This window comes from Sorghum bicolor, chromosome 1 (assembly GCF_000003195.3).
Source record: "Sorghum bicolor cultivar BTx623 chromosome 1, Sorghum_bicolor_NCBIv3, whole genome shotgun sequence".
Classification (NCBI taxonomy): domain Eukaryota; kingdom Viridiplantae; phylum Streptophyta; class Magnoliopsida; order Poales; family Poaceae; genus Sorghum; species Sorghum bicolor.
Window position 1 is genome coordinate 6057750 of NC_012870.2, and position 70583 is coordinate 6128332.

The 70583-nt window shown below is 44.3% G+C and overlaps 6 protein-coding genes across 6 annotated transcripts; 2 read left to right on the forward strand and 4 right to left on the reverse strand.

The window, feature by feature from the left end:
* LOC110432018 (transcription factor HHO5-like) lies at positions 2983-5137 on the reverse strand. The gene is made up of 5 exons (XM_021451947.1): positions 4725-5137; positions 4448-4581; positions 3930-4296; positions 3762-3838; positions 2983-3650 (listed from the first exon to the last, which is right to left on the reverse strand). Exons 1-5 carry the CDS (start codon positions 4936-4938, stop codon positions 3414-3416), a joined length of 1029 nt encoding a protein of 342 aa, XP_021307622.1. The 5' UTR covers positions 4939-5137; the 3' UTR covers positions 2983-3413.
* LOC8086192 (upstream activation factor subunit spp27) lies at positions 15820-22164 on the reverse strand. Its single transcript, XM_002466356.2, has 6 exons — positions 21727-22164; positions 19682-19784; positions 19392-19563; positions 18856-18918; positions 18615-18778; positions 15820-16195 (listed from the first exon to the last, which is right to left on the reverse strand). The coding sequence occupies exons 1-6, from the start codon at positions 22080-22082 to the stop codon at positions 16073-16075; spliced, it is 981 nt and encodes a 326-aa protein (XP_002466401.1). The 5' UTR covers positions 22083-22164; the 3' UTR covers positions 15820-16072.
* Positions 29714-37967, forward strand: LOC8086193 (mitogen-activated protein kinase kinase kinase 5). Its single transcript, XM_021446840.1, has 11 exons — positions 29714-30445; positions 31374-32015; positions 32097-32184; positions 32482-32544; positions 32634-32797; positions 33096-33171; positions 34511-34570; positions 36310-36429; positions 36825-37034; positions 37105-37181; positions 37309-37967. The coding sequence occupies exons 1-11, from the start codon at positions 29949-29951 to the stop codon at positions 37538-37540; spliced, it is 2229 nt and encodes a 742-aa protein (XP_021302515.1). The 5' UTR covers positions 29714-29948; the 3' UTR covers positions 37541-37967.
* Positions 40329-43178, reverse strand: LOC8083975 (transcription factor bHLH84). The gene is made up of 5 exons (XM_002466357.2): positions 41730-43178; positions 41440-41643; positions 41284-41349; positions 41059-41124; positions 40329-40970 (listed from the first exon to the last, which is right to left on the reverse strand). The coding sequence occupies exons 1-5, from the start codon at positions 42180-42182 to the stop codon at positions 40881-40883; spliced, it is 879 nt and encodes a 292-aa protein (XP_002466402.1). The 5' UTR covers positions 42183-43178; the 3' UTR covers positions 40329-40880.
* Positions 46294-47684, forward strand: LOC8086194 (zinc finger protein 1). The gene has a single exon (XM_002463791.2). The coding sequence runs from the start codon at positions 46454-46456 to the stop codon at positions 47327-47329; it is 876 nt and encodes a 291-aa protein (XP_002463836.1). The 5' UTR covers positions 46294-46453; the 3' UTR covers positions 47330-47684.
* Positions 58511-61525, reverse strand: LOC8083976 (probable N-acetyltransferase HLS1). The gene is made up of 3 exons (XM_002466358.2): positions 60549-61525; positions 59917-60098; positions 58511-59751 (listed from the first exon to the last, which is right to left on the reverse strand). Exons 1-3 carry the CDS (start codon positions 60744-60746, stop codon positions 58899-58901), a joined length of 1233 nt encoding a protein of 410 aa, XP_002466403.1. The 5' UTR covers positions 60747-61525; the 3' UTR covers positions 58511-58898.

Here is a 70583-nt window from a genome sequence, read left to right on the forward strand (position 1 = left end):
GGTAGGCAAAGTCGAAACGAGTGATAAGACTATCTCCAACAATCATCACCCAAAATACAAGACACATTTGTTCTTTGGGTAGCGCTATGTAACACCCGGTCCAATGCTTAATAGGATTAATAGGAGACTCATACCAACAAGTTGCAACTTCTTTTCCGGAAGCCCATCTCCAAAGAACTCTAAAGTTAAGCATGCTTGGCCTAGAGAAATTTAGTGATGGGTGACCGACCGGGAAGTACTTTCCGGGTGCGCACGAGTGAGGACAAAGTGTGCAGAAAAGACTAGTGTTGGTTTGTGGGGGCTGACTATGTCCTAGAAAAGCTGCCAGATGTAAGCGGGCCTGGCCTCGTGGAGGCGAGACGTTACAGAATGGTATCAGAGCTGACTCTCGCGGTTTCACGGGCGCGTGTGTCGCAGTTGCGCAGGCATAGTGTGCATGCCTGGTGTGGATCCGGAGTGGTCACACAGCATGGCATATGCGCTGGCACTGGATGCACGGACGTGGCCAAGAGGGGACGTTCCTGGCTTGGGGTTGATCGACGAGGACGTCGATCTCTTAAGGGGGTGAGGATGTAACACCCGACCCAATGCTTAATAGGATTAATAGGAGACTCATACCAACAAGTTGCAACTTCTTTTCAAGTTAAGCGTGCTTGGCCTAGAGAAATTTAGTGATGGGTGACCGACCAGGAAGTACTTCCCGGGTGCGCACGAGTGAGGACAAAGTGTGCAGAAAAGACTAGTGTTGGTTTGTGGGGGCTGACTATGTCCTAGAAAAGCTGCCAGATGTAATCGGGCCCGGCCTCGTGGAGGCGGGACGTTACATGCTACAGGTAAAAGGTTCCATACCTATTTTTAGTCTTCTCCAACAACAAGACCTAAAAGACAACACTCTCTGCAAATGGGTCTCGAGGAGAGAGGATATCTAAATTTGAGTTATGTCTCTTCTGATACCCAAAATGAGTCTTCTGTATGGGTACTCTGTTGGAGGCTATAGGTATTGTGTTGTCTACTGTTGGACAGGCTAAGGATGCTCCAACTTCCAAGTCTCGTTTCTGTGGTCCAAGGCCTTTTCCCAGCCCAACTTTGTGTAAGACGTTGTCAAGAAGCTCACAGCCCATCATCTCACATTCCCAGCCCAACCATATCTAAGGCGCTTGAATTTTTACAGCTGACTCCAGTATTTTAGTGTGGAGGAGGCAAACGATTTGGGGTTAGGCCATGTTGACGCCGCACTAACCTACAAGTGGAATTGCACCTAATACATATTTCCTCGATTCATTTTATCGGTACATATTTTTCTGGGCAAAGGGGGAAAAAGAAGCCCGCAATCCATCTCTTTTTCACTCTTCACAATCAAAGTCACTTGCACCTTTTCTACTTCCGATCGATGCATATCTTCATCAAAAGCTGGCGAAAACGGAACACGCGAAATCGTACGCACGTCCACTTAGGGAAGCAGCTGCTTTCACCATGACTGACGACGATTACCGCTCAGATGCTCCTTCAGAATTCTCGCTTATACGTACACCCACCAGGAACAGAGTGAGAGAGACATCTCCTTTTTGAAAGACCCAGTTTCTTCTTCCTTGGGGCCTGTTTTTTATTTTTTAGGGATTTTTAGTCAGCGCCAGCAGAAAAATGCTAGCTCACCCAATTCCAATTCGCAAGCTCCCGACTGCTTGATGCCTTGATTGGGCGATCGCTAGCTGTCTCTCTCTCTCTCTCTCTCTAGACCGCAGGCTGCGGCCAGCAACAACAAAAGACCAGAACGCGTACCGAATATTCAGGCCTCGTTTAGTTCGCAAAAACTACTAAAAAATTTTCAAGATTCCCCGTCACATCGAATCTTAAGACACATGCATGAAGCATTAAATATAGATAAAAATAAAAACTAATTATACAGTTTACCTATAAATCGCGAGAAGAATCTTTTAACCCTAGTTAGTCTATGATCGGAGAATATTTACCACAAACAAACGAAAGCACTACAGTGCCCTAAGCCAAAATTTTTTACAAACTGAACAAGGCCTCACTCGCCCGCATCGAGCGTTTTGCTGTCAGAAAACAGCTGACCAATGGCAACTAACCCACGCGCTGAATTAAACTAGCTTATCGTCGGGGGTACTAGAGGCGCACAGCACAGCCGAGCAAACCCCATCTGGCCGCGGAGATAAAGGACGGACGCGCGCGGCAGATGCTGCAAGCAACCGCAAGAATATTCGCACGCTGAAAGCGCCTTGCGAACCAAGCGATGCTGAGCCGATCGGAATCGGAATAATCCCCTCCCTCTCCCTGTGCTGTGATATTCTATTTTATTTAACTATTTATTTATTACAGTATCTTTTAATTTTCTCGTTCGTTCACTCATGTGCCCGTTGATGGGGTCGAATTAATCGAACGCCAGGAAATTGTTCAAAGCCAGCCGTCCCCGTCAACGTGCGTGCTTGTGATTTCTGAATGCGTCGGATTATATATACTGTATTATATACTGATGTGCGCCGGATAAGCATGGACGGACAGAGATAGAGTTGTTAACCATTGTTGACTCCAACTCCTGCAAGAAGCAAGAGGGGCATGCACGAGACAAGGACGTGCAACTTATCGGAGATCTACGGGTATCCGACTCGACGTGAAAGGCCCAGCAAATCAGGCTACGACAAGCGGTTCCGCCTCAATCAACAAAGAAACGCACGGAGTACTCGTTCAGAAACATGCACGCTGATTAAAAAGATTAGCAATACTGATGTTGGTTAGTACAAATTAATATTAGCGGCAGTTTTTTTAGTCAGCTAGATCATGGCCCTGGATCTCTACTATGGTTTATGGTTTCATCAAGGAGTTCTGATCTCTGTTGCAATTTTGCAAACCCAATTGCCGTATGTGAGCTTCACACTGAAATGAACGAAGCTCAATCTTCAGGAACACTGAAAGGACTTTTTTTTAAAAAAATTCATTCAACAATACCGCAACCATCCAAAATTCATTCCATAATAACATATTAACATACTACTCATAATTACTGCTCGACTCAAAGACAACACGCAAGCAACGAATATTGCATGTATGTATGTATAATAAATAATATGTGATTCTCAGGGCGAAAATTTTGGCATCTGCCCGGAAATTAAAAGTTAGGAAGCCTCAAGAAAACCTCTCCACCATGTACGTACATGACACAGCAACCCAACTCATGATCAGTTCATCTCTTGGGCGCACGCACACGCACCAAAAACCTTGACACGCACACCGCCCAATCTCCCTGTATGCATGGGCCTGGCTGCACTACAACCTCTCTTCAGTTCAGACTGATGAATCTATTATTGCCACCGACACCGATGCGCAAGCAAAAGCCGCGACGCTATCTCTACACTCTCATCCGACGATCCTCCGCAAATTAAACGCGCGCAACCTTACACGCATTTCCGGCTGTAGCCTTCGGACTTGTCGTCTTCGTCGCTGCTGCTGCCGCTGCTGTCACCGCCGACGGTGGCCGTAGAAATGGCCACACCTGATCCCGAGAACTGAAGCGGACCCTGGGGTGAACCGGAGCTGCTTTGCTCCTGTGGAGCCCAGAGGCCACCCACCAACATGATCGGCTGGCTCACCGGAGCAACACCGGGGGATCTTCTGTTGTGCAGCCGGTACTTCTGAATACGAACATGACACCGAATCAGTTTCCAAACAAGACACTATATCGCCAGAAATAGGCACTACTACTAAGAAGAACTAATGCCTGGACAAAGCGGATCATTGCTCACCTGGAGATGGCTTTTCACTTCATCATTTGTAAGACCGTCCACTTGCATCACCTCCCTGATTTGTTTCGGAGTAGCAACTGCAATTACCATGAAATTTGTTACACTTTCTCTAGCAGCTAGTAGAAAACAAATGATAAAAGACGATCATGTCTTGTGTTTATTATGTACCTTGAGGGCCGCCGAGTTGATGCAAAGCGGCGACGAACTGCCGGTGAAGCTCCGGCGACCAGCACCGCCTCGCCTTCCTGCTAGCCTGCTGCTGAGCCTGAGAGTGCAAGGTGACCCCAGAAGAGCCAGATGGTGGCATGGTGGGACAAAATCTGCCGCTGGCGTTATCGCTGGTAGCCACGGGAGAAATCGGGGCCTTAGATGCCGGCGATACCAACGACAGACAAGTGCCGGCAGAGCTGTCTTCTCTCCTGAAGAACGGCGGCGGCAGGGGTGGTACAGCCGCAACGGCCCTTATGGGCATGGGTGCGCCACCGAGCAACTTGGGCTCCGGCGAGGTGATTTCACTCTGATGCTCCTTATCAGACTGTAAGGATAAATAATCAGCGTTATTCAATATGTCTGAATTTTTTTTGATCCTACCATGTAACAAGTACAGTAAAACTTGGAGGACTCATGGATCAAAAATAAGGCAGCAATCTGATGATGAAAACAATAAGCATGGCGTAGAGATGTACCTCGTCCGATTTGGCTTCGCTGTCCACCCACAACTGAGCGGTGCTCATCCATTTCCGCTTGTCGCCGTCGTCCGCCTTCGCGTCCGCGTCTCCTCCGCCTCTCTTGGCGGCCTCCTCCTTCAACTCGTCGATCACTGCAGGCCAGGGCGCACGAACCACCGCGTCAGCGAAACCGGTGCGGAGAAGAAGAAGCAGCACAAGAGACCACGACACATGTACTGTACAAGAGAAAGACAAGAGAAAGAAGAGAGCGAGAGAGAGGCGTCGTAGTTCTCACCGTCGGCGAGGAGGCGCGCGCAGAGCGGGAGCTCGCGCCTGAACACCTCGATCTTCTTGCGCTCCTCCTCGAGGCTCCTGATACAGGACTCGATCCCCGCCGGCGCACCCTTGGCCGCGGCCGCCGCCATCCCGCCGGCTGTCCGCGCGGCGAACAGCCTGAGGTCGAGACCCAGATCCAGGCCCATCCCGATCTCACCGACGTCCAGCCCCATGCACGCGAACGAGACGAAGAAACAAAGGACGAGCGAGCACGCACCACCACAAGGAATCTTCTCTGCGCAGAAGAATCGGCGACCGGAAGCCGAGACGACGAGGAAACACGAGAGCAAAAGAGGCGGAAGGCGGTGGGTGGGGGTGGGTGTGACTGCGTGCGAGGGGATCTGGATTCCGGAGGTGCGCCCGCCCTGGCATATATAGACGGGCGGCGGCGAGCGGGGCGAATGGAATCTGCGAGCTGGACCGCAGGATGGGCGGAGAGAGAGAGGAGAGACCCCCCCCCCCCCCCCCCCAACCAGCAACCACGCGGCGCGTGGGGTGGGTGGGCGCGCTGCGTTGCCGATTCCTCACGTCGCGTCCAGCGCGAGAAGCTCGCGGCCGGACGTCTCTCCACAACACTCCTCGGTGAATCAGGGATGGATGGATGGATCCCTCGATCGGTGCGGCGCGGCCTCGAGTTACCGCTTCTCACGCGCGCGCTCCCGACACGGTCCCCGGGCTTCCCCCGATTTTGCACCCCTAGCCCGTCTGCGTGTACGTGTTTTTTTGCGACGAAGCCCCTCGCGTCCCTCCGAGAATTACGGCGGGGTCCCTTCCGTTTTTTTTGCTTGCTTTAGCTTACGTTCCGTGCAAGTAAACATGCGTGTTGAAGCGTATCGGGGGCGGCGCGCCTGCCTTGACAGCTTCCGTGCCCAGGTGAGATCCTGCCTGGCCTCTGGCCTGGATGACGATGCCTTTTTTTAGACGTGGTGAATCGTCCGTGATGATTCTTCTCTCGTCTCCTTGTCCCACCGGTCTCACGGCACGGGGCGGGCCAAGGAGGCCCATCATCGGTTTCGGGGCGCCGCCGTGGCGGATTGGCGTTTCGGAACGTCTGGAGGGCGCGTGGATGGGGCGAGATGAGATGGATCCCTTTGGTTTTGTTGTTGCCAGCACGAGCAACGCTACAAAAGTAGTACGGTGGTCCTGCCGTTTGTTTTCTCTGCCTGTCCTCGCGCTCGTGCACGATAGGAGTCCAAGTCGGTAATACACTGATGCTACACAGGGGCGGCCGTACGCTCCGGATGGTTCCTTCCATGGCTTTATGTGGAGATCTTTTCCCTGGGAATCTCGAGAAAAGGTTAACTTCTTCATTCAACACAGTTGTTTAATTTGGCAAGACTCGGGTAGCAAAGTGGCGTGTCAGTTTTTTTTTTTCAAAAAAACACGGTGCATATCCCAATCTAGCACTCTACTAGCTAGGAAAAAAGGTATCTTGATCACCTAAAGTTGGTGCACCAAGAGTGCCTAAGGCACAACACTCTGCTAGTGTCATAGTCGGACTGCCAACGTTGCCCTCCATCTCAAATCAAAGTTATATATCTCCACATTCGTCAAATATCGAGAATTCCTGTTGCTAAACTACTTCATCAATATACACTTAATTTTGAAAACAAAACGTATTAGTAGTAAGCAAGAGTGCGGCACGTCTAGACCCTTGAATAAAATCAATTTCGATAATCGTAATTAAGGCACAAATCAATTAAGTTAACATGATAATCTGCATAATCTACTTATATATTTTTGTTGGCCATACGAGGAAGATACTTATATACTACACTGTTGCTACACGCGAGCGAGTTAAAGAGCATGGCAGCACTAGCGTCAAGGTCAATGCATGTATTATTCTATTTCCATCCCTCACCTCATAAAATTTAAGATATGCCTGTATCTAAATTTCGGAAAGCTATGGATGTCAAATTCTAAGCCAAATTGCATAGTGCATAAAATAGATTTTTAGTTTTTCTTTAGAACAAAAAGATCTAAAGGGCCTTATAAACACATATCTAAGAAAAAAACATTGAGGGTGATGTCTACAGGACCAACTTACCTCATTCCTATAAATAGTATCACTCTCACTTCTAGAGAGATGTCAAACATTTCTAATTTTAACTAATATATGAGAAAATATTAATGTTTATGATATATAATTAACATTGATCGTTTAATAAATTTTGATAATGGATTTATTTGGAGAATTAAATGTTGTTAATATTTTTTACAAATCTAGTTTTTTTTTTAAAAAAAAATTGACCACCATATATCCTAAGCATATAGCGTCATTTTTAATGGGACCAAGGGAGTATGCATGACGTCTTCTCTTATAGACAAGACTTGCCGCCATCCTGTCGAGGATAAGAAGTTATTAAGGAGGTCCTGAGCTGCAGAAACGTTGTCACCGAGGTAATAAGGGTTAACTAGTAATAACAGCTAAAAAGAGCAGTTATATTATAGAACAAACGAAAATACTTCTAGGTGCGAGTGTGCCTAAAACTCTAAAGATCCCTTTGGAACGTGGGGATTTTTTCCTGTTCCTGTGTTTTTTCGAAGAAACATGAACTAAATTCATGTATAATTTCTAATTTCAGAGGGGCTCCAAATAGGTCTATTTTTTTCTTTCGGAGGATGGGAGGAACATGTCGTCTATAGTCTACTCAGGTTTAAATTCTAGATTAAGCATGGGTATTTGTATTTTGTTCAATTTAAGCATATCGATGACCTGATAGAGATTTTTTTAGATGAAGCTTGCACTATGTGAGTATATATACTCCAATCATCGATATATAACATCAGCCAAGGCTCTGCGAAGCCATTTATATGAATGTGGGTACAAGTATGCTTATGATAAAATAAAAAATAACAATAGTTATAGTTAAATTTTTACTATATCTCCACCTCTAATAAAAAATCCGTACAATCAGAAAAGTGTCGTTGTAATGGTTGCTAACGATTTGTTAGCCGTTGATTAATGGAAGAGAAGCCCAGTTTCCGAAAAAAAAAAAGAAAACAAGCTGCCCTACCTCTGTCCCGGCAGCAGCCGTACACGGTAAAACGCCCCGCCCAGCAGAAACGACCCCCCAGGCATGCCGCGTGTGCAACCGGCCAACCAACGCGACACGGGCACACGGCACGGCCGCCGTGATTTGCCTTTCTCGGCGAGGAAGGAGAGGGAGAGTCGCAAGCGGGCGAGTGGATATGGATTGGGCAGGGAGATGCGAGCAGTACTCCTCTCATCCTCAGCCTGGGCAAGCGGAACAACGGGGACCGTCCGCTGAGCCGGGCCCGCGCCCACGCGCGACGCTGTCGGGGGCGCTCGGACGTGCGCGGTGACGCGGCGCACACTCACCCAAGTGGGGGAAGTGGTCGTTCTCGTTCGTCACTTCGTCCCTCGCTCGCGCGCGCGGGATCGGCCCGCCGCATCTGATAGTAGATAGCGTACGGTCTCCGCCCGCCGAGTCGCCGCGCGACACGTTACGTTACGTTACGTACGCACACCGCCGCACCGCACCTTATCTCTCTGGTCTCCGCCCGTTTCTTCTTTGGATTTTTGGAAAAATTGTATCCCTCCGTTTCGGTCTCGGCGAGCACCCGGAATCTACGTCTACACTGATGTCTGATTGATTGTTCACGTACGGTTTGGCTCGTTTCTGCGTCCATCTTTTACGGGGAGGGATGGGCTAATTTGCGCCCTGTGTTTAATGGATGCCTTGCGTGCTTTTCCACTACCACGTATCTTCCACCTCGGGACAGGACGGACCGAACTCTTTCACTACAAGGAGTAGCTAGCTAAACTCTTTTTTTGTCCACTAGGCTTGAGGGCTTCACTGTTTGAGACAGGGAATCTCAAGTTCTCGATCCAACCAGACCATTATTTCAGGAACGTATATATTCCACTGAACTTAAAGACGAACCCCCTCCATCAGAATTCCTGAAGAACATTAACGCCTTATTTAGTTCTAAAAAATTTTGCAATTTTTTTTCAGATTTTCCATATCATCGAATCCTACGGCATATGAGCATTAAATATAAATAAAAATAATAACTAATTACACAGTTTGTCTGTAATTTGCGAGACGAATCTTTTGAACCTATTTAGCTCATAATTGGATAATATTTATCAAAAATACAAACGAAAGCACTATAGTATCCATTTTTTTAAAAAAAAAATAGAACTAAACAAAGCCTAAGAGAAGAAGACAATCGTCTTATTCGTTTGACTGATAAGCCATGATAAAAAATACTGCTAGCTAATTTGTTGTGAGAGAAAAATTGCTGTCATGCGTTTTTGCTACGTGGAGTTACGACCTAGCTAGGTAGTCAGGGCGTTTTTGCTTCACCGTCTCGTGGTGAGCTCCCAGACAGCGATCTTGGCACCAGGCGCCTGAAAATCGAATGTCTAGGAGCCACGCTCGTGCTAGGCAGCTTTGTGTGGGTGCAAAGCAAACAATCTCTTAGGCTGTATGACTCTATCATTTATTAGAACCTGTTTGGTTGGTAGTCTCGCTAACTTGTCTGGGCTAGATGACTATTAAAAACAGACTTTGCTACGATACTCCTAAACAAGTATGAGTTCATCTATTTCCAGCGTGATCAACTATTACCTCTTCTCTTAAGAGGTACTACCTAGCAGTGTTTTTTTAATAAATTAATAAACAGTAGTTTCAGTCATGATTTTTCAAACAAACAAACATATTAATGATGTTTTTGTCCCAAAAGACCACGCTTGTTAGGGTATGTGGGACCCACTTGTAACAAAAAAAAGTTTACATCCTAAGCCATTTCTCCATGCAAAACCACCGGTGACCGGCCGCACTGTAATAATTAAAAGAAAAGATGAAAAGTTCTCGTCTACTCGTTCAAGTGGTATTTCTGCAATCTCACATCTGTCTTTGGTTTCCATACCCAGTTCTTGAATTATAGTCTCTTTTTAGGACGGTGGAGTAATAATAGATAAAATATATATTCATTTACTTTTGTAAAATAGAATAAATAAGGAAAGTTTTAATATAAAAAATATTTTTTTCCTAAATTTGATTGGTGCATGCGAGATAAGAGTGATATGATAAATCTTTTTTATTTTGTAACTTTGTACTCGATATATTTTGATTACCATATAATTTTTGCATGTGACACTTGATTTTGCATATGATATGATTTGCAACTGTACGTGATTCGTGTGTGACATGGTTAGCGGTGTACGTGAATAGAATAGCGTGTGTACTCCGTACGTGGTTAGCGTGTCTGTACTTGGTTAGCATGTCTGCGTGTGTGTACTTGCTGGTTGTCTGTTTGTCCTAATTTTCAGCTTTTCATAAGCGTAGGACTCGAAATAAAATGAAGTTACAAACTTGAATGAACTTTTCCTCTTTACTTCTGAAGAAAAGTTTGATTGATCACTGGTTCGAAAAGAAAACTGCCACGGCTCTAGCACGCCGCCCCTCGGTCGAACGCAGAAAAAGGTCTCCACGGAGGAGGAGGGGGGCCATGCGGCTTCTGTCTCCGTGGAGATTCGGCAAGATTTTTTTTTCTTTTTTCAACTACGTTAACTAAGTAATTAATAAATTTAAAAATCTAATAAAATAAAGAATACAAATTTATTTAAGATATTACCTCCTAAGTAAAAAGAGTACCGTAGCATTACACATTAATAAACTCCTAATTGCTACCAAGGCCAAACAGCTACCACATAAGACCGTCTAAATCCGCTTAAACCGATAAACATATTATAAATCTGAATGGTCCAAACATAACAGAGTTAAACATGATTAAATATGTTAAACAATCGCTTAATAATTCACCATTTAGTCAACAAGATAAATTACAACCACAACTTCCCAAAAATGTTATTTGCTAGTACAACACTTACTTTGTACATGCACAAATATGTAGTACTTTGTAGCATAATTTTTTTTGTAATATAGACTGACGTAGTAGATTCATTATAAAATAATACTTTTTTTTTTGCAAAGTTTCACCTTATACACTGTTTGATGTCCCAAACGGCCAAATGAATTATATCTGTGACTGAAGGAGGAAATGCTAATCTTACATAATTTTTCACTAAAAGGCACTAATAATCAAAGGCATTTACAGACCTTTAGTACCCAAAATGCCATATATCCACAACACACAGAAAGTATATATGGTTGGGCAACTGATAATCGCATCTCGATCCAGTCCACTGTGTAGCTAATCTTCTAGCACTTTATCAAGAAGACAGAATCATGGGCTGGCAATGGATAGAGAAGTCGATGTCACTCTTTGAGACCTCGAGAGAAGATGGAAACAGACACAAGAATCCATTGCACCTGCCCTCTCTTATCCAAACCGTAGAATGTGGACAGTGGATTGCTTGTTATATATCTCAGACCCGGTTGAAAGGTACGGTGTGTCTCGTCTGAATTGTGGCCACTTCCACTTGAAAGCATTCGTGTTAGCATGAGTGGTTGTTCCTAACCTTGTGTCAATCATTCATTCATTTTATAGTTACAGTCCTTGTAAACCACCCTGCTTCTGTACCAAAAACTGCTGAACTTCTAATGTTTATTTATGAGCTTGCAAGAAACTCTGCATGAATGAAAATGGTGGGGGGATCCTCCCCCCTAGTCCTCTCCAAAATAAAAAAAGAAAAGAAAAGAATTTTTTTTTGACACACCACTGTATACTAGGGGCATGCTTCGGACATGAAAGTTTCACATGATGAAGCAATACAGTTTTTACAGAAATATATGTATATGTATTTAAGTATTTTCTTCCTGCACTGTGGATGGGGCTTAGCTACTACCTTCTTTTTTTGGTGTGCCGTGGACAGGCTACTCAACAGCTGCAAATTTTCAATTGAGGATTGTTCTTAGATACCACACGACGACAGTTTCATGCTAGTATAAAACTTGATCCAGAAGCTGATCACCAAAAGATGCCCCCCACTGAAACCAGTTTATCTTCAAGAATTGATTTCCAGTGCCGGCCTCCAACCATATGAACCGAGAATCCAGGAGAACCTATCTGCTGCCCGCATCTTGACAACGCTGGGCAGGGTTCTGAAGCAAAAACAAAAGGCGCGCACTTTGGACGAGCAGGCTGAGGAATCTCTCTCTTTTGAGCCACCACGCACTGACGATGCACCTAAAAGGAGGAAAACCAGATGATACGACAAGGGGATGCCCCCAGAAATGTAGAATGTGGACTGCCCTGGACTCTGGCCAAATTAAAGAATGACATTATCATCAGTGCTGAATTGGATTCCTTGATTGGTTAAAATGTGTCTCCAATTGCATGAGAGTGGCATTGTTTCATGCCTTTTTGTGTGATTGCTACATGGCTAGTGGCTAGTCTACCTCGTCCTTCCCTTGTTGATTGTGCAGAGGCTTTTTATCCCTAGGAGAAGGTCAAAATTTTCAGTCTCTCCGCTTTCAGGAAGTTTTTTCCTACTACAAATTGGCTTTACAGAGTATATGTTTGAGAACTAGTGCCAACTGCCAACGTTAACAAGTAGTAGTAGAGATCTACCGATCTACTTAGATCCCTGCGGTTCCCTGTGCCGACCTGATCGAGATGGCAGGTGAGCAAGGGGCTAGATTTGGTCAGAGACAAAACACCACTGCTCAGACATTCATTTCATAACCTTTTAATTCACTCCCTGACTGCTTGTGGTAAGCAGCAAAATTCTTGTGGGACCTTAGGTGAAACGTTTTGATATTATTATCCGATCCTTACTAGAGGGACCATAATTTGAAGTTAACAGTTTTAGTACAAGCACAACTAATGTACTTTCACTCCCTGACTGCTCTAGCAAAAATATATACACACTACAGATAATAAAGACATCTTAAGTACGTTTCAGAAATATCTAGGTGCATATATAGAAAACGGGAGGTGGACAAAGAAACATCCCCATCATAGATGAATTTTCCAAATCTCTGTTAGGAAAAATATGGCCTCCTTTCTCTAAATAGGGAAGTTCTCTCGGAGAATAGGAAATGGGGATCACTGATTGATATCTCTATTCCTTTTACCAGTCCAATGCAAGTTTAGAAAAAAATGACACTAGCTATACCGTGTCAATGGCTGGAGGCTGGAGTAACATGGATCCATACGCCGTGTGGAAATTTCTCACCCCGATTCAGATAGGCTCAAGCTTCCAGAAGTCAAGAACTGATGATGGAAGGTTGCAAAGGACAAGTCGCATTCTTGGCCGTACCTAAACGGGGGCTAACCTAAAACGGCCCATGGCTGCCTCGAGGGGCCAAAGGAATCTACTAGAACAACATGCCAACATGGCCCTTCGATCCCAATCCTCTCTCTTCCTCTACGTGTTCAACGACAGCTCGGCCCTGCCCAAATCGTCCTGGTGTCCGAGAGAGAGAGAGAGAGAGAGAGCTGCATGGACGGATTTCTCAAACCATATTTTTAGTGACACTAGTGACTAGTCGCTGCGTTTGGTCGGGCCTGCGTGATTGGCTCGGAGGATGCATAAAGTGTCTGACGTGGAGCAGCTAGTTTCCAACGTGCCGCTCTCTGAAAGCAACTGGCGTTTATATTATTATCACAGCACTCGGAATCTTGTGAACATATCCGCAAGATTCGCCAGCTAATAACAATGGAGGGTGGCAAGACCTGATAACATATAGAAAGCCTGGCCCTTTGACGCAGTAGGAGCTGTGTGTCTACACATTCTTTCCTGATCTTTGTTGAGGTCGAGTATTATACAACACAAGGAATAGGAGCGTAGTAGTTGAAATCTCATGGCTATGAAAAGGCGTACGTAGGTGTTGGTATTACAAAAAAAAAATGCATTTTTTCCCCTTTTGATCCGACCTAGTTCTACAGTGACTAGCTTCTGAATGTCACATGTCTTGTAATATTATCATTACACCACTTCCCAATCAGTGAACATGTATATAAAAGAAAAGGCTGACCTCGATATTTCTTCACATGGAGAACAGAGGAAGGAAGCAAGTACAGAGTACTGCACTTGGATGAGGACCGATAGAAGTGGCGATAAAAAGGGCTGCTTGTGCTTGGCCAGTTGCCAATTTCCAGCAACATAACTCATTTCTTATTATCTTTTCGCCAAAATAAAAGTGTTTGACTTTTGCCATTGAAGCAAGAGGGCCGGGGGAACGCCATCACAAGTCTCCACGGCGCGCACCAGCGCATCGACCTGCGCTTTATCCTTATCTTTCTGCCTAAAGGTGTTGGCTAGCTTTGACCTCTCCTCCTTCCTGCCCGTGCCTGGTCCCCCGATATTTTTGACCCTCTCTTTTGCCCTGTACTAGTTGGTGCGAAGTCACCTTGTGAAGACTGATCGAAAGGCATGTAAAACCCACTACTGGTCGGCTGGCGCTTGTGTTACTCGAAGACTCACAATTGCGCGTCACCATATACTATAAATTCTTCTTTACAACCCTCGAATTTCACCTTTCACGACGTTGAAAGATCAGGCGATCCAACACTTCTTGACACTTTCTGAAACCATGGATTTCAAACATGTGCTGCAGAGTATTTTAGCTGTGTAGCCTTTCCAGGATCCGAGTAATATAACCGAACAGACAGTTTTGAGACTACTCTGGTGAGTGGTATCTTCGTCTTGGTTGGAGCAGAGAGCAGGCTCTTGAGAATCTGTGAAACATTCGGAGGCCGTCGTCGAGTGAGTTTCTACCTGAAGCAGACGATGTGGGCGAATCCGGAGGCCATCTGGGCGACAGGGACGGGTGCCAAGGCCACACGGCACTCAGCACCAATCCCTTCGGCGATCTCTCGCCAGATCTTTCTTTCTTTCTTTTTCCCTGCAAATATGATTCACGCCCTGACGCCCAGCCTCGGTTGGTTGGAATCTCGCCCAATCTTTAGCGATGGACACCGACGCGACGCCACGCGCTCTAGAATCCCGGGCAGCTCGACGGGGACGTCGCTGGCTCTGCTGCCTCTGTTCCTCGCGTCTCTCCGGGGTCCGGGCCATCGGCTTTCACATGACAGCCATCGGCTTCACTCAAATCGCCAGCAAACATGAGGAGAAAAACTTGTGCCGTTCATGTTAGCATCATCACATGGAGACTTTTGGCAGTTTATTATGTCAGCTTGGCAGCAATTTATGAAGAAATTCGAGCAAGAGAATAAATAAATTATAAAAATGAATCATGAAGAATTGGAGATTCGATTGCACAAGGGCATGAGGACGACGCTTGAGTTCGGTCCAGAGTCTATCCAGACTCCAGAGTCCAGTGACCCCACCTCAAATGGACGGATCCCGGCAAACGCCACCTGACTACGACAATGACCGGAGACCACGCCACACAACCGAACAGGCCTGCAAAAAACATGGTTTTTAACTATTGTAATACTTTTGTTTTTATTTAGCAAACATTATCCAATCACGGAGTAACTAGACTCAAAAGATTCATCTCACAAATTACAAGTAAAATGTACAATTAGTTTTTATTTTCGTCTATATTTAATGCTCCATATATGCGACCAAAGATTCGATGTGACGGAAAATCTTAAAAAATTTTACGAACTAAACAAGGCCTAAAACAGAACAGATTTCGACCTTACCAGATTCACATTCTGCCCGTGCAGTGTGTACCCGGAACCGAAAATTCCCGGAATCTGACCACAATCGAACGAAAAAACTGAACTACCCGGTAGATGGTGTCAGTAGGTGAAAACAGTGCAAATAACGTTGCAGAAACGTTGCGACGTTGTCCCACTTTGCCATGCCATCCACATGACAAAAACAGCTGCAGTTTAGGTGACCCATACAAAATAACCTGGTGTCCTCTAAACAAATGGAGGAGCAAAGTAACCAGTACCAAGTCAGTGGGAAGAAACAGAAAAAAGTGGCTGCACTACTGCTACAAACTTCATCCATATCAGAAGCTAAAAGGATGAAAGATTCACTGAAAAGTGGAAACCCCTGAAATCCTAAGAGACAAGCACTAGTGCTCTCCTTTGCCTTTACGGCTCCATCACCACTAGGGTCATTTGAGGAGACCAAACAATAGCATCCCCAACCCTGAGCATCAAAATGGTGGCCCATAAACTCAGAAAGAACGCACTAGAACTAGAAGCCACACAGATAATTTTTATGTCCCTACATTTTGGGAGTGCGGAACAGTTAGTAAACAGTTGATAACTTCATTAGACATTGAGGAACCTACTTCACTGGTAATGTTCGAAGAGTGCCATCGACTCCCACAAGTTAAAGATTTCACACCACTCACACAGCTCCTAACTGTTCCATGATTACACATTCTGCAAAACAAAAATCACCCAGCCTTTTGGGTTTCAGAAGATCTGGATGGCAGGTTGCTACTTCGTTTTGGTAAAATGAGGGGCAAGCAGCTTTGAAACAGTAAAGCCGGTGAACGTTTCAACTCCTAATAGGTCCTTCAGTTTCTCATCGCAGATTATTTTCCTCCGATCAGAAGGATCCTACCACCAAAGAAAGGAGGAAAGCAATTAAAAACAGGATTGATATTATTTAAATGAATAAGCACAAGACATAGGAAACATAATGATAGGATCATTTCAGTCTTCCGTACTACTATTTCCACAGGATCAATCTCAATGACTATAAACTCCAAATAATTCTGGGGCACGTGCAAATACATGAATAAATGGTGAGCTAAACAAACAGAGAAACAGGAAAATTCCAAGGCCAGATTTGTTCAACTTGTTAGATTGTATATGTGTTATGCGTGTATATGGTAGGGGCATGAGCCTGGTATAGCATCCGGCCAGCCTGCTTGGTTAGAGAGAGATGAGATCTCGGTTGGTCTTGTTTCTATAAACCACCGGATCCTCACCCCTATATATATGTACATAGGTCTCTCAATCAATCTAATCCAATATTCCACACAATATTCATTGCTTTCACAACTCAATCAGTGCCTTGATTTTCCAGCCCAGATTTGTTCGATTTGAAATGTTTAGTAAAAGACCTTTTCCCATGGCTTTGCTAATTGGAATACAAAGAAATGCAGCTCAGCAGAATCAGTGCATCACTGAGATTGAAATTTAGGAAAACAACATTGAATAGTTGGAAGATGAATGGACATGGAGCTCATCATTTCATCAGGAGATGCAAGTGTTTGTATTATAATCCTTTATCATGATCGACAGATAGCTCTTTCAACCTGGCCAGTGAGTGTGCTTGTGCTGAGGAAGTAGAATTTATAGCTTCTTAAGAAACATTGCAGCTTGCTGCACAGTGGGTGCAGAAACTGACTAAACTTTAGTCGGATTGTGCAAGTGTGGTATTGACATATCGTTTGACATCGATGGAGAGTCAGATCACAGTGCCATCACCTTCCAGAGAGATATTAAGGGAGTGCAATAGAGTAGCTCATGAATTAGTGCTTGTGGCTGACACCCTAATGACAATGCATCTGCAGAAACACCCCTGATATTGTTTACGAGAACATCACCGATTGCAACATTACTTCCTAAGGTTTGATCTTTGTGTTGCTAATGAGCTGATGTTCCTTGACTGTTGCAACATACTCCCTACTTCTAGAGTTGTCCTAAGTCAAACTTTCTTAAGTTTGACTAATTTTATACAAAAAGAGTACTAACATCTATGACAGCATTACAGCAAAAGAAGTATAGTATGAAAATATAGTTCATGTCATATCTTACTATACTAATTTTGTGTCATAAATATTAGTTTTTTTTCTATAAATTCAGTCAAACATAAAAAAGTTTGACTTAGGACAACTCCAGAAGTTGATTTATCCAAGGACAGAGGGAGTATATGACAACAAATGCCTACATATTCGATGATGAGCCATGCTAATTCTTGCAACAAACTTAAAATAATGCCACACAAGGGTACTTGGGTTTGGCTATTCAGTGACTGTTTGAGAAGACAAGCTCACAGCATATCTAAAAAGGCTGAATTCCTCTACCTAGACCAATCATACATCAGTCTTCTGAGTTATTGCACCACTTATTTGGATGTCTACAAGTGACACTAGGCATGAGGCTGCAGAGGAACCATAGAATGGTTAATGGTATACTAACACTTGCAAATGCAACTTGGTTGGGCTGTGGCCCATGAAAGCTCAAACCTACAAGGCTATTGAAAATCTGTTTTCAATAATTTCCCAGACCTTTGCTGGGAGCCAGGAGACATCTCAGTGCATTCTGTTCTCTCATTTTCTTTCACAACAGTTTTCAAGAAGTCCAACATAACATGTCAAAACTGCCCTAGAATTTTCCATTCCCGCTACCCACAGGGATTTTTCCAATTACTGACAGTAATTGGCTGGTTGCTGCTGCAATTTAGAACTCTGGCTATTGGCCATAGTGGACAGGATACAGCCTATTTCTGGAAGGCGACTGAAATAAAAAAGGGCCTGAAAGAAAATAGAACTCGAGCATTAGCTACTCTAGAGCATCTGCTGAGGTGGCTTCTATACATTGCCTAGTGAATAACTAATATAGTAGATTATACGGTACATGCAGATGATCTAGGCCAGGGTAATAAACTAGATACTAGGAAGTTGTTAGCCTTAGCAGGGCAATATCATTCACTGCGTAACAAATTTCATGAGTTCATATGCTCCACATACTATTTTATGGCAACAATGGATCCAAAAGTTCTAGTTTCTCTGCCCTCATATAGCTCGAATTCCAAATACAACCCCACATATAATAATTACATAATGCAATAAAAAAACAGCATATCATATGGTATGCATATTCAATCATGAAAAGAAGCCTCATGGTTCACAAAAAAAGAGTCTCCAGCTTGAACGACTGAACCACTCTATCAATATGTATTGAAAAGGCCAAGCATTTCACAATGATAGTAAAAACAGCAACATGGTATCCAGGGAAAGGAATTTACCTGCAGGTTGTTCTCTTTTATGTAGTCCCACATTTTCTTCACGACATCAGATCGTGATAGCATGCTCTCACCAGTGCCGATAAATTTCACTAAATCATCCGAAAGTTGAAGGGGCACAAGAAGACCAGATCCAGCTCCTGAAGAGCCACCCTTTTGCTTCTTTCCTGAAACGGATATTTCATCAACAGGCTAGTGAGAACAGAAACGCATGATTGTGTGAAGACGCTTATATATTTCTAACCTTCATTCCTGTCTCTCTTTTGTGGCTTCTCTTTGGGTGTTGATCTGTCAGGAGAGACAGGACCTGGCAAATCATAGTCAAATAAGTACTTTGGAGCTAGAACTGGTGAGTGTTAATAAAATAGAGATAGGTTAGTCAAAACAGTTGATAAAAATAATCTAACCATGGGGCATGGAACCTGGAGCTCATTATTTTACTCTTGTGCACTATGCTTAACTAAACCAATAAACAAAGCTGGGAAACAAACTAGGAAGAACTTAAGCTCACATGAAATGTTTTTTTATAAATGTCCACATAAAGAGTTTTTTAATGGCTCAATCAAGTTCAGATTTGCATTTTTCTTCCTAGATGTGAACACCTTTGTCAATAATACCGCCTTCCTTGTTCACTATTTTCATTCTGAGACTTTTTCTATGTTCATTTCCTTTTAACATTCCACAGCAGCTCTACTAGCTCCAGACATGGAGACTGGTACACACAGAATTAGTGTACAATGCCTTTGGTCTAAAAAGAATTAGTGTACAACGGATCAGTACCCTCAGAATTTAATGGCCAGATATGCTTGGTCAAAGCTTTATTCATTTGGAACATATCAATCGAATTGACATTGAAGATCTTCCTCAATCTCTCATCGGGCAAAATCTTCCTCCTATTGTTTTGGTCTTGCAGATTATTTTCTCGAATATATGCCCAAAGCTTCTTGACAACCTGAAAGCAAACAAGCACAGCAAGAAAGAAGTCAATGGTATTATCCTCTTCATGATTATTGGTATCATTCATCCAATGCAAGATAGACATAGGACAGTAATCAGGTAACGGTGTTTACCTCTGTCCTGGCTAACTCAGAGGCGCCGACAAACTCTTGAAGTGCCGGGGAAAGACTGCATAATTTTGTAAAGCCACCACCCCTTTTCTTGCCATCATTACCCCTATTTTATACAGAAAGAACCAGAATTACCAATAAGAAAAGTTGCGCACATGCGTAACAGAGCTGGTAAACCTGTTTACCAGTTTAAACTGTCAAGAAATATGACACAAATATGCATGCTCTCATGATAAGTTGATTTCTAATCTTATAAGCCACGTAAGACTAAAGTTCCAAAGTAACTATAAGCACAGGAATAATGGTAAACAATGATTCAGGTGGGAAAAATCTGAGAACAAATATCTATAATAAACCCAACGCTAACGGTATTAGAACTACAAATGTCTGATACCCACATATTTAAGAAATACTCCATTGTGATCCTGAATCCTGAGTTATGGAAGAATATAGCAAACAAAAGGAATGGAAAATGATAATCGAATTAAAACTAAATAGTATGAATGAGAGCCACTGATAGGCTATCCTGTTAATGAACTTTAAAGATACTAGTACGATATTCCATCCTAATCATAACTGAAATAACAGTTCGTTGAATTTGTGGAATTAACAAACACCAGTTCAACCTTTCAATGCACCATAGTAGAAAGAAACAAACGTGAATACAGCATTCCATAACTCATATCATCTTTGATGATATCCAAGCAAATCCAAATAGCTAAGTTTTCACACTCCATGTCATGTGTTGGGATTTATTTGTGGATGAGATAGCAAGGGATAGTTGTGGCAATATTCTGGGCATCTCCCTGAACCATATCAGCGCTGCTGAGGTGCTGGGATCAATTACTGGCCTACTGCACCGCCTAGGCAGGGCTGAGATTATGAATTGAAGCTTTGGCTGGCTTGCATAATGCCATTTAGGGATAAATTTCCAATCCGACTTGGGCTCCATATAGAAATAACTTTCCAACAAAGTGATAAGATATGGTTACCAATCTCAATCTAAAATTGGCTAACTTAACTGTGTGCTGATTTTGCAAAGATGCAGCGACTTTGGCAGACCTTCCTGTGCCTAGCAGAGGTTATGCACCCCCACATGACATCTCCAGCCCTTATAATGGAGAATATCCAACGCACACAGAGTGCAGTGAGTCCCTTTAGGATGTAAATGAAACTACTCAGAGTGCAGTGAGTCCCTTTAGAATGTAAATGAAACTACTCAGAGGATGCAAAAAGCAGGAGTGAAATAGTTGCAGCATGTCCACTTTAGGGCTTGTTTGGCTGCACACCAATCCACCATAATCCACATGGGTTGGGAGATATTAGGGTGGAAAATAGTTAATTTCTCACCCTAATACCTCCCAATCCATGTAGATTGGGGTGAATTGATGTGCAGCCAAACAAGCTCTTATGAGGATGTTATTGCTATCATGGAGAAATTAGCAGCATTCATGGAGTTTAGCACAACAAACATTTGCATTCTAGCTTACGTGAAACATAAAAATCTACGGAAGCCGGAAGGTGGGAATTGCGGGTAACAAGACAGAAGAACACAAATTCACCAATCTCGCACAAGAACAACCATGTCTAGACTATCCTAATTAGGCTATGCAAGCCATAAACCACAAAATAGGCAAGGATAGGTGCTTCTTTTGGCATTGGCATGACAAATCTGGAAGTAAGAAAAACTGAGTCACATAAAGCAGAAAACACCATAAATCAGCTGCTAGATTGCACTAAAGTCGCAAAAAATAAACTAACCAGCTTCGTGACGTAAACAAGCAATACCAAAGGCACGCGACATCTTACAACATCCGGGCCAAAATCACACCACCAACGCTAACCAAACAACCATTTCCTACTGTGCAATCTAGAATCCTCCAGGAAGGAATGCCGAGCTGAACCCTCGAATCCCCATCACTATTCGCATCGACACCACAAACGCACAGTGCCATTTTCCCTCACGATTCGCCCAAACAATACATCACAGAATCCTAAACGAAGCAGCAAATGCAAAGGAAGAGAGACGGAGAGCAAAAGCCCCTCACCGCTGCTTCTTCCGGGCGCCGCTGCTATCCCCATCCTCCTCTTCCTCCTCCTCCTCCTCCTCTTCCTCCTCTTCCCCCTCGCCCTCGCCCTCTTCCTCCACCCCCTCGCCCTCCTCCTCCTTAGGCACCGGCGCCTCCTCGGGCTCCTCCTCCTTGGGCTCCTCCGGCTCGTCCTTGGCAGCGACCTCGGCGAGGAAGAGGTCGACCTGCTCCCGGATGAAGGCCTTCTTGTGGGAGAGGTCGGCACCGAAGTCCTCCTCGAGGCGGCGGCGCAGGGCAGCGGTGGTCGTGGTGTTGAGGTCCGACGACCGCAGCACCTCCTGCAGCCGCTCCACCAGCTCCGAGTCCGACACCATCGCCGTCCGGTCGGTTTGGGAGTCTGTGGCTGGCTGGCGCACGGGTGCCGGGGTTTCGCCTGGTTTTGGTTTGCGTGGGCTGAAATGTGGCGGCTTGCGGGCGTTGGGCCGCCCAAATACACCGTCACTCACGTGCCCCGAGTGAGAGGGGTCTGTTGCCTTTTCTCTCTCCCTCTGTGTCGGTAAATGCTGCGATTGTTGCTGTCTAGTATAGCACGTTAATTAATAATTACGGAGTAGTTAATTAGTGAAAAGAGTATGCCTCCCAACCGGCAAGTGACCTATGGCTAGTATTAGGTTTCTTGAATAATTCACTTGATAGCAATATATTTACTTAGAACTTCAATATTAACAAGAGTATATGTAACCATATTAGATAGGAAGGGCTTTGATTCAGACAACATGTTAGGGTAACCTATGGAATTGTTTCCATTATGTAACAACTCATTGGCTTTGTCTCTTCTCGTAAATTAGTTATTACTACTTTCTCCATTTTAAATTATAAGTTGTTACGGGTTTTTCTAGATACAAAGAACAACTTATAATCTACAATAGATTCGCCTGAACTTATGTTGATGCTCGTTGATTTGACACCGTACAATGGCTAGTAAAATGTGTTGATAAGTTCAAAACACTGCCAAAAGTCATTTTGCATGACAAGATTCTGATTCAAGGAAAACTTGTGAGTCCTTCCTTCTAAGGCTATTCTCAATCCTTTGAAGATAGAGAGTGGTACGTGGATGTGGTCAATGGAAGGATAGGCGTAGAAATCATGTCATAGATTTAATGATCTATCCTTTATTCTATCTTAACGATGTGGCAACTAATGTAGTCCTATGTGATGTTTTTCTGACTATGATTTGACAGGCATAGTTAAATCTTCATATATACTATTGCATACTTACCTAGCATTAAATGGTACTACCACCTTCAATCAGGTATACTTGACCGGTGAAAGACTACATCACTGCCTTGCAACTGGCTTACATGGCATTGTATCATCATTAGGTTTTGGAATAATCCACTTGATTGAACTATATTCATTGTACATTTGGGTCTCAGGCAAGGGTGCCTATGTTAAGATGAAACTTAATCTTCATGTCATGTACCAATCTTTAAGTAACTAGATGGGTTAAGGTATGCATTGCTTCAAACAATATGGATAGCCTAGATATTGTTTCTACTCTTTGATAACTCATCCACTCCCCCACCTCTTGAGAGTTAGCTTGTTGTTATTGTTGTCAAAAGTCACTTTTCATAACAAGGCTCTCTGAGGAAATTTTGTTCCATCATTTCTTACTAGGCCTTTCTCAATTAGTTGAGGAGAGAGTGTGTTAGGTAGTCAACTCCAAATGATAGATCTAGATGTCATGACACCAATTTACTAAAATTGTATATTCATTATCTTGCTATTGATGTAGCTATCCTTGCAGTCTTATGTAGTGATGCGGCTATCGGTGCAGTCCTATGACAATTTGCAATTAGGATTTAGCAGGCATGATTCAATATTAAATTTATCTATTGCGTACTTATAAACATTAAATGTCATCCCTTCCTTAAATCAAGTATGCTTGACTCGTGAAAGAGTAAGTAGGTGGGTCAAAATGTGTATTGCTTCAGACAACGTCGATGAGCTCGTCCCCAGCGCAAGAGCCGTGTACGTCCGAGCTACGAACTGCTATATGCATGAGCCGTGTATGTCCAACCTACGAGAGCTGCGAGCCGCTATATACGAGCCATGCACCGGCGACCTGGAGGCATACACATGACAATACGAGAGTCCGATCGTAGTGTAAATTGGCAAACACACAAGAGATTGGTTTTTAGACCGTGTGTGCACTAAGATCAATGGCTTAGCCAGAATCAATTTAATATAATTTTTTTATTAATAATATAGTCTTGTTTGACACACCAACAAACATCTTTGATTTTTTTCTATTATATACAGAGGAGCTAGAACCAATGAAACAAAAAAATAGTTATTTTAGTGAATCCCTCATTTTAAGAGAAATAAAAATAGCTCCTTGCTGTACTGCATGAAAAAACTAAAATCGAAGTCGGATGGAGCTCTACCAAACAAGGCCTAATATAGTATATGTCAATGTACAATTATATAATATATAATTTACTAAAAATATAAGATGAATACATTTCAAAAGTGTTACAAGTATTTTTAAAATAAGTAATAAACTTTAAAATGATTTGAAATACTTATGCACTTTGCTCAAAATTTTATGGTGGTCCGCGGCCCACACGGACCACCCTCTAGCTAAGCCACTCACTAAAGTTCTGTTTGGTTCCCCTTGCTAAATTTTAGGCAGCTAAAATTATTTTAGCTATTTTTGTGACTATTAGAACTAAACTATTTTAGCTCTTTTAAGTGAGAGTGTTTGGAACTTTAGAGCATCTCCAATAATTTACCAAATCCACTTGCTATCCTTTATTTTTTAGCAAAACTAAAAAAATCACCCCTCCAATAGTTTGGCAAATGACTTGCTAAAATTTGGCAACTTGTCATTTCCTACCTCCACCCGCACATATATGCGCGTTGGTCTCAATTTGCCATCTGGTTTGTCATCCCACAAAAACTAGGCCAGCAGACGCAAGTGGTGGTGTCTTTCTACATGCGGTCCGTACAACTTCACCCATGCATGCATGATCTCGCAGTACATGCATTATCTCAAATGACAAACTGTTGGAGATACAATCTTTTTTCACTTGCCATATATTTTAGTCACTTGCCAAATCATAAGATTTGTCAAATAAATTTTGGCAAGCTGTTGAAGATGCACTAAAGTGACTAAAGTTTAGCTAACTAAAATTTAGCAATGGAATCAAACGGGTCCTAAGATGATAAGTTCTTGTTCCCAACAGAGCAAATTAAGGCCCTGTTTGGCATAGCTTATAATGGCTTCACAAGCTGTTGTGAGTAGGGACGAAAACGGTACAGATATTTTCCGACCGTATTCGAGACCGAATTCGTTTAGAGAGATTCAGATGTGTCCGTATCCAAGTCCGAATGTTTAACATCCGATACCGTATCCGTATCCAAATAATTAAATCGTATATTTATGATGTCGACATCCAATCATATCTTATCCGACATGATCGACATTATCCGTATTCGTATCTGAATCCGACCAGAAATATGAAAACAAATATGATATCGGTGATATCCATCCGTATCCGATCCGTTTTCATCCCTAGTTGTGAGCTAATTTTTTTTGCTAAACACTTATTTCTAAATAGCTTCATAAGTGAAGCTGTTTTTTTCCTCTCATAAACGTAAGCTGGAATGAATATGAAAATTATAGCTTATCACAACTTTGCCTTCCCATTAGTGGGCCCTGACGTACCGAATCTCCTGTTTGCCCAGCAAGCACGCGCGGAGAGGGGCTGAGGGCATTGCCGCCGCCTGCCACCGGCGCGAGCTACCGTGGCCGAGGTCTAGCACTAGTTGCCACCATTGGGGTTAGGCGTGACTTAAGCTACCGCGGCTGGATCAGCGAGAGCGACCATCGAGAACGAGCCGCCATGGTTGGGGCGTGTGAGTGCGAGCTACCACAGTGGGGGCGTGTGAGCACGATCACTACGCAGCTGCCTACTGGGGCGGCCGCCAAGGAGTGGCCTTGCGAGCCGTCGAGCCACACGAACGCTCTCACATGGTGTGCAGATGTTGTGGGAAGTAAAAACAAGTGGAGGAAAAGAATCATCTCACCTTAAAAAGAAGACGAGGAAAAAATAGAAAAAAGAAAAGTATAGGGTATTATAGTCATTTTGCTTGGTGGGTGTTTCCGGTGAAGCTATTTTGCTAAATAGAATTATAAAAATAACTTAGCTTCATCAAAAAAGCTGTTTATATCTATACCTATCTATAAAGAGAGAAAATTTCAGTCTTGTTGGGTACCATAAAAAGGAATACCCAAATCAGAGTAATAAAAAACGCAAAAAACAGAGCATATTAACCATAATCGCAGGGGCACGGTCCCTAGCTCATCTGATCCTTAGGGCCTCGGACGCAAGTTTCGACTCGCCCGACCCATCAGAGCCTCGGACGCAAGTTCCGACTCGCCCGACCCATCAGGGCCTCGGACGCAAGTCCCGACTCGCCCGACCCCTCCGGGCCTCGGACGCAAGTTCCGTCTCGCCCGATCCCTTCGGGCCTCGGACGCCGGACCCCGCTCCACCAGGTCTACAAGATTTCCACCACACGGCGTCCGTACCCACGACGTAACAGGCGCTATGACGCCCATACCGCAGCAGGGCAGGGTGTCGACTGTTCCAACCATCCTGGTCACTGTAGCCTTACCTCTTTCACTATGCAACCTTATCTCTTTCACTGTGGCGTACCGCCTCACAGTAAAAAAGAGATGGGGAAGGTTAACTAGCGTCACTGTTCACTGTCTCTCCCACTATTAATGGGACCATCAGCAGCATCACCGATCCGACCCCCACGACTCCTACAGGGCTCGGTAACCCTCTACCGGAGCAGCCATGTTGTCAACCATCCCTCAAGGACAAGATGGACAAGCTTCAATAGGGTCGGGACTGTAACTCTTCCACTCGGTAGAAGGAAATTCACTCATGTAAATACCTGTCTCCCCTTGAGACTATAAAAGGGGAGCCAGGGCTCACAACTAAAGGGAGGTGGATCAAGATTCACATATACAACCATCACACTCTCACAGAGCAGCGACCAGCACTCTGTCCACCACAAAGTCGAGACCTGGGACTTAGCCCTCTCTCGCAACCTGCTTGTACCCCCCTACTACAAGCACCTTTGGGTGCAAGGCTATACAGACCCCCGATCTACTGGACGTAGGGCACTCCAGGCCCGAACCAGTATAAACCCTTTGTGTCTCACTTGCATCACCATCCAGGCTTGGGTAGTCACGCAAACTTATACTCGTTTGTGTCTAGTCCACGAGTCTAGACGCCGACAGTTGGCGCTCCAGGTAGGGGCCTTCTGCGTGACATTCACCTGTCCCCACTGGGAAGGCTTGGATGGCAGACGGATTTCACCCACTCCGCCGCGGCACCTGCTCATCATCCGCAACCTCCCGCTGCATCTGGCCGATACGGCTAGGGCATGGCTCGAGCACCTCCCTGAACGAATGATCCACGACTGGGCTGACCTGGTCAGGATCTTCGTTGGGAACTTCCAGGGCACATACGTGTGCCCTGGGAACTCCTGGGACCTCAGGAGCTGCCGGCAGAAGCCCGATGAGTCCCTCCGAGACTTCATCAGGCGATTCTCCAAACAGTGCACCGAGCTCCCCAACATCACGGACTTCGACGTCATCGGAGCCTTCATTTCCGGCACCACTTGCAAGGAGCTCGTACACGAGCTCGGACGCAAGACCCCCACAAGCACTAGCCAGCTGCTCGACATCGCCACCAACTTTGCCTCAGGCGAAGAGGCAGTTGGCGCCATTTTCTCCGACGGCGCAGTCAAGGGGAAACAGAAGGCCGAGGCCACCGAAGCCTCGGGCTCGCGCGACCCCAAGAAGAAGAAGAAGGGTCGCAAGGGGAAGCAGGGTCAGTCGGACGACAACTTAGTCGCCGCAGCCGATCGCAAGAACCCCAAGCGGACTCCTGCTGGCCCCGGTCTCTTCGACAAAATGTTGAAGAAGTCGTGCCCCTATCACAGGGGACCCACCAAGCACACCCTTGAGGAGTGCACCGTCCTCCGTCGGTACTATACCGACATCATCACCAAGGAGAGCGCCGAAGAGCCCCATAAAGACGACGACCCCCAGGGGGAAGGTTTCCCCAAGATCAAGAACTGCCTCCTGATCTTTGGGGGACGTGCGGCTCGCCTCACTGCGAGTCAGAGGAAGCGCGAACTCCGAGAAGTTTGCGCGGTCAGCTCGGTCACGCCCTCGTACCTTAAATGGTCCGAGAGCGCGATTACGTTCGACAGGCAGGATCACCCGGATCGGATCCCCAATCCCGGGAGCTATCCTCTGATCGTCGACCCCATCATCGCCGAGACCCGTCTCACCAAGGTGCTGATGGACGGAGGCAGCGGCCTCAACATCCTTGACGCCGAGACTCTGGCCCTCATGGGGATCAGCAAGTCCCGGCAGAGGAACGACACAGCATGTAACGTCCCGCCTCCACGAGGCCGAGCCCGCTTACATCTGGCAGCTTTTCTAGGATATAGTCAGTCTCCACAGACCAACACTTCGTCTTTTCTGCACACTTTGTCCTCACTCGCGCGCACCCGAGAAGTACTTCCCGGTCGGTCACCCATCCCTAAATTGCTCTAGGCCAAGCACGCTTAACTTTAGAGTTCTTTCGAGATAGGCTTCCGGAAAAGAAGTTGCAACTTGTTGGTATGAGTCTCCTATTAATCCTATTAAGCATTGGGCCGGGTGTTACATCCTCACCCCCTTAAGAGATCGACGTCCTCGTCGATCAACCCCAAGCCAGGAACGTCCCCTCTTGGCCACGTCCGTGCATCCAGTGCCAGCGCATATGCCATGCTGTGTGACCACTTCGGATCCACACCAGCCATGCACACCATGCCTGCGCAACTGCGACACACGCGCCCGTGAAACCGCGAGGGTCGGCTCTGATACCATTCTGTAACGTCCCGCCTCCACGAGGCCGGGCCCGCTTACATCTGGCAGCTTTTCTAGGATATAGTCAGTCCCCACAGACTAACACTTCGTCTTTTCTGCACACTTTGTCCTCACTCGCGCGCCCCCTTAAGAGATCGACGTCCTCGTCGATCAACCCCAAGCCAGAAACGTCCCCTCTTGGCCACGTCCGTGCATCCAGTGCCAGCGCATATGCCATGCTGTGTGACCACTCCGGATCCACACCAGCCATGCACACCATGCCTGCGCAACTGCGACACACGCGCCCGTGAAACCGCGAGGGTCGGCTCTGATACCATTCTGTAACGTCCCGCCTCCACGAGGCCGGGCCCGCTTACATTCACCCATCCCTAAATTGCTCTAGGCCAAGCACGCTTAACTTTAGAGTTCTTTCGAGATAGGCTTCCGGAAAAGAAGTTGCAACTTGTTGGTATGAGTCTCCTATTAATCCTATTAAGCATTGGGCCGGGTGTTACATTTTTCTTCCGTTGCAACGCACGGGCATATTTGCTAGTTTATATAAAATCAAAATCAAATTTAGAAATTATAATTCAAAAGTTTATTAGACTCCTTTCAACCAGAGAGTATAAGGTGCCATTGCGTGTGAAATAAAAATCCTAAAAAGTCTAAGAGCATATATATAAATTATATATGGACAGACTGCTTCAAAGTCAGTTTTAAAAACTTAAAAATTGTCAAATTTTAATATAAAGGATAAAATACAAATAAATATAACAAAGTGTTCATTTTTCTACAAACGTCTATTTGCTTCCGTAGCAACGCACGAACATATTTTGCTAGTAAAGATAAAGTCTAAAAAATAGCTTCACTGCTGACGTGTACCAAACAGGCCCCTGTCGAGGGTAATTTGCACCCACTGCTCATGATGCAGTTTACTCGGTTTTTTTATAAAAAATATACGAGCCCGCAAAAAGGAGAAAGCTGCATAGAGAAAACGAAACGGGAAGGAAGCCGTGTACAGTGCACTACGTGAGGTCTGAGGTGTGTGCATCGGAGAGGCATTGACTCGCTGGACTTCTTTCCCCCAAAGCCGCGTGGCCGCCGATAGCCACCAGACGGAGCTGAAAAACAACCAACCCACCCCGACTCCCGAGACCCCAGTGATGAGAAACTAAAAAAGCCCAAATGGCGGGGGGAGGTCGTCGTCTCCCCTCCCAGCGATCCCCTCCCTCCGCGACGCCATCTCCGCCACTTCATGATCACTAGGGTTTCGCTCTTCTACCCATAAGCCCTCGTCCCGATGCGCTGGTGGAAGCGCTCCTCCTCCCCTTCCCGCTCCGCCTCCTCATCCTCAGCATCCACGCCCGCTTCCCCCGCCCGCGCCGCCACCCCCCGTCTCATCGGCGGTTGGGGCAGCGGCGCTAGCTCCCGCCGCGATGGAAGCGGGGGCAGCAGCGAACCGCAGCCGCGGCTGAGCAGAGCGCGGCGGATGCGCTTCGTTGTCGAGGACCCCGAGGTTGGGGTCTCCGCGCTCGGCGTGGACTCTCCGGCGACGAGGGACGCGGCGGCGGGGTTCGCGCTTGCGACCGTGAGCTCCACGCCGATCTCGAGGTCTCCGAGTAACATGGAGGTGGCGCCGGCGAGATCCTCGTCGACCCCCGTGCCGCTGCCGCGTCCGCTGCCCCTTCCGTCACCGGCGCCAAAGATACTCGACGGGGAGTGGAACGGGCCTGCAGCGGACGCTCCCGGGGTTTTAGAGACTGGGTGCGAAAGGATGACGCCGTTACTCTCACGGAGGTGATTAATTCGTACTAATGTTATGTTTTATTGCCGTTATTATTCAAGTAGATTATATTGTCTGCAAGGATGTCACCCTCACAGCTTGAGGATTCCAGAGTCAGGTTATGATTACTATTTACTAGCAATATTCACATTTCAAAAAAGGATAACACCGTTCACTTGTATTGTGTCATCATTGAGGTGTTAAACACGTAGGAGGGTAGAGTATCTTGCAGAGAATGGCAACAGTTTGTGGTGCCTATGGTTCAGGGATGTATCCTTTGCTGCGGAGTATGTTGATTTTGCTGCAGAGTATGATGATTTTGAAGATATGGATACCATGGTTCAGGGATTGGAGCTTTCAGATATACATATACACGAGTTGAAATGTGATCTAGTAACTTGAGTTAGTTGTAGGTTGTTACTAGCTAAGGGTTTTATTGCTGCAAATTTTATTTGTTATGCATATTGAGTTGTCATGATTTTTGTACGTGATGCTTTCATTATTGATCTGTACATATAATATTCCTTAAAATTTGCACATGATGATATTTTAACTCTTAGTGAATTGATTAGATATTTACGTGATCAAAATAAGTTAGCTAGGGTGTGGTGTTTTATTAAATAAGTGACCTAGTTTGTTTCAGTGCTGTACTGTAATTTTACTTGGTTGAATTGGACTGGTATGAAGCTTCTGAGCTGAACCAAAAAGACCCAACATGTTTAAGCTACTGTTGAAATAATCTAGTTCAGTATTGCTATTGCCGTTAAAAACTGTACAAGAAACACTGAAGATATCTATCACTTAATGTTTATTTTGAATATATGAGCTCTGCATTACTCATTGCTTTATTCTCATTTTTGGAATATGTTTTGTGTTCCCTTCCCGCACATCAATTCTGATTGGTGATCATGATGTTCATTTTTTATATGCCTATTATACCAGAGTGGTGGCCCAAACTCCACCAAAGGCTCATGAGCACAACGACTTTCAGTTAAATGGGACTACCTGTTGTCAGCGGAGAAAGGCTTTTAAAGAGAAGTTTCAGGATAAGAACTGTGTTGAAACTTTGAACTTCAGATTAAACATTCCTGCTAAAAGTGCTCCAAGCAGTGGGTTTTCAAGCCCTGTACAAAGTCCTCGAAGACTGAGTAACGTAGACTTCTCATCTGCTGCAATCTCTATCCAAGATACCAATGTATGGTCAGCACGGTCTCTCTGGTCTTCTGATGCAATGGGATCTTCACCTCCTTGTGATTCACCTGACAAGTTTGCGGGTTGTCAGGAGCGTTCTCCTCTCTCTAGTCCACTGAGAAGTCCTGTTTTAAGATCAAGAAACCCAAGTGCACCTCCATCACCAATGCATCCAAAGTTGTTCCCAGAGAACCATGTTTCTCGCCCTGATGGCAATGGAAGTGCCAGTTTTCACCCATTACCGCTCCCTCCTGCTTCTGTAAGCCCAAAGCAGACAAATGTTAGCCACCAGTTAGTTCCAAAAGCTGAGATGCCTTCAGTGGCTGGTCAATGGCAGAAAGGAAAACTCTTAGGTAGTGGCACATTTGGATGCGTGTACGAGGCTACCAATAGGTACATCAACACATCATTTTAGCATCATGATTACTGCTTCGTTTTAGATCCTGAATTTTGTTCTCATTCACGTACATAAAGGGACACTGGAGCTCTTTGTGCCATGAAAGAGGTCAATATAATTCCAGACGATGCTAAATCAGCCGAGTCTCTGAAGCAATTGGAACAGGTTTGGTTTTATTTCATTGCTGTTTATTCTGCTGTAATGGTATCACTACAATTGATCTACATGATTATTCCCCACCAAAATTTGCTTTCAGATCTTCATGGTTATGTAACATTTTTCCTATGCTGTTTTTGATTTGCATTCTTCTTACATACTACATACTATATGCTTCTCAAGTGCAGACCAACTTCAAAACTGATTGAACAGTTTTAAATGAATTGTGGCTCAGTACTATCTTCTGCATAAAGTTTATGCAAGTGTGCACATACTTTTGTTGATTCGTTCTCATATTTCTTTCAGGAAATTAAGTTTCTTAGTCAATTTAAGCATGAAAATATTGTGCAGTACTATGGCAGTGAAACTGTAAGTTCTCCTTTGTCACATTAAGTACCTTTAGTATTTACGTGCCAGTTTCTAGTGCTTTCTAATTATTGTTTATTCAACTCTTGCAGATCGAAGACAGATTCTACATATACTTGGAGTATGTTCATCCTGGTTCAATCCATAAGTATGTCCATCAACATTGTGGATCACTGACAGAATCAGTCATCCGTAACTTCACACGTCATATTCTCAAGGGTCTTGCTTTCTTGCATAGCCAAAAGATTATGCATAGGTAACTATTCTTTTGTTTTAAAAAATCTAAACCAATAATATCTTAACTTACCTATTTGTTCGCTTGAGCTTATCAGCTGAATCTATCAGCCATTCAGCACTGTTTTTCTCTCACAACAAATCAGCCATTCTGCCATGGCTTAAACTAAAGAATTAATAGCTCATTACTTTTCTTTTATTTCTGTGTAGGTAGTACACCATCCTGTCTTCTTTTGGACTATGTTTTTGCTGCATTTTCCAAGTTCTTGCATTATGCTGAAAATGTACAGATGTATGTAAATATAGTTCTGCTCTTGCAGGGATATCAAAGGGGCAAATTTGTTAGTTGATATTCATGGTGTAGTGAAATTGGCCGACTTCGGAATGGCAAAGCATGTGAGTCCAAAATTTGCCTATAGTTTTCTGCTATTCAATATCACACACAATTAACCAGTAGTCAGTACCCCTGGATTTGGCTTGTCAAACACAGGCCTTTAAGCTTATCACTACTGTATTCAAAATAACAATAGTACTCCCTCTGTCCCAAAAAAAAAAATGTAAATCTCGTTTCACGAGGAGTCAAAGAATCTAAGTTTGACTAAGTTTATAGAAGATATTATCTACATTTAGATCTCCAATTAGATGTATAATACTTATTACACATCATAAAACATATATATATATATATATATATATATATATATATAGGGAAATTTCTTTGTACACGTACGTGTAGTTACTCTCATCTTCAATAAACTACATTGTGTATGTATTCATACTTGTTTATCGGTTTGAGTATGTTTATATACTTATATTAAGATACTCTAGATCTTACCACGCGAAAATTTTTCAAAAAAAATTATATTTTAAATATATTACTAAAATGCCACTACTATATTATATACAATAAGTATGACCATATACTCTATGTATGTATGCATACTTAACATACATCACTCTAGATGGTCTAGTATGATCATATACTTTGTCTATATACATTTCGTCCGGTCATATACACCTTAAATCTAGAGATATAGAGATGAGAGTAATTACACGCGCGTGTAAAAGAAACGCGTCCTATATATTTTATATATATATATATATATATTGTACACCACAAGTCAAAACTGAGCTGAAAAAATACTAAGTAGTACTGAACAACGTTCAGTATCATCCAGTTGTACACCCAGGACCACGAAATACTGGACAATGCTGAAACATGAATACTGAACGATACTGAGTATAAGAATCTTTGACTCCTCAGTGAGCGAGATTTACATTCTTTTTGGGATAGAGGGTGTATGTACCATATGTGTTGTTGAGCATGAATATTTGATGTAAGATTTAGGTGCTTAGGTTTGGGGTCATGTTTCGTGAATCAAATTCAATATGTTTGAACATTATCAAACTATAGTGATCAATTTGTTGAATTCGAGATCCTACCTGATTCCACCAAAGATACTTTATACAAAAAGTCTACCATGTATTTATACATTTGGACATAGAGGCTTCTACATGAAAAACTGTGATATATAGTATGAAACTATGAATGTTCTATAGTTCAACCCAACAATTTGACCTAATGCATACAATTGTATGTGGATGCCTCTATTTTAAAATCTGTAACCAAATTGTGCAGATCAATGTAGCTTCATTTTTGCATTGTTGACATGTTTGTAATCCTCTTCGTTTCCTTTGTAGTTGATCTTTATTGCACATTTTCTTCCATTTTCAGTTGAGTACTGCAGCTCCTAATCTTTCATTGAAGGGCACACCATACTGGATGGCTCCTGAGGTGCGGACTGGCTATTCTTCATGTTAATTTCATCATTTTCTTCTCTTCTGAGTGTGATGAGGCTGATTATCTCAATGTGATGTAAATGCCTAATCACTTTTGGATGCATTATTCAGAATATGAAGTGTTGCTCAAAAAAGGACATGTTAATCTAGCAGTGGACAAGCCGACAAGGACCTCCTTTTAGAGGGTCTAATGCCTTTTCCTCAATCAACACAAGAGCTACACTCATTTCATTAAAAACAAATAGTAATAGCTAACAAAAATGTACAAAACATGCAGATGCTACACAACCGAAACCAACCCATCATCTAGAACATTGGTTACAAAGATGACATGCTAAAATAAAGGAGACAAGGCATGGAGTCAGGCCCTAGAAAAGACCCCTGAGGCCATGAGCCCCAACTGTGCATCATAGAGCTGCATCCCCTTCTACTGTCTGCTGTGAACTGGAATAAAGAAAATCCAAAGACATATTGTGCCTTCTTTTGTTATATACTTTAAGTTCAATGCATTGTGGCTCCAGGTGAGGGAAACAAAATTATTCAAAATTTACTCTTAGCATTCTAGAATTCAGTTCATCCATATACCAGTGAAAGACTGAAATGCAGTTTTGGGCCATGCTTCTGCTCCTCCATCTTGCAAGGTTGGGGCCAGGATAAACCTTCATGCTTCAGAGTCTTCTGAGCTAGTTCGAGCTGGAGCCGTTCACCCTCCTTTTTCTTGAATCATGCAGGGGAGCTGCGTGTCATTTCATTAAGATAGAGGAAAAGGCACAATAGACCGACAAGAACAGAGGTCCAATCCAAGTACAAAAACCCACTCACACCCCCAAAACTCCCTAGACCAGATAGCCATTCACCCTCTTGGTAGTTAAGTCTCAGATGTAATCGGTATTAGTACTGTCATGAATTGTAAGCAGTTGTAGCTGCCATCCAAATGCTCTTGCAGCTCCAAGTTTATGGCTTGATTATCTCATTTTCTACTGGAGTTTCATGGCTCTAATTTTTCTTTGTAGATAGAAACTGGACCAGGAAGTTGGCCCACTTAGGGCTGGTTTGGTTACCCTGGAATAGGCTAGGAATCATTCCAGCTTCATCAAACTTATTATGAATGAGAACCTTAGCAGGGCTATTTCTGTAGAAACAGTTAGGCAAAAGTTCTGTGACGCGTTAGGTGCTGGCAGCTGTTGACGACCTGACTGAAACAGATCCCCCCCCCCTCCCCCTCCCTTTTTTTTATGTCAAAATCTGATTAATGAAATTGTTCGAGTTGACTTTGATTGCTGAGCTATTAACCATGGAAAACATCTTATGTCCCTGGAGGTGTTTCTCATCCGCTTCCTTCATGCACTCTTGATTACATGGGGGCCACTGCTACCAGCCAGCAGAAGCGCTCAAATGCACTGCTTCTGGCCCTACACATGTTACAATCATTTTTTTGACTCTTTAAACATCTGGATAATAATGTGACTACACAGATGTTCTTGATACTTGAATGAGATGATTGTATTTAAGGAAACTTTTAGTGCTATTAATTTTCTTTGAGCCAAAGAACCAATTTCCTCTCAAAATCACCATTCATTGTCACCAAGGTAGGATATATTTATGTGATGATATGCGGAGCTTGACATCTGTTTTCCTGGGTTCCACATTAGATCCTGTGATGCCTTCTTGTAATATTAGATGTCTTAGCATGGTGCAGTCAGCCAGTCACACTAGCACATTTTTATGTTGCAGGTTGTTCGGGCTACACTTGATAAAAGTGCAGGTTATGATCTTGCTGTTGATATTTGGAGCCTTGGTTGCACAATCATTGAGATGTTTACAGGAAAGCCACCTTGGAGTGGTCTTGAAGGGGTAAGTTGTTTGTGGAGGCTTCCCTGTGATTTGGGTTAGATTTATGTAATCAGAGATGCACATCTTTCTTTACCTTATGTTCATTTGACAAATGATGATAACATGTCTTGCATAGCACCTTGGGCTAATCAAATTGTGAGTACGAAACAAATAATGCATCTTGATTTGTGCATACGTGATCATTTGTCTAATATAGTCATATGAGATAAGTAATGTTTCCATTGTGGAGTGCGGTATGTGATCAGTGGAGTGAAAAAAAATGCTGTCTTTGGATGCTTAATTTGTTCAGCTGAGATGTGTGTTGGTGTGGGGATTTGTGCATATGCAGCTGTACTACATTTTTTTTATTCTTTTTTCTTGATTCTAACCACGAACCATATATTGTGGTGCTACAGCCTGCTGCAATGTTTAAGGTGTTGCGCACAGACCCACCAATTCCGGATAATTTGTCCCCTGAAGGGAAGGATTTTCTGAGATGCTGCTTCAAGAGAAACCCTACTGAGCGACCAACAGCAAGCAAGTTGCTTGAACACCCATTTATCCAAACTTCAAACCACTACAGCCCGCAGAGCGCTCCACATCCATTTTCGGGAATTAAATCTCCAGTAAGCTTTCTCCTTCCAAAGTTTCAACTTAAAGCTTTATGCATGTGTATAATTAGCTTGTTGGTGTCAGGATACTGTGCATAGCGGTGCAAGAGATAAAGTACCCTGGAAAAGTGACTCATGTATGAGAGGGAAACATGCAAATAGGTGAGTACATCTGTTGCCTTGCTCTGTTTAAGTTCTTTTATGTTGCTGATCTGTAAATCTGTTGATGAAAGGTTCATGTTATTTGAGACTTTTAAGTATTAACCCCTGCTGTTCTTTATTCTGATAGTGAAACAAGCAGTGCTCGGTCGTCAGGGTCATTGGCTTATCAATATCGGTTGATGACACCCCTACCCAACTTGGGAACCAATAGCTTGTCACCTCCACCTTTGAGTTCGGCCTCCAGTTCTGGCTCTGCAGCACATACACCGAACAGTATGCATTTTTCAGTTGCATACCATCAGCCTAGTCCTTTGCCAAAGCCTAATGGAAAGGAAGCAATAAATTTGATTTCACATTGAATAACAGCATGCCACCTATCACAACATCTGGGCCAAAAGCCACATATAAACAGTGCGAGTGTATCCATCCCTAACATCTGATCCTTGTACTGCAAGTCATAGCTGACAATTTTCTGGGTCTTGTAAAAATATTTTCCATGTAAAGAGATCACCACGGTATGATCACAGGGAGCCTTGTGAAGTCTGTTGTACTGTTTGATTTCTGGGAACTGATTGCATTTCCCATGTAACATATTTATTAGGGTGTAGCTGTAGGGAAAACTAATGGTCCTGATTGTGCCGACAAATAGGACATTAGGGTTGTAGCTGTAGCATGTTGTTGTTGATGTTGTGTAATGATCATACTTGATGTAATCATTATTGATTTTTTTGGGGCCAAGTAATAATGCACGTCAATTGGCAAAAGGGGATTGAGATAGCAGATCCATGTATGATTCAATCCTCGTGGCAGACTAACCGTTAAATTGTCAGAGAATGGGTTCATTCGTGTGTGTGTGTGTGTGTGTGTGTTCATTTTTTGTAGGGGGGTTTATTTTTTAGACTGTTAGTGAAAGAATTTGTTTTATGCACATAATCCCCGGGGAGAGTCACCTCGGATATACTCTTGACCATGCTCTGTTGTCTGCGCCACGTAACAGACGTTGAAACATTTTTGTTCATCGAACATAACAGCTCAGCGTGCTGGCACTACTGATTTTATATCATCTATCTATATCTTATAGTATCTTATAAAAACAAATCCCACTCAATTCCAATCTGGAGTGGTCTACGATTCTAACCCATCCATTAGTTTCAGTGTCAATATGGAGCTGGATTCGGGATAATCTTGGCTGGAACATACCGAACGGACCCTGGTTGAACAACATTTAAGCGCAGCGGGGCTCAACCAGAACAGGTGGCCGATGTACCTGTTAGCTGGAATCCAAAACAAGCAGCTTATAAAAATCTTGGTTTTCTTCAGCACTGGAAAATCTTAGCGAAGATTGCAACATTTTAAAGAAGGATGGAAGGATGGTGATTGGTGAAGATAACAAGAGTTTTCTTTCTTTCTAGTTTCTTTTGATGTTCTTAGCTTCCTGTTTCTTTCACTTATCTTGACAGTGGAGTGGTAGCTTCTTCTGATGTATGGGTGTTGGTATCCCAGTCTGAACATTGTATGGGTGTTGGTATCCTAGCCTAACATTTGCTCTCAGTAGAAGCTATACCCAACTTTTTTTTTTTATTTTTTGGCCTAGAAAAGCTGGCCAAACTTGTTAGTTACGAACTCTTAGTCAGCTAACTATTACTTCTCCGTCTCTAAATAAATTAACCACCAAAGACGTCTTAAATCTAAATTTTAATGTTTAACTGAATTTATATTTATAACACCGAACTAGTATAATTAAATGCATCAATAAACACATTTTCATATTGTGTTGTTTAATATCATAAAATATCGGTGCCCTTTTTACATAAGTTTGGTTAAACCTAAAAATGTTATTTAGGGACAAAGGTATGCGCACGACGAATGCTACCTCTGCGACCAAAACCAGGAGACCATCGACCACCACCACCTGCTCCTTCTCTAGACACATCTTGCATGATTATTCCGGAACAAAACGGCCACCAGCGCACAACTACTCACAAAGATCAAGCAAATCGCCGACCTTTGGATAGAGGAGGGTGCGCATCACCTAGGAGATTTAGTCCACCAGTAATCGTCGTGTGTAATCAGGCTAGGGAGGTTGCGCCTTTTGTATATTTGTTTCATCCCTAGCGTGCCCGTGTATGTTGTAAAAACATCTTCTTCTTAAATATAAAGATACGTAAATCTTTTTGCGTATTCGAGAAAAAAGATAGTACTAAGCTTTGGAAAAATATTATAGCACAAAGTTAGCACCCGATGACAGCCAACGGCTTCCAGAACTTCTTCTCTCCTAGTGTGCGATGATGTGCCTCAGGCCGTGTGCCCCTGTTCGAGCTCCGCCCATCATCGTCTGGGTGTGTTTAGTTGCCTCGCCATCCCACCCACAAGAAGTTGACCACAATCTTTCGGGATACGGGGGAGAGGCTCCTGGGGTTTTCTTTCGGGATACGGGGGAGAGGACACCCCTGGAGCCCCAATCCTTAGGCCTTGTTTAGTTCTAAAATTTTTAGTAAAATGAGCATGGTAGGACTTTTATTTGTATTTAATAAATATTGTCCAATTATAGATTAACTAGGTTTAAAGGATTCGTCTCGCAAATTACAGACAAATTGTATAATTAGTTATTATTTCTATCTATATTTAATGTTTTATGCATGTGCCGCAAGATTCAATGTGACAGAGAATCTGGAAAAAATTACAATTTTTTTTGAACTAAACAAGACCTTAATCTTAAACCTGGCGGTTATGTTTATCTTCGGCGAGCTGTGGCAGCAGTGTTGCGCACTGAAGTTAGTGCACATGGTCGTGGGAAACTCTTTTGAATTTGATACATTGTATTACAGTTCGTTAGTTCTCATAGACATGTTGTTGGTGTTATTCCTCTCATTATTAAACTTATTACAACACCAATCTGGTGAAAAATAGTTCTGTGTAAATTTACAACGATAATATACTGGACAACATATTAGTAAAAAAAATGGGCACAAACTTTTATGCCTCTTACAAACGGCCCTCTGGTAAGAATTTTATTGGGGCTTCGATCAATAGTCTTACTCCCTCGGTCCACGAAAGAATCAATTTCTAGAGTTGTCTTAGTCAAACTTTTTAAACTTTAACTAAATTTCTAAAAAAATGCTAAAATTGATGTATCAAATTAGTATCATTAGATTCATCATAAAATATATTTTTATATGATGCGTATTTTATGTCATAGATGTTACTCTTTTCTATAAAATTAGTTAAACTTTAAAAAGTTTGACTGGTACGGATTCTGAGAATTGATTTTTTCTGGACGGAGGGAGTACTAAATAAGCATACATAAAAATGGCTTCTAAATCTAAAACCAAGATGATAAAGGGTAAAGACAAAGCCGTTTTAGAACTAGAAGTCGAACCACTAAAATACGAAAATATGGCTTCTTCTTGCTCGGAGAAGTTCAAGCCCTTTTAATGAGGATCCTATGCGAAGCGTGAAAAGATGATCCGGTAAAGAGGAGCCGAAAAGAGCAGGTGTCTCCAGCAAGAAAATGACGTAAAAGTTGCTTCTCAGTTCTCACGGACGATGGTGAGTTGGTGACCCCACTGCGAGACAGCGGCAAGCCCTAGTTGAAGGTAAAAGTAGACTGTAATTTCGTCAGTGGTAAATATTTTCTGCTCTCAATATTTCGCGCAGCTCTTGAATCTTCAGACATGGTAAACAAGCTACTCAAGTCGATCACTGAGGAGAGATCTTCATGTCGATTCCTAGGCTCATGCCATTGTAGGCGATGGGGGCGTACATCCACATCTCATCAGAACTCAGCATCTGCTCAGGACAGAGTGATCTGGTAAGACAGATGACAAGCACAAAGCACCTGGCTAGAGAACGAAGAAGCGTGTCTGTTTATAGCTACCTTGATCTGCTGCTGCAGGAACCTGACGTAGTGAACTGCCTCCTCCAGCATGGTGCTGATGTCAACCTGCAACAATGTGTATTGTGTTTCAGGACAGTTAGCAAATACTATCTGCCCTGGCCATCAGGTCTTTCAAAAGGAATGCTAGCGTAGGGTCTCTCTTTTTTTTAAGGGAATACTAATAGCAGCTATGTACATAGCACAGATGAGAAGATGGTCAATTACTTTGGTTCCATTAGGCACCAATTTCTGAAGAATCTTGAGCCTCTCATTGATCCTTTCCCTTCTTCTCTGCAATCCAAAGAACAAAGCGCTGAATCAATAACTCTGAGTCGACTAGAACGATAAAAGTGCAATGATCAATCTGTACACTCAGCTCACCCTTGCGTAGAGGCTCTGGGGATCGGTCGCCGACCCTTTGGCTGCCTGGGCCTTAGCATTGCCGCCGCTGCCGCCGTGAGCCCCCGAGCGGCGGTTCACGTCGGAGTAATTGGACTCGTCGCCCGAGCAGCTGCCTCTGCTTTGTTGCGAACTCTCCTGACTACACTTCTGCGACGTTTCGGACGCAGCCTTCGTTTCATGCTTCTACGTTCACAGTCACAGAAGCCAAAATTAGCATCGCCACATCATAACAAAATCAGTGATCGTAGACCGAAACATTGTGCACGTACATTATCCGAGGCGCGACTCTTCTTCTTGTGCCGTCCAAGATCTTCTCCGTCCCGGCTAGCCCGGACCTTCCGCTTCGGCTGCGGCGGCGAAGGTTCTGCTGGGATCAGGTCGTCGACGAGCGTGCAGCCGCTGCTATCGAAGTACGCCCCAGTGCCTCTGGCGCTGCTGTTGCTGTTGCTGGCGTCGGCGGCGCCGGGTCCAGTGACGTTGCACGGCTCTGGACAGTACGTTGCGCTGGTGGTGGCACTGACCACGCCCAGGCCCAGCTCGTGGTGGCGCTTCTGCTGTTCCTGGCCGCCGTCGTCGTTCAGCTGGTACGGGTACGGCGCCGCCAGGAACTGCGCCACGATCTCCGACTCCTCGTCCAGCGCCGGCGCCGGCGCCGGTTGGTACTGCGAGCACCAGTGCGCGTCTTGGGACTCTAGCCAGGCGGCCAGCTCTGCTTGCGACATTGTGCGAGGACGGACCGACCGATCGAGGTGCCAGCAACAGTGTGTGTAAGTACAGTAAGGAGAGCAGGAGTGACTGATCGAGGGTTGGTCTTGGTTGAATGCACGTAGGTGGATGGCTGGATGGCATCAGGCTAATGGGTATTTGTATGGCCATTGTGACAAAAACTTAACAGTTTTTTGATACAGCTCAGGTAGCTGGCTAGGTGCCATTCGAGGAGAGTGTTTTGCTTACAAAAATCTGAACAAGTTTCAGACATTAAAAAAAAACACGCTTAGATGTGCTTCACTGAGGATGGGGACAAAAGTGTTCAAGATACGCGGAATGCCAGAATGGTTCTGATTCGGGAATAATTGGCTTGTTTAGAGGACCCGAAAAATGATCGAGTTGACCCAAACTGGCAGTTTGAATTCAGAAAAAAAAAATGTGGGAAAAATCAAGGCGAACAGATCGTGGCGGCAAGTAATCTGAAAAAGGAAATGGAGACAGCTGCATGGTGAATTGGTGATCGTGATGCCTCATTTACATCCGCATATATTAAGCTGTACATGTAAACACGCCACTCTAAAAACAACATTATTTGTCTAATAGCTGTAAGCGGGCACTGAATTGTTCGAAGGTCCATGTTTTGTGCTCGGCATGATCTCCATAGATGTCTCCATTTGGTTTTTGAACATCTATATACGAATGCCAAGTCCATACGGTACCCATACCATTAAGTTCACGCATGCAAAATCAGAACCTCCATTATTTATGTTTCATTCTCCGATAATAGAAGCTTTTATTAAGTTTTGAAGAGCCTATCAAGGTAATAGTAGTACAAGTTTTTTTTTTTTAAAAAAAAAACGCTCCCCAATCTTTGCCTAACATGTAGCATGAAGGCATAGCCTTGCAAACGAGAGCAAAACACGTACACTCCAGACGCGCCCAGGGTTAAAAGTCGTCAATTCAGTTAAACTCGAACAAGGGTTGCAACTAGGCACCGACGCGCCCACGGCTTTTTATCCAGCTTGTTGGGCCGAAGGCGAATAAAAGAACATATATACTTGGGCCAAGTTTGGGGTTGTCGGTTAGTTGCTTTTTCAGATTTTCCCCATGCGAGAGAGATCCGAGAAAAAGATAGAGCGTTTTCATTGGTTCCAAAAAGAAGCCAAAAAACAAAAAACTCCCAAGAACAAAGAAAAAGAGCAAGGACAGACAGACTGTGCTTTACGAGCAGCAGTAGCTGGGAGTGTACTCTTGAACCAACCCAACCTGCTACAGATCCCGTTTATAGCTAGGCAGCCAGGCCAGGTAGGCAGGCGCTTTCCCCATCAAAAACTGGATCACCAGCCACGAGCCAACCGCACAACCACCACGAGATTCCCGTTCAGATTTCCCATCGGGGCCTCGTGGGGGCACCCAGCGCCAGCCACTCCACTTCAGCCAGCCCCCCCGACCTGTGAGAACCAGCGTGACGACACGTCGCTCCGCGCGCAACCACCGCAACCAGCCCGCGGAACGCGCGGCTGTTGCTTGGTTGCTGCCACTGGGCGCTGCTGCCACTAGCGAGCATAGTAGTGACCAGCCAGCTCCCAACGATAAACAACCAAGCACGGACGGCAGGCCGATGGTAATTAGGCCGCCGGCCGCTCTCTCGCACCGGTCTAATCACTCGGTTAGGTGCGTGCGTGTACTTGCGTGCGTACGTCCTCGAGTGGGCGAGATCAGGCGCAAGGAACACGTGGGGCAATGGAGTAGAACACCCCGGCCGGGCGGGCACGCAGTCGCAGACGCCGCGCCGGCCCGGCCGACCGCTGGGACAGGGCAGGGCAGGGCAGCGACGGCGACGCCGAGGCGGGGTCATGGCGACGTGTCGCTTGCCCAGTTGCCCCACGGCCCGCGGATGCAGCGCGCCCGCCGGCCGCCCACCCCGCGACTTGCGCGGACGCTGATGAGTGACGCCGGCGGCGCCGAGCCGTGTTGTGCACCGAACCGAACCGAAGCTTGTGACCGGCCTGCCGCCATAATAGAAAAGGTCCAGGGGCGGAGGACGGACCAACGGATCCGGACTCTGCTCGGCGCAGCCAATCAGAGTGGAGCGGCAGCAACGCAGCCCGGCCGCCGAAGGCCGAACAGTACAGATGCTTGCTGCACTCGGGTCTTGGAGGCAATCCTTGTACGTGGGCGTTGCGTCTGCCGGGACGTAAGGGATAGTCTGTGGAGTGTGGAGTGAGGACTTGTTTTTGTCTAACGCATGTGCCAACTTGTAGATCGAGATCAGCTTGCTAATCCAAATCCGACTTTTATACGAGGGCAAGCAACGTGTTAGGTGGTATGTATGCAACGTGACATAGCGAGTGACAACAGAGGCTGCTAACTCTGCTAAGGACGCCATGTGTGTGCAGTATTTACCAACATAGAGGGGGTGTGTGTCATGCTTATCTGTTAGTGGTGTAGTAGTAGTCTTCTAATTGACCACATGTGTCGTGAGGTTTTGCAAGGATATAATCGTGTTGCCATTGTTAGCATGTCTTATAAGTTACATGCTCATCGAATTGAAAAGGCATTCTGGGAGTTTTTTTTTAATAAAGAAAAAAGCATTTGTTGGGAGAGGATAACTGAGCTCTGGACAAAAACCCTGTTATAAACATGGCAAAACTTAACGACGGGTTCATCGTCGTCATCCGTGATTCCAATTTCTTCACTCGCTTATTACGTGCGTGACGTACTGACGCGGGACTGTGATAGTAGCGCGAGCTGTTCCCACTGCCATTAAACCGGCCATCTAGAAAAATCTCGGCAACCGCGTGGCTATCTAGTCGATGCAGAAGATCCATGCAGCGGGAACGGGTGCCACTTCAGCCGACGGACGGAAGCTCATAGGCAACGGGTTATTTTAATTGACCACTCGAGGTGACCAGTCTGTTGGAATCTTCCATGCACGCACCGGCGGTCCCATTGCGTGGTCTGTGTCTGACTTGCTACCGGGTCGGTTCGGTTTGTTTTGGACTCTGGAACCGTCTGCCTGCCTGGACGGAACAGGGGGCGAAGACCACTTCAGGCTTTGCATGTTTACGCATGTGCTTAATTAAAATGCCTCGCAGACACTGTCTCCCACTTCGACACTTCCGCCACTACTGCGTATCATATTACCGAACGCTTAACTCGCTTTCATTTTGCACTGTTGTTGACCTCGGCCTCGGGCAAAGTAAACTAGCAGCACACCATGTTTGAGGCTACGAATGCAACGTGGTTCTGAGATAAGCATGACGCTTGTTCAAGACAAGGGTACTGTACCTTTTCCCTACAAACAGTAAAAAAACTACCACTACTTGGCGTACTAGTAGTACTATTCAAAGGAGGCAGGTAGTATTGTACAGTAAGCATCAACGAAGTTTGTGATAGATTACTTCAGTTTTCAATGTTCACTCTAAAGAAGCTTAATTTATTCGTTTGCCAAAAAAAAACTTACTGCGATTAATTGTTTACTAGATTGCTTATTAATCCAATCCAGGTTCGTCAGCCCATTTGTTGATCTGGCCACGTTCAGCGGCGAAATGAACAACTGTGCCTTACCGGGCCGGGTCACGCCGGGTATGCGTGGATCCGTCGATATATGCATGCATCCGCAACCGACGAGCGACGACCGCATCTCACATCCACAGCGACGCAGACGCAGCCGCCCCGCCCCGCTGCCCAGGTCAGTCTTCCCACACCACATACACATACTACTACCACACTCGCACTACCAGTCGTCGTTCTCGTTCCACTTATCTTCTTCTCAGGCAAGGCAAGTTGCGGTCCCCGGCTTCCCCTTCGCATCCTCCGTTGCCGCCCTCCCTCCCCGTGTCTTCGCCTCCACGTTGACCACGACTTTTTCGTTGCGGTTGCAGCCCTTTGCCTGCCTCCTCCATCCATCCACTCCACCACCCACCGGAGTGAGACACAACCCAACCCGTCCCTAGCCGCCACTCCACCGGCTTCCCACCCGCTGCCGCCGAGCCCCCACCGGCCCCGGCGCCCCACCTGTCACTGTGCCGCGTGCGTGCCCACGCCGCGACCACCTCACTTCCCCCACCTACGACGCAACTTCCCACGCCCCATCACACCCGCCACCGCTTTAAAACCTCCTCCTCACACCCTCACTCCCCACACTCACACACCACACCACACCACACCACAGCGAGAGCAAGGCTCCCCAAGCAACCACCACTCCACAGCCAACCGCGAGAACAAGTCGCAGCCGAGAACTCGTCTCCACGTCTCCCAGCGAAGCCAAGCTTGCCGTGCCATGTCTTCCATGGAGCTGCTCCACGCCGTCATCCCGGAGAAGCAGAGCGAGGAGCTGATGGCGCCCGCGGCGGCGACGACGACCACGACCACGAGCAGCAGCGCCACCGCCATGAGCGGCGACGAGGTTGCCCACGTGCCCCAGGGGTGGGCCAAGAAGAAGCGCTCGCGCCGCCAGCGATCGGAGGAGGAGAACCTCGCGCTCTGCCTCCTCATGCTCTCCCGCGGCGGCAACCACCGCGTCCAGGCGGCGCCGCCGCTGGTCCCGTCCGCGGCGCCGGTCGCCGCGGAGTTCAGGTGCTCCGTCTGCGGCAAGTCCTTCAGCTCCTACCAGGCGCTGGGGGGCCACAAGACCAGCCACCGTGTCAAGCTGCCGACCCCTCCTGCTCCTCCTGCTGCTGCTGTCCCGGCAGCAGTGCCCCTCGTGGAGGTGGAGGCCCCCGCACCGCTCACCGTCATCCCGCCGCCTCCAGTCGAGGTCGTCGTCCGTGAGCCGGCCACGTCATCCACCGCCGCGTCCTCCGACGGTGCGGCGGCGTCGAGCAGAGTCCACAGGTGCTCCATCTGCCACAAGGAGTTCCCAACCGGCCAGGCGCTCGGCGGGCACAAGAGGAAGCACTACGACGGTGGCGTCGGCGGCAGCAGCGCCGCGTCCACCGACGTCCTGGCGGCCACTGCCCCGGCGGCAACTGCTGAGACGTCCGAGGTGGGGAGCTCCGGAAACGGGAGCTCCGCCGCCCGCGCGTTCGACCTCAACCTCCCGGCCGTCCCAGAGTTCGTGTTCCGGTGCGGCAAGGCTGGCAAGATGTGGGAGGAGGACGAGGAGGTGCAGAGCCCTCTCGCCTTCAAGAAGCCCCGCCTCCTTATGACCGCGTGAGCCGCTGCGCGGATCTCTCAACCGTCCAAGATTTTGGTCTAGATCAGCTGCTGCCAAGTTCGGTGGTGGAACACACTATTCGTTCATTCATTCGTATGGTGTCAGTATTATTGTTTGATTTGTTGCTGCTCTTCTTGTACAGTACAGAGAGAGCTAGTTGTGAGAGATGCATAGTCATCATACACATAGGTCGATCTTCCTATTCATGGAAGCGTATACTTGTATCCTTAACTGTCAGTATACTGTAGTTCATACACACATACTTCATTCTCATTAAGAGATGATTGATGAATTAGTGCTTTGTAACATACAGTAAGCTTATTATAAATGGATTGGGGATTAATATGGAATCAGATACCTTCTCGCATCACTTTGTGTTCATGCCTTGCCGGTAGTACCATGGCCGATCGATGCGCTTTCGCTTGCCAGCTCAAACCACCCTCTTTGCTTGCTTTCATGGGAAGAAACGGAGCAGTCTGCTTCGGCTCTCAGAAGCAACGTCCGCTACCTTTTTCTCGCAAGAGTTTTCGGTCGCTAGCTTGGCCACTCATCGTCCTCGCGTACTCAGTGACGTCCATCCCGGCTGGGCTGGCGATAACTTAATCCGGTTCCGTCCACGAGCTTCCACCACTTGCTCTGCTGGTTCCGGAGCAGCGACGCCCTGTGCAGTGCGGCCGCCGCAAGTGGGAACAACAAACCTGGGGCCGTTGCGGCTTCGGGAACGCCGACGGACGGCGCCCACTAGCGGGTGGAACGGCCGCCGACAGCGACGTCGCCCCGCCCCTCCCGTCCCGCCCGCCCGCCCGCCGGTGTTGATAAGTGCGTGCCGACTCGCGGCCAGGGCCAGATCGCTTTCGACGCCACAGTTCCCTCCCAGCGGCCGGCCGCCCGCATTTGGTGGAATGGAAGCGAAGCGATGCGGAAAATCTAGGCGCGTCTCGCCCCGTCGTCCCGTGCCGTGCGTGCGTACGTACGTGCCATGATGCTTCCCTCCCACTTCCACGCCGAACCGACCCCGCGGCGCTGGCGCTGGCTGCGTCGTGAGTGACGCGCACGACGTGGTGGCGGTGGCGGTGGTGGTGGTGCCGACGTGCGCCGGTGCGTGTGCGCGTCCCCCGCGGCTCGGTCGCGTATGGTATGGGCGGGCGTTGAAGAAGCGTGCACCCTGATGGCGTCGACGACGGTGCGGCCGGGCGGGCGTTTCGGCATGCTTCACGTGGCGTCCCTCGCGTCCTGCGGAGAGATTTCGCTCTACAAGTCGTGGGCGACCCGCGCACCGGTCCTGCGACGGCACACGTCTTTGGAAGAGTTGGGCAGCCAGCTCGGTGCGTTTCTGGATGCAGGATATGTTCGCACCGGCAGTTTCGTCCCGGGCTTGCCTTGTCATCTTTTGTTTTGGGTCCACTCCACGGCGCGGTGACGTACGCCATGTTTCATTGCAGATTAGGTAAGTTTGCTGTATGATGGGATGGGTTGATGCCATTTGGAGCATCAGTGATGCTGCCGCTCTTGTACTCCTATCTCTCTCTCTTCTTCTCCTAATAAAGTCAGCAGAAGCCGGCCAAACATGGCAAGTCCAAATACAGGAGAATTCTGATCCACCTTCCAACTGATGATGATCTCACGAGTCACGAGCTTTTGCTTTACGAGTCGTGGAATGGCTCAGCTGCATGTGCTGGGCTAAACAAGGCCCTACATTAGCTTGCGATCAGGTCAATAGGCCAGGAACAGCTGACGGGCCAAGCCTGATTCCGATGCACAATTGTCGCTTCAGCGGCCCGTCTTACTCCAAGGCCTTTTCCTGCGCGCTGACGACATGGGCTCCATTATCTCTTCTCACTGCTCACGAGCCTCTTTCCGCTGTATGGGCTTTTGCCTTTTCCAGTGAATTTCCCAGCTCTCCCGTCTTAGGAAAAAGTCTAGTTTACGTCCCTCAACTTTCGCGAAAGTCTGATTTTCATCCCTGAACTTTAAAACCGGACAAAATACATCCCTCAACTTTTAAACTGTGCACATTACATCTTTGACCTGGTTTTGAAAGCGGTTTTACCTTTTTCTTTTTATTTATTTTGGCTGAATTTTTTGAAAAATCACAATAAATCACATAAAAATCATAAAATAAAAAACTCAATTTTGTTGGACTTTAGATCAGTAGATCTACACATTGAATATATAATATAGTATGTTCTAGTACAAATTTTTTTGATGCATCTTTAGATCTATGTTTTTCTGTAATTAATTAGACTAATTATAGCTACATTTTCTATGGTCCAATCGTGATGAAATTTATATGGTGAGCTAATTATTCTATGTTTGAGTTATAGTAAAAATTTTATACTCATTGAATCACGTATTACTTAGTTATAGATTTATTTAGGTTTATGCTTGTTAAATTATAATAAATCTATAACTAAGTTATACATGATCTAATGAGTATGAAATTTTTACCATAGTTTAAACATATAATAATTAGTCTAACATAAAAAAATCACCACAATTAGACCACACAAACTATAGCTATGAATTATTCTAATTAATTATAGAAAAACACAGATCTAAAGCTACAATAAAAATTTTGTACTAAAGCATACTATATTATATGTTCACTATGTAAATCTACTTATCTGGAGTCCAACAAAATCAGATTTACTATTTTATGAATTTTATGTGATTTACTATAATTTTACAAATATTCAGCCAAAATAAATAAAAATAAAAAAGACAAAACTGCCTTCAAAATTTTTATAAAAATCAGACTTTTGGGAAAGTTGAGGGACGTAAAGTGGACTTCTTCCCCGTCTTACTCCAAGGCCTTTCCCGCGCGCTGATGACCTGGGCTCCATTATCTCTTCTCGCTGCTCCCGAGCCTCTTTCCGCTGTATGGGCTTTTTGCCCTTTTATAGTGAATTTCCCGGCTCTCTAATCCATACGTTCATTCTACTCCTTGGCTGATATATCAATGGACTATGCTTTGGCAGTGCCAAAGAAAAGAGGGGTAGTATTTTTGTGGTAGTTGATCATTTTTTATCATGGTTGATTATTTTTCTAATACGGTACATTTTATTCTATGTTATAAAAGCGACGATGGTTCATTTTTTTCCAGTGCTTTTAAGAAATCATTCCCTTATATAGTATGCTTTCTACTATTGTTTCAAATTGCCATGCAAAATTCTTGAGTCAATTTTGGCGCACTTTGTGGAATAAATTGGGGGACAAAGCTCCTAATTTCTATAACTTGTCATCCGCAACTGAGATAGTGAATCAAACATTATATATCCACCATGTTGAGAGCAATCTTGAAGCGTAATTTAAAGATATGGGAAAAATGTTTTCCCAATATGAAATTTTCATATAACAGGGCATAACACTCCCACCACTTAGTGTATGGATTTAACCTCCATGGTGCTATTGATCTTTTGCCTTACCTACCAATGAGATAAACACATCATGATGCTAAAGAGCGTGTTGAGTTTATTCTTAAACTAGGTAAATTGCTCGTGCATTGCAGCGAGAATATTTTTTTTATGAATGTTAGATGAAGGAAGCAAAAAAAAAGTATGGAATTGAATATAGCTAATGCTGATAAATTACATTTTGATGATAATATGTAAGAGCTAATGATTTGCCGATCCATACAAGGTCTTTATATTCGTTATTAAAAAAAACATGCATGTGAACGTAACCGATCCAAATGGACCTCACTGTGACTGAACATAAAAGGCGTTACTGTATATCAGAAATGGATTCTTGTAGCGACTGAATAGTGCCGTACAGGATCTGAGGCAGCATGTGCTCTTTTATGGAATCTTCTCGGACGTTGTTGAGACAGAAGATGCCACATGTCTCTATGTTGAAAATACTGTTGCAGAATGATCGTATGGTCAGTAGTGTGTTCGTTGGATCTTTGTGCTCTCGATGGTCCAAACTTGAAATTAGGACCCACAAATATCGGTTGGCGGAAGAGGTTGCCACGTACAGCGGCGCACCGGAGTGAGGAGCCCGGACCCGGAGGCAGGGGGAGCGCACAGGGCACAGCGCAGGGCTCGGGACCAGCGACTAGTGATTGGAACGAAGAACAGTGTCCAACCGCTCATAGCCATAGAAACGGCGAACGGGACAAGTGGCGCTCGCGTCGTCTTTTGTCCTTGTTGCAGCTGCCAGGGACGTTCTCGAAATTGTACGAGGATGTGCTTGCTACGACTGGTCTCTCCTGTTTAGACTTTAGAGTCCCAAACCTCAATTTGCACATCTCGATTTTCTTTTCCAAAATCTAAAACGTCTTCTTGGCATGTACTGCCACCGTTTTTTTTTTACTTTTTTAATACATCCATTTTACTATACATCTAAATATAATATTATATTTAAATATAGTATATAGCAAAATAAATGAATCAAAAAAGTTAAAATGACTTATAATTTGAAATAAAAAAGATTAACAATTTAGCCTCTTCAAATTATTTGGTTTCTTTGCGGCTCCTCTCCAACAATGGCAGCAGTCAAAGTTTGAGGGCGTAGAGAGGCTTCATTGAGTAGTTAGGGATAACTCAACTAGCCTAGTTCGGCTAAGGCAACTGCTCGCTTTGTCTTCTGGCTTTCTTAGAAGTTAAACACTATAACTTTGACTAAATATATATACAAACAGAAAATAATCATACTTATAATACATATTAGTACCATTAGATAGATTGTTTAATATATACTTTCATGATAAACTTATTTAGAGATACAAATATTATCAATATTATCTATAAACCTAATCAAACTTATGAAAGTTTGACTGACATAAATATCATAGCAACATTTATTTTGGAATCAGTAGTCCATATCATTTTGTATTAATATACAAATAGTGATTTTGCTAAAACAAATCCTCCAAAAGCTTTTTGAACTAAATCTCTAAATATTATATTACCATTTTTTATTTCTAACCTCTCGCTAGCCAAATATAGAGTGCAGGATGACTTGATAGATATATATTGAGAAGTTGCTGGCGTGTGAAAAGATTGGAGAACGATTTTTATTCAAGGGACTCTCCAAATAAGAATTTAGAGTGTGATTTTAATAAAGACCGTTGGAGATGCTCCTATACTATATGGGGTTCTATCTAACAGATTGTTGCCACCAAATTCAATTGCCTTGTTTCAAATTATGAATCATTTTGCTTTTAGATTCATAGTTTTTACTATGTATTTTGATTATATATATTTAGATGTATAGTAAAAATCAAGAGCGAAGTCTGGATTAAGATATCGTAGAGGGCTAGAGGCCAACACATCATGTGTCGACAAAAATTATACAATGCCATTATTGATTTTGATGCCGACTTAAAAATTATGGCTTTGATGTTGGCTAAAAAATCTTAATAATCATGTTTAATCTCTTTATGTCTTCAAAGAATGTCCAATGTCTAAATTGTCAAGGTTATGTTCTCTAAGGCATATGGGCAGTGTCCAAGTCTACGGATTGATAGTCACAAGAGTGTGTGGGCTTATCTCTTTTGATGGTTGTGTGCTTCTTGTGAGGTAAAGATCGAAAAAAAAATCAAGGCTTTATCAACTCAATCTAATGCACTTAAGAATTTAATAAATCTTCTTTTATGAAATAACATTTTTCTTAATATTAGGCACTTGATATTAGACAATTAAAATATTATATTCAAGAAAAAACACTATATAATTAATTGAGAAGGTTTGTTTACTTATAAATTCTAGTGATTAGTATAAAGGTTCTGCAAGGTTAGGGGGCCAGGCCCCCTGCCCGCCTCCTTATCTCCACCTCTTGTAAAAACTACATACTCCCTCAAGATTAGTAAAAGAAATTGTTTTAGACAAGATTTAGATCAAACATTGAGAATATAAATCATGAATAACTTTTAAGTTGTTGAATTTGAAAATATGAAAAATCATATGAATAGATTTGTCTTGAAATGTGCTTTTATAAAAATATAAATATATCAATTTTCAATATTTTTTTTATAAAGATATGAAGACCATATTGCTGTCCAAATCGACTTCTTTACCAACCTGAAGGGAGTACTAGAAAAAGCCATAACAATTTACAATTTAGAATAAATAGAGTAAAAGTATGGCGAACATTAGAATGTGAGTAGTATGTTTGTAACAATGGAATTAAACAATATGAATCCAAAATTTGCTATTTTTTGTTCCTTATAACCTCTCAAGCTCAACGTGGAGTTAAATGGTTACTAGTACTCGAAGAAAATTAGATGGTCAAAACAACGTACTCCTTCCGTCGCAAAATATCTATCATTTGTGTTTCCTGAGAAACAATTTTGACTAAATAGTAAATATATATTAAAAATACTAATATTTATGGTACATAATTAGTATTGTTAAAAAAATCTTTAAAGCAAATTTTTTTAATAAATTTATTTAGAGATATAAATATTATAAGTAATTTTCTACAAATTAAGACAAACTTGTGGCACAGAAACCAAAAGCGACAATTAATTTAGCACCGATGGAGTATGTTAGTTCTCAAAGCCTATAAAATAACAAATTAGTTAAAGAAAATAAAATAAGACATCCTTATACCTATTTTTCTATTACTACTCATGATGTTGTTCAGAATTGACCACTTCTATTAGAAAAAAAACAAGCCAAAACATACTTATACCTATTTTTATTGTCCACACTACACATGACATTTTTAAGAATTAAATGTCGTTGGCTTTACATAAAAGTTAATAAAAAAACTTGGAAACCAATTTTTAATTTGCCTACCAATGCCGTTATGGAAGAAGACAACCATCTTTGTTCAAATTATGTTTTCATGTTAAGTAAAATATAAAAAAGTATAGTTTAATAAGAGACTTAATGAAAGGGCTTATAGCCTAGTAATTAAAAGAGCCTAGCACCTTGGGTCATTGGTTCGAATCCTCGTGGGATTTTCTAGGATTAGATAGTGTTTGTGCTTTGAGGAGATGCTCATAGAGATAGGGTTTGCGTGCATGTGTACATAGTGGTGAGTGCATGTGTTGTGAGTGTCTAAGGTGTACTATGTAACCGATATTTTTCATTCATATATTCAAATTTGAATCCATTTAGAGTCTAGATTTATCCATATCCGAGTCTGAATATTTAGTATTTCAATGCTCAAATTACATATATATGATGTTGATATCCATCCTCGAACCTTTAAAGGATATGCGAGTATGTCATATATTCAAATTCGAATCCATTTGAAGGAGTATGTCACAAGCTTGCACCACATTAAAAACGATGTAGACGAGTCTCTTAAAAACTCTAGGGTGACGACGTTCAAGCAACTATGACAAGATGTTAGGATTTTGATAAAGCCGACCGCAAATTCTACGAACAACTACAAAAGAGTATAAGAGATTGTTACTCACAACAACTCTACTTGTAGGATCCTCTGGTTCTTGCCTTGTACAACAATCTAGTGTAATAGAACTATTTAACCAAAGTCTAGATTTATCCATATTGTATGGACATTTAGTATTTCAATGCTCAAATCACATATATTTGATGTTGATATCCATCATCGAACCTTTAAAGAATATTGCGAGTATGGCACAAGCTTGCACCACATTAAGAAAACGATGTAGACGAACCTCTTAAAAACTCTAGGGTGATCATGTTGAGGCAACTATGACAAGATATATTAGAATTTTGATAAAGCTGACCGCAAATTCTACGAACGTCTACGAAAAGAGTGTAAGTGATTGTCACTCACACACAACTCTACTTGTAGGATCCTCTGGTTCTTGTCTGTACAACAATCTGTTCAACCAAATCCTCTTGAGCAATTGCTCCTTATAGGCTTTGGATGTGACCCTTAGTATGTCAGAGTGTTAGATGACAAATGGAGTAGCTCTAAGTTAAACCCTGGACAATTTCGAGTAGCTCTCACTTAAACCGAGGACAATTTCGATGGTTTCTCACTTATAGCAGCCTCTGTATAAAAAAATGATGGTTAAACTTGTTCTGCTGCAATACTTGAGCATTATTTTTTAAGAAGGAAATAATATCAGCATAATGTTTAGTTCCAAAAAAATTTCAAGATTTTCCATCACATCGAATCTTACGACACATGCATGGAGTATTAAATTTAGACGAAAGCAAAAACTAATTACACAGTTTGTCTGTAAATCACGAGATGAATCTTTTGACCCTAATTAGTCTATGATCGGACAATATTTGCCACAAACAAATAAAAGTGCTACAATACTCAAAATCCAAAAATTTTACCAACTAAACAAGGCCAAATTTGCATGGATCTATCCATCTACTCCATACGTTACATCAAGACCCAGGCGAGTTCACCCCGAAATCTAAAAAGTTTTCAAGATTCCTTGTCACATCGAATCTTGCGACACATGCATGAAGCATTAAATATAGACGAAAACAAAAACTAATCACACAGTTTAACTGTAAATCACGAGACGAATCTTTTGACTCTAGTTAGTCTATGATTGGACAATATTTACCACAAACAAACGAAAGTGCTACCGTTCCGAAAACTTTTCAGTTTTCGGAACTAAACAAGGCCCCACCCCAACGATGTCCATTTAAGCCTGACCTACGAGGCTACGGACATGTCAGATCAGCCTCACATACAATACTACGATCCACGGACCACGGTTTTCACCAACGGCGGTTTTCACCAACGGCATACGGTCAAGATTCTCGAATTAGCTCTGCATGTGAGGTCATCACAAGTTACATCACGGCACATGAACTGTGCAGCCCTAGCTTTTCTCCATTCAGAAGACCAGTCCTCCTTGACCTCGAACTGATGAGCTCGCCATCTGTCACTGGACGACAATCAAACAAAGGCCACGACCAGAGTACTAGGCGTAGGAGTGAGTAGGTCTCGGAGAGCCTGATCAAACATTTCCGCAAACAGCTTCGTCTCAGACAGAGGCCGCCATGCATGCATGATTGATCGAGTACTAGTGGTGATCTATCGCTAGGGGCCGGGGGTGCGATTAGATTAGGTCAAAACGCGAGGCTTATATTAATTAAACACGTACGGCGTCGTCGCGTCCGCATGATATGGCGCCGTGACGCCGGTGACATTAATTTCAGGGACGGGCCCTGTCGGCACATCACGTCGGACGCCTACAGTGCCGTGACGTGCCTTTAAATGGGATGTGATGGCGCCCGCCCGCGATGTGATCAAGATCAGCCACAGCCGCGCCTGTGTGTGTTGGCGGGCGTTCAGGCTCTCACCGCCGGTGTCCTTTCGCGTTGGGAGGAAAAAAACATGAATGACGGCGACGCGACCGCGCGCACCTGTACAAGTTCTGTAACATGCGGCGCGCGCGCGGCAGGCCGCAGGCCACGGCGGCGGCAACTCCATGCGCCGAGCACACCACTCCACTCCACCGGAACACATCGACGGACGGCGGATTGCCGGATTGGTCATAAGCCCGGCATCGCTTTTCACGCTGTTGTCCTCAACAGTCTCCGCATTCAAGGTCGGATTCTTGTCAAGTCAATTCGTCGTACGTGTAACTGACTGAGTCCAGTACCGGAGCAGCTCTGGTGAAGGAAAGCAGTTTTTTTATCTAGCCTTAGCTCACCCGACGTTCAAAAAGTTTTCAAGATTCCTTATCACATTGAATTTTACGGTACATGCATGAAGCATTAAATATAGACGAAAACAAAAACTAATCACACAGTTTGACCGTAAATCGTGAGACGAATATTTTGACCCTAGTTAGTCTATGATTAGACAATATTTACCACAAACAAACGAAAGTAGCGAAATCCAAATTTTTTCGATCTAAACAAGGCCCTAGCCTGGTTTAGTTCAATCTAAAAACTAAAATTTTTTCAAGATTCTCTGTCACATTGAATCTTGTGCCACATGCATCGAACATTAAATATAGATTAAAACAAAAACTAATTGCACACTGTAAATCGTAAGACGAATCTTTTAAGCCTAGTTACTCCATAATTGGACAATGTTTGTCAAATAAAAACGAAAATGTTATAGTGTCAAAATCCAAAAAAAAATTGAATCTAAATAAGGCCTTAGTGTGTGAAACAACGAAGAGAAGGTGTGAAATATTAGAAAAAAGTACAGCAACATGAATCTCAAAAAATATTTAGATGCTTCGTATAAGTAATACATGCTGCACAATATTATTGCTAGTGAAGTCTTGTATTGTCTCTGATCGTTGCAGTGACCGGGAATCGTCTGTTGCTTGATTGGACGACGTTAAAACTGATCCATACATGATGAGTTCACAACACAAGTACAGTGGCTTAAAAGATGGATAAGATTCATAAGTTCACAACAGTGCTTTGATAAGGGCGCTAATAACAAGCTAGTGGATCGGAGGCTACATCACGCATCGTTTGCATCTGCAGGGATTAACTTCTCTGTACTAGTGGCTAGTGCTTAATGATGTGATAGCATTATTCTCTCTTTGCTCATAATCACGGATAAACACCTTGTACATGATCTTCATGTTCATGAAGCCAATAATGGGTGTCACAATTTTTTTTAAGGAAACTGGAGGGGTTTGCACCTTGCAAACGAACAAACAAAAGCCACCACCATCATCGTAAGATTCTAACTATGGCACGACCGGTGACTCATAAACCGATCTACATAGGTAAGTACCTCCATGGTACACATCCAATCATTTCATAAGCACGCCACCCTCATGATTATTTTCCTTGCGATGGCAATAATGTTTTTGCCAACGATATATAGGCCTTGTTTAGTTCCCAAAATTTTTCAAAATTTCTCGTCACATCGAATTTTGCGGCACATGTATAAAACATTAAATATAGACGAAAACAAAAACTAATTACACAGTTTGTCTGTAAATCGCGAGATGAATATTTTTGATCTTAGTTAGTTTATGATTGGACAATATTTGCTACAAACAAACGAAAGTGCTACAATAGAAAAATCCAAAAATTTTCGCGAACTGAGATACTATGAAACCAAAAAAAAAAAGCAGAAATAGAATTAATGTTAGGATTATATTCTCTCATCCTCTCTTGGCCAGCAGATCGCTGTCTCGACGATCTCAGTTAAGCTTTGGTGGATCCGATTCCGGAGAAGCTACCTACAAATATGCAACCAGCTGATATTCGCAAAGAATCCCAAGATCACTGCAGGCAGCATCTCGTTGTGGGGAAGGGGATCCATATATCCTCCAAACAAAAGAAGCAAATCTAACAAACCTTTCTAGTTCTCTGAAAAGGACACAAAAGGAGAAGGTACTAAAAGGCTGGCTGGTCTCCACCCTGGTCCAAACCAACGATTAAGAACCGGTTACAACTAAGCAGCTGCTCCCATTTCCAGCCAAGACGAAGAAAGAGCAGCAGCTGTGTTTCACATCAGATAAGCAAAGGAGGCAAAAAAAAAAAAGTTAACTAGGTTCTCTAGCTGAAATTACGGCTAAGTATTGAAATGAAAACGCAAAAGGGTGGGAAGCTAGCCCCCTCTCTCTAGCTACTAGCTAGGACTAGGAGCCGTCGGATACGGGATCGATCGGACGACGGTCCGAGAAAAACCCTAAAGGCCTAAGTACTACTAATTAAGTGTATTTATTATCATGAGCTTAAAGCTCCCTCGGGTCGATGAATATGGAGTGCCTGGCCGGCGCCTTGGTCCAGTCCCCGAGCGGGCCGCCGGTGCTGTAGCCGTCCGCTAGGCGCTTGATGCACCAGAGGTCCTCGGCGCCGAGGCGCGCCCAGTGCGGCACCCCGGCGCGGACGGGCTCGCAGGCGCCCACCTCGGTGGCCACGACGCCGCACCCGCCGTCCCGCGCCATGTTGTGCGCCTCGCGGCACAGCGCGCGGGCGAGCCTGGGGGCGTCGGGCCCCGCGCCGCCCAGGCCGTAGAGGAAGTAGAGCCCGAACGGCGCGAACAGGTTCGGGATGGAGGGGATCCCGAGCCACGGCGCGGCGCGGTCCACGAGCCGGGTGGCGCCCGCCGCGGCGCGCATCAGGCGCGGCGCACCGCGCACCTCGAGGCGGAACGCGTCCATGCAGTTCCACACGCTGAGCACGGCCCACGACGGCGGCGGCGACGCCAGGAACGCCTCCACGCTCTCCCACTGCGCCCCCGACGGCAGGGCCAGGAACGTGCCCAGCGACAGGTCGTTGGACAGGACGGCGTCGATGTCGGCGGGGAAGAACTCGACGTTGGCGAAGTGCCAGCGGTAGAGCAGCTCGGCCTCCCGCGCATCGAGCTCCACGATGGAAACGCGCCGCGAGGGCTTGAGCGCGTGGCGGAACACCGGGTGCACCAGCACGGACGGCGTGCGGAACTTGGCGTAGCCGCAGCGGCCCGTGAAGAGCCGCACCGACGGCTCGTTGTCCTGCTCCGTCGCCATGTACGAGTACTCGGCACCCCTCTGACGGAACCACTCCTCCATCCGATCCACCAGCTTCTTCCCCACCCCCTTCCTCCTGTAGCCACGCGCACACACACACGGAAACAGTGAACTAACAGTGAGCCATATTATGACTATATATATATATATTCTTGTTCTTGATGATGAAAACAACAACATTATTTATATACGCGTGAGTACGTTTGTTGTTGGATTGGCACGTAGGAGTACGACGACGTACCGGTGGCTGGGCGAGACGCGGAGGCCGAGGATGTAGCCAACCTTGGTGTAGATGGGGTCGTCGTCCTTGGACTGCTGGCCCTGGGTGGTGCCTGCAGTGCCAGAGACGACGGTCTTGACGCAGCCGCGGACGAGTCCGGCGATCTCCGTGCTGCTGTTGGGGCCGGTTGCTGTCTCCGCGACCTGCTTTTCCATATCGGCGCCGTTCAAACATGCGTTTCGGGCAGTCGTCCATTAATTAGTTGCTGATCGAGTTCCTCCATCCGACCGGGACCCACGCACGTACGTACGGGGGACGCCGGAACCGGAATGTGAGAAGAAACGGAACGGAACGAAACGAAACACGACGAGGCGAAAGGAGACGAGAGGGGCATGGGGGGACGGGCGGAGGACAGGTGGTAGGCTATAGGTCGACTGGTCGAGCGAGCCCGCTTGCAGCTCACATCCTCACCTGCCTGCTGCATCTGGCCGGCCGCTGGGCCTGTGGTGCTTGCTATACTGTGCTTAGCCGCAGCCGGCCCGCAGCCCGCACAGGCAGCCACGACCACAACGTGGGTGTATAGACAGAGCAGACAGAGAGAGAGAGAGAGGGAGCAGCACTAGAGGTGTGGTACGTGTAGCTAGTATACGTACCAGCATGAGGGAGTCCGGCGAGTGGCGAATGCGGCAGAGCGGGTCGCCGAGGAGGTCCGTGAAGAGGCACATCTTGCCGCCGCCGCCGCTCATGGACCCGACCTCGCACGCGCGCTCCACCTCCTCCACGCCGACGCGGTCGCGCGCGTCGTCGTACGCCCGCACCACCACCACCACGACGGCCGGCGCGTCGACCATCTCCCGGGAAGAAGACGAGATCGAGGCCGGCCAGCCGGAGCTGGGTGTGTTTGGTGCTTGCTGATATAGTAGTTGTGAGGCCGCGACGCGAGAGGAGTGATGAAGAAGAAGGGAGTGAGGAGGCCGCAAGTATGAATCACGTGAGGGCCGGGCCGGCGCAGGCGTCCTTTTGCGTGCCTGCCTCCTCCACAATTACTCCTCCCCACACACACGCACGAAGGAGCTAGAGTAGTAGCGGCGCAGCTATCCGCCGCCCACTCCGCACTCCCGCGGATATCCCCGGCCGGCCGGTGCAATAACTGGCGGCGTCCGTCTAGCTTGCTTAGGCGGGCGCGATTGCGTGCGCGGGAACAGGACAGGACACACCGCGCGCGGTTGGGATCGATCGATGCAGCTCAGGCTCAGGGTCAGCTAGCTAGCAGGAGAGGCGGCGATGGCGGCGGTGGTAAAGATGCTGCAGGCCGGCGTGTAGGAGCTAGCTCTGGAGCGGAGCCGCGCAGGCTTTGCAGGGAAGAAGACGGCAGGTAGGAATAGGATCGGAGAGAACACACAGGTTGCTACTATGCTACTCCCTAGCTATAGCAGAGGGGGGATGCTGCTCAGTGCTCACTGCCTCACTGTGGGCGCGGATGGATGTGGTGAGTAACTGAGTGGTGAGTGGTGACAGTGGTGGTGTAGCGATCCGCAACACACAGGGGAAGGCGGCTGCCCACTGCTGCTCATCAGGCTCAGCTCCGTTGATGGCGTGAGAGCCGCTTGCGGCTGCTATTTATACCGGCTTCGTGTACCCTTGGACCTCGGAGTTGGCCCCACCAGGTGAAAAAGGTACACTGGGTCCAGCTCTTTTCCATTTTCACTTTGTTCAGTACTATGTAGGCTTAATCTTCTTTTAGCAAATATCAACTCGAGCTTCAGCAGGGTCCAAAATCTTGCGCTATATAGGTGTTGAAAGTTTTCTAAATAAGTTTAGTGCGTGCAACTAATTAAGCTTGTTCTTCTATATTCTTTTTTTAACATGGTAAATACCCATATGAAATACTTTCATATAAATATACATATACCACTTTTTAATAAATATTTTTTATAAAAATAAAGAGTCAAAGTTAGACTTTGTAGATTGTATCTTTGTCTTAAGCAACTTTCTTTACGGGCATGAAAGGAGTATATGTACAATCTTTCTTTAACATGATAAATACCCATCCAGATAGTATTTTATCCTTTAAGTTGTGAGTTTTTAATACCCTGCTCTACCCCAAAATAAATGTCATTTGCATAGAGACAGGGGACTAAATATTTAGTTAAAATCTTAGTTTAAATTATATTAGTTCTTGTTGCTTCCTTTTTGTGATATCATGAATTTATATTTTGGATTTCAACTTTTACACTTATATTTAGTTGTTGAAATTTTTTCATCCACTCCTCAAATTTTTCTTTTATCTTTTCTAGAAAAAGATTCCTGGTCCTAAACTCCACACATAGTTTTTTTATGGTATGCATAGTTGTTTTGGTGTGCACCATAGCACTGAGGATGTCAAATTTCCTCTGTCAAAGAACTATATGTGTTGTAATCTAATCTAAACTAGCACAAAAATTATTGTCGTAGAGTACTAGTATAACTTAAAGTGATTTGTTAGTGTCATTTGGTATGTGGTTCATTAAGACCTAGATGATCTAGTGGCAGCACCGAAGGGTTCAACAATGGCTTCCAATGGCTAGTTGCAACAATCGGCTAACAAATTGTACAAGAGTATACACACTAGATGATATGGAGCCAACAAGCCTGGGTGCACTGTAGCTCTATGACAAACACTATCTGTATTGTCAAAAAAAAGTCTAACGATCTAGGAATAGACTTTTCCAGTGGTGGTGAATACCTTTTGTGTTGTCAAAAGAAGGTTCCAGGGTTGCCCTGAGTGGGCTCCAAAGATCAGACTTCGCACTGGTTGTTTCGCACTGGTTATTGGATTTTGCCAATAACCACTAGTTTGCCCAACCCCAAGCTCTTATGCACTCTTTCTAGTTTCTTTGGTTGCCTTATATAGTTCTTCGATAAAGGAAATTTGACATCTTTAATGACTGTTGAGTTAGCTGATGGGCTTTCTCTAGTGGGTTCTCTAGTGGTAGCACCAGATCTTTCGTTGCTCCCCCAAAAGCCATGTAAATCTTGTAATGGCTAGTTTATTTGGTTGGCTTATAAATAGGTGGGTTGGCCAATTGGTTGATGCTTTGTTGGTGAGACAAACATAGCCCTCGACTCACATATGCCAAGTTGAGATCACATTCAAGGTGAAATTAGAGTGATATATATAGTGCATTTGCTTGAGGGAGATAGCATCTAGTGGCACTAGGGGTGATTATGCATGCTTAACTTGACATGCAGTGACAAGTTGATAGATCGTCTCAAGTCTAGTGCTCACGTTGGAGCCTACCTTGTGAGGTAGTCTGAGCTTGGGAGAAAAATCATCATGCCACCTATTGTCTCCCATTGGTTTGCACTTTCTAAGACTATCTATTTACTTGTGTTATCTTACGCTAGTGTTATTGCTCTTGTTCTAGTGTAGTTGCTCACTAATGTTTACCTTTTCTTACTAGTATGTGTAGGAGATCCCTTTTGCTAGCTTGTGCTCTAGTTGCTTAGGTTGATTGATGTTGCCAACTAGACTTGCTATTGTTAGGTGAGCCATCTCTAGCCCGACACCCTAGTTGCTCCCTTGTTTAATCTCTTGTTAGGGTGCTTGTGAATTACAGTAGTGTAGTCATGGCTAGACAGTTTATATTTGCTATCCTTTGTGATTAAGTTTCAAATACAACTATTCACCTTCCCTCTAGATGGCTATCTCATTTCTACAGAAGCCTAAACCCATAGTGCCACCTCAGAAACTCAATCTCTCTTTGTCTCTCAAATCTAGATTGTCAGCTTGGTCAAGTCAAGGTGGCCTAGCAGGTGACATTTCCTTCTACCTAGTAAGCCATGAGCTAACACTCTAGTAACTAAGAATGTTTGATTCCCATTCCCCATTTTTTCGTGCACAAATAGCTACTTAGGTATGGTGACTTTAGTTTCATGTACATTTTAATAAGTTTTTGAGAAATGGAGTTGAAATAAGCTAGAACATACTATTTTCTCTAACTGATAGTGATGTTTATAGTGTGAACCATTTGCATTCAAATCTATCTTACCATCATATATAGCTTGCATTTTTTTTCTTTGATGTTGGAAATACCTAACTTGAAAGTCATGGTTCCACCACCATCAATATGGGCTTTTTCAAAAGACAAAGGCAATGCCTATGTGGTAGGCAGAGTTGAAACGTCTTTCCTAACACCCAATCATCTTGTTAGGTTTTTTATGCATTGAAATGTTTTTGGGTTGATACATATGTGAAAATGAGTCAAAATATATCGGGAAATATGAACTACGACCATATTCTTGATGATGGATGGATGATAACACCAATTGTGTGGTCTGATATGTTGAGTTCCCTTTATTTAGAAACATGTTACTTGATCCATTCACAGAAGTACAAACACCTACCTAGATGATGCTTTAGGCATGCCTAGGTGCTAGGTAGAGCCCATCCGCCTAACTGTTGCCTAGTGCTTTTTGAAACATTAGAACTATAGGTGCTTTCCCACCAAGTTGGGGACCATAACTTGATGACATAACAATAACTAGGGGGAGTTAGATGTTTGCGGGGTTGATCTTAAAACCACAAGATTCAACAATAGCAAGAAATGTCGTCAAAGCAATTGGGGCTTATGAATCATTGGCATATATAGGAGGTAGTTGATGATGCTTGAAACTCATATATAGTGAGGGTTTGGGCATCAACCAAGCAGTAAAGAAAACATAGCTTTTTAGATCAATAACGATGGATAACTACTTGTAGCAAGAATAAATACTTGTGAAGCTATTTGTTTAAGAGCAGTGAATGAGAGTCAAAGGTTCGAGAAGAAAATTGTCTAGGTTACATAAGCATTGAACTATATCGTAGCCACATTCTTGGTATAGTTGTTAAATTACTAAGACTAGAGTTGAAGCTTGATATAATTATGCGCTTCTTGTCTAAAAATGAGTGCTTGCTCTTATGCATATTCAGCGTAAGGCCAACCTTTGACCATATCGATAATTTTTGTGATCTACTAAGTATTTTATCATTGAGTACTTAGTTTGTTCTGACTTGTGAGCACTTTTTTGGCAAAAGAACATCAATGAAGAACATAACTGTTGTTTTTTGTCTACCATGCCACTTCATGACTTCCAAAAGATCATTTACCTTTGTGGATTGTTTTGTTTGTTTCGTAGCAGGAACACGTTTGATTGTATCTAAGGGGTTTAATTTCATTTATTGCGTGTGGTAGAACTTTGTAGAGAAGAAAATATAGAGCTAATCCCTCCGTTCGAAAATTCTTGTTCATTGGGATTTTTCCCAAGTCAAACATCATTTTTTTTCATAAAACTCTCCATGAAATATATTATGGTAGAACACTTATTAAACTTGAAGATGTTCATATATTTTACCCTTGGTTAAAGTTAGAGAAATTTGGTTTAGAACAAACCTGAAGTGAAGAACTAAGAGAGTAGCATTTACGTCTTCAATAGTTTTACTATGAAAATATATTTTATATCTAATCTAATGATAGTTATTTGATATTATAAATTTTATATAGATTTTGATTAAACTTGAAATTATTTGACTTCAGGGAATTAAAAATTGTATTTTTTTTAGCACGAAAGGCAGTATTCGGTGAGGGATATTTCAATTTTACGCCTATGTATATGTCCATGCTTTCCTGCAGATATTCTAATCACCATGGCACAATCGAGTGAGGTGTTCCGGGAATGTCCTTTTTGTCGTTCATCGAGAAAGATCGTTTCTCTCTTCAAAAAGAAAAGAAAAAAAGAAAGAAAGATCGTTTCTTATCTTGATGCTCACTATCACTCTCAGTAGATGCAAAGTGGGGAACAGAGGCTATTTCGACAGTCAAACAAGGAGTTGGGTTGGGGCAAAAGGAACTTTTGCTATCTGACATACAACATGTCGTTTTCAGCAGGTTTGTTATATACGGCCAGAGACAGAACACTCTGCACGCCGGTGCTCAACTCTGAGTTACTATCTGCAGCAAGAAAGTAATAAACCGTACTACGTACGTATATGGGAAAGTAGAGTAAAGTTCAGCCTGTTCAGGAGTTGTGCGCTCGACGACGTCAACGTCGAGCATGCCATGAAGTTGATAGAGCTCAGAGTCTATCTGAAATCCTGAAATGAAACGCATTTGCCCAACAAATCCTGTGAAACTAGGTGTGCGAGGCAGAGTTTTCGCCGGTTTACAAATGGGCGTCGAGGATCCGACGGAGGTGGTTATCATTGCCATTGGCGGCAGTGCAGGTCCAAGCTGTCTCCCCGGCAGATCCAAAGTTGTCTCCGGCACAGCACATCTGTGGAGCCCTGCGTAACCGGCCATGAACCAAGCTACTGGGGCACCTGTGCAAAAAGCCAGCCGCCAAAAAAAAAACCCGTCCTTCTCAGACGGACAGACGGACGGCGAGGGCAGTGAGAAGATGGCGTGAGGCCGCGTGGCGCAATACGCGCGGCGCAGCCGGTTTCAGGATCGGAGGAGATAGAGCAGAGTACAGTGGGGTAAGCAGATAGGGTGCGCGGCGCGGTGAACGGGCGGAGCGGCATGATGGCGCCGTCATTCTCATCGGCCGTATTCGATCGTCTCCAGCGCCGTCGCCGTTCAATTTAATGCGCGACACGGCGCCGTGACAATTGTCGCCAATTAATCACCAGTCAGTTCTAATCACCTGTTTAACTCTATGAAAGCAGCTGCTCCTATCAGTCACTGCATTTGCTACCGCACTCCCGGGCTCTTTCGATGTAGTATATATGCCAATTTATTCATTTTTAGAAAAATGGAACATAGAAATCTACTAGTAATAAGTAGTATATCAATAAGTGCCCATTTCCCTGCAAAATTCAGATCACACTCGCATTCAAATGAAGTCACGGACACATATCGTGAAACAGTGCTCTCTCGCGCGAGGCCATTAAAAGCATAGCGTGAAACAGAGAGACTGCTACCAAACGGACATTCAGAAAGCTTTTAGCAGCACCAGCGGAGAGTCCAGCTACAGACGACAAGTGATGCAATCAGAGGCCATTACGTCCAGGTTGCTACGCATGCAGTTGAGATTAATGGGTCTTTTTCTTTCACCTCTCCAAGTTTAGGGGCCCCGACGAGGGTTTAGGCAGAGTTAGTTAGCTCGTCAGCGCAGCAGAGCGGTCGATTTCGAGATGCTCCTTTCACGAGAGCGATGGGTACTGGATAGCGGTATAAGCTCATAAATTCGCCTTCCGTCGGCACTCGCGTGATAACCACCGCATGAGATCGACCTGAATGCAGTGCTTCGTGGCTCCATCAGATCGACCTGAGTGCTCCATGGCGCATTTGGACTAGCAATAACCACTCTGCTCCCTGCGTCGTCTCTGCTGTACTGTGCGTATGAAGATGTTATCCTAAACTCATGGTAAAAATCTTCTCTAAACGTCCTTTCGTCTGGAGATATGCAGTAGATGATCTCTTGTTGGTACTCCCACTACTCCCCAAATGCTGCTTTCCCTTTCAAATAATGCTCATACATCTCTTGCTGATGCGTGACCATCACTGCAATCTCTGTCGCTCACTCCAACACGTAAGCGTTTGTGATCTCTCAAAAAGGGCGGACCAGTTTCGATTTGAATCCAATTTTTGAGGAGGAATTGAGAAGGGTCACTGGTAGCGAGATACCCCCCCCCCCCCCCCCCCCCCCCTCTCTCCCGGGAAAAAACGTTGGCTTGTCCTGTTTCAGCTTCATCTCTCAGCCATGCTGTTTTTTTTATTTTTTTTAATTTTTTGCATTGTAAAGGTGGCGTCGACGTTCTTTCATTACCAGTGACATGCCGATTCTTTCTTTGGTTCCTTCTTGGTTCTTTCTTTCTTTTGCAATTCGTATCACAATATGCAATTATGCGATGTTATTATGCACTGGAATAAAAGCAGTCCTTTACTACAGTACTTTATTTAGGTACACGTTTCAATCTTCAGCTAGGGAAAACAAATCTTGTCTTAGTCCACTTTGCGAGTACAGTACATAATTATCTATTTAGGTTTACTAAGATTGCAAACATTTCTATCAGGAGTGTATCGAAGCAGAGAGAGAGAGAGAGAGAGAGAGAGAGAGAGAGAGATCATTGACATATAGTGGATCTTATTAGAAATGGTTCACCTAGTTGCTAGAATTTTTTTTAACTATCATGATACTTTATTTTGATAAAAAAATAGGGTAATATGGGTCTTATAGAGAGGACAGCAACCCAGGTAATTAAATTTGGCAGCCTATCTAGTACATCTTTTAGTGGAGGAAGAGAGAATAATTACATTGAGAATCTCCAAGAGATCCTCATATTTTGTTCCCCAAAATATAGTGTTTGCTCCTAAATCGGTATGAGGAAGGAAAAAAAAGTCATCTCCAAGAGTTTCCTATATTTTATTCTATTTTTTTCTCAGCACTTTTTCCTACGACTCGGTCTTATGTTTTCTATGAGAAACTCTGAATTTGTTTCTATACGTGTTTAAGCCTTTCCACCAAATCTTTCTCTCTTGCGTTTTTCTCACCTGGAACCTTGTCTTTCTTCCTGCTTACTAGACGGGCCGAGAAATTCCAGATGAGCGGTCCTAGGCGGCGCGCATATATGCGGGCTCGGGATAAATTTTTGCGAGGTTGGGAAAGATGCTAAACCATTGAAGAGAGTTTTTTCTTATTTTGCTAAAAAAAATAAGTATGTGAAAGCTAGAAGACAAACCGTTGGAGTTGGAGATGCTCTTAAGCAGATATTTGTATTTTTTGCACTATATATTACATCTGTAACTTATCAACCTTTATATTATCAGTTTATCTCGGAGTAATGTTTAGAGTTGATTTATTCAACAAGTATATATACTCCAGAATATGAAAATATTTAATGAAACAGTGGAGGAATTTTTTTTAGTCACCATTCACCTAGAATGTATATATAGGCTATTTTTGTTTTGGAATATTTGTTTATTTCCCGGTTATGAAGAATCTTCTTACACCTATAAAATGAAGTAAACTTGTATAGCTAAAAGGTAGAGTTTCGGCGTCCTTGTACTCAGCCTTGTTTAGTTCATGAAGAAAAAAAATTTCGCGACATGTAGCGTTTTTGTTTGTTTGTGGTAATTATTGTCCAACCATGAACTAACTAGGCTCAAAAGATTTGTCTCGTCAATTTCGACCAAACTGTGCAATTAGTTTTTATTTTTATCTACATTTAATACTCCATGCATGCGTCTTAAGATTCGATGTGACGGAGAATCTTGAAAAATTTTGGTTTTTTGGGTGGAAGTAAACAAGGCCTCATTTGTTCAAACTCATGCCTAGCATTCCTTGATTCCTTTTTCATCAGTATATACACATCGGTACCAGAGCGATAGGTCAAAATAGTCTTCGCACAAAAAGTACCGCTCTTTGAGCAAAAAACATCGAAATCTAAGTAGAAGAAGTTTTCTGTTATGAGACCGGGACATATTGTAATGGACAACTCTTATGTACACGTAATCTAGTCCTAACTATCACAGCTATCACACCAATTTCATTCATATAGGAAGAGTATCTGGAAAGATTACGGCGTTGCATGATACTACTACGCAAATCTAAAGTTCTCTCGTAATACCTCACCAATGTCTACTTGTAGAGAATCTAAACAACGCAACCGATGCACACTACTAGTCACACGCGCACACACACTGCAGTCGATCTACTAGCTGTGCCCTGGGGACATGCATATATATGCTCACAACTTGTGGTCTACTCGTAGCTAGCTGGCTATAGCGTGCAGCCAAATGACAAGCTCCAGACAATCACCTCGATGGCACTACAGATAAACATTAGAATCGTTTGATCCTGCCTGTTTGTTTTATCAGCAGGCTCCCCAGAAAACCGTTACGGAGTTACCAGACACGAGAGGAACGTACGGCCATTGCTGTCGTGCCGTCCGGAAATGCAGGGCCCAAGCTCTGAAGGTAGAAAACATGCATCACATGGACCATATGACCCCCAAGGGCGCAAATACCAAGCCACACAGATCGGGTGACAGTAGGCAGGCAGGGAAGCAGGCTCTCGCTAATCTAGGATTAGTGTCCTGCTAATCTCATGGCAGTGGGGATTAGCCCCGGACCAAATCCGCGTCAGTGGACTGCCAATGGATTGTCTGGTCCAGTGGAGAGATGTGTTTCGGGCAAATTTTAGATTTGACTCCACAGTGTCATGGAGAAGCGCGCAAAATATATTACCCTTTAAGTGGCTCGAGGCATGATTTGGTTATTTGGGGGAGGTACTGCCAGTGTGCAAGCTTCATTTGTTCCGACTTCCGAGTGACTAAGGACAGTCCTAAGCAAGAAACTATGGGATAGTTTTTTATCCTTGATATGTTATGGAGATACTACACGTAGAAACTATATTACAAGATGGATAGTTTTCTATAAAATATTTTTTAGCCAATTCAGTGCTTTTTCTTTTTTATTATCTACTCCCTCCGTCTAAACAAAATTTAATTCTAGGTATCTTAAGTTTGACTAAAACTATATAAAAATACAAATAATTAAGATATCAAATAATTATCATTAGATTTGTAATGAGATATATTTTTATAATATAGACATCATAACATTAATATTTTACCTATTTATTTGGTCAAACTTTAGGCACTTTAAGCAATAATGCACCTAGAATTGCATGATTTTCTAGACAGGGTAGTATGTATCACACAACTTCTA

Bases quoted from the DNA above. Each gene is read 5' to 3' on its own strand.
- LOC8083975 (XM_002466357.2), bottom strand. From the start codon at position 42,182: ATGTCGCAAGCAGAGCTGGCCGCCTGGCTAGAGTCCCAAGACGCGCAC. The intron at 41,644-41,729 runs GTACGTGCACAA...CTGTGAACGTAG, and splicing joins AGAGTCGCGCCTCGGATAAT to AAGCATGAAACGAAGGCTGC. The intron at 40,971-41,058 runs GTAGCTATAAAC...TGTCCTGAGCAG, and splicing joins TCCTGCAGCAGCAGATCAAG to ATGCTGAGTTCTGATGAGAT.
- LOC8086192 (XM_002466356.2), bottom strand. From the start codon at position 22,082: ATGGTGTCGGACTCGGAGCTGGTGGAGCGGCTGCAGGAGGTGCTGCGG. The intron at 19,564-19,681 runs GTAAACACCGTT...GTTTGCTTTCAG, and splicing joins CTGAGTTAGCCAGGACAGAG to GTTGTCAAGAAGCTTTGGGC. The intron at 18,779-18,855 runs GTTAGAAATATA...TATCCGTTTCAG, and splicing joins AAAGAGAGACAGGAATGAAG to GAAAGAAGCAAAAGGGTGGC.
- LOC8086194 (XM_002463791.2), top strand. From the start codon at position 46,454: ATGTCTTCCATGGAGCTGCTCCACGCCGTCATCCCGGAGAAGCAGAGC.
- LOC8083976 (XM_002466358.2), bottom strand. From the start codon at position 60,746: ATGGTCGACGCGCCGGCCGTCGTGGTGGTGGTGGTGCGGGCGTACGAC. The intron at 60,099-60,548 runs GTACGTATACTA...ATGGAAAAGCAG, and splicing joins CGCCGGACTCCCTCATGCTG to GTCGCGGAGACAGCAACCGG. The intron at 59,752-59,916 runs GTACGTCGTCGT...GCGTGGCTACAG, and splicing joins CGCGTCTCGCCCAGCCACCG to GAGGAAGGGGGTGGGGAAGA.
- LOC110432018 (XM_021451947.1), bottom strand. From the start codon at position 4,938: ATGGGGCTGGACGTCGGTGAGATCGGGATGGGCCTGGATCTGGGTCTC. The intron at 4,297-4,447 runs GTACATCTCTAC...TTATCCTTACAG, and splicing joins GCGAAGCCAAATCGGACGAG to TCTGATAAGGAGCATCAGAG. The intron at 3,651-3,761 runs GTGAGCAATGAT...GTTCGTATTCAG, and splicing joins AAGTGAAAAGCCATCTCCAG to AAGTACCGGCTGCACAACAG.
- LOC8086193 (XM_021446840.1), top strand. From the start codon at position 29,949: ATGCGCTGGTGGAAGCGCTCCTCCTCCCCTTCCCGCTCCGCCTCCTCA. The intron at 36,430-36,824 runs GTAAGTTGTTTG...GTGGTGCTACAG, and splicing joins CTTGGAGTGGTCTTGAAGGG to CCTGCTGCAATGTTTAAGGT. The intron at 37,182-37,308 runs GTGAGTACATCT...TTATTCTGATAG, and splicing joins AGAGGGAAACATGCAAATAG to TGAAACAAGCAGTGCTCGGT.